The 72,089-nt window shown below is 47.4% G+C and overlaps 1 protein-coding gene across 2 annotated transcripts; it reads left to right on the top strand.

Annotated features, from left to right (window-relative positions):
- Positions 1 to 26,933: 26,933 nt before the first annotated feature.
- LOC100273593 (uncharacterized) lies at positions 26,934 to 31,348 on the top strand. Of its 2 annotated transcripts, none has more exons than XM_008669310.4 (12): positions 26,934 to 27,639; positions 27,758 to 27,797; positions 27,955 to 27,992; positions 28,578 to 28,704; positions 28,781 to 29,007; positions 29,105 to 29,250; positions 29,363 to 29,481; positions 29,823 to 29,938; positions 30,014 to 30,136; positions 30,241 to 30,276; positions 30,524 to 30,622; positions 30,823 to 31,348. In XM_008669310.4, exons 1-12 carry the CDS (start codon positions 27,628 to 27,630, stop codon positions 31,012 to 31,014), a joined length of 1,275 nt encoding a protein of 424 aa, XP_008667532.1. In that variant the 5' UTR covers positions 26,934 to 27,627; the 3' UTR covers positions 31,015 to 31,348. The 2 variants fall into 2 exon arrangements, with proteins under 2 accessions (XP_008667532.1, NP_001141482.1); NM_001148010.1 differs by having other exon boundaries at positions 27,080 to 27,639; positions 29,850 to 29,938; positions 30,823 to 31,302.
- Positions 31,349 to 72,089: the final 40,741 nt, after the last annotated feature.

Raw genomic sequence — 72,089 nt, 5'->3', positions numbered from 1 at the left:
AATTGCTAATTATGGTCATCTTGGTCATCTAGCTCATCAATTTCACAAGCCCAAGAAACAAAAACACGAGGACAAGAACAAGGGCAAGAAAGGTGACTCAAGTTGTAAGGAAAATGGACTTGACCCATTTAAGTTTTTGATTTTGGTGTTTGATGATCAACATGACCATTAAGACAAATTGTGGTTGTGTATTTTATGTAGTTCAATCACAAGACATCTCATACTGTTAATAGATAGATATGAAACTGGCCGTTGCAGCATCATCGAACATGTCCGGTGTCGAAAACAGGGTTCCGTTGGACATGTCTAGTGTCAGCATGAATGTTGAGTGTAGGGGCAACATTTAGTTCCTTGCCTTGGGGCTATATATCCATTAAGGCTCTTTTGCTCACTTGTTTAGCTGAAGAAACACATTAGAGAGCAAGGAGGAGTTCTTGCCTAATGAGGTGATTAATATTCGATAATCGCAAGATTAAGGACCTAATTAGTGCATACAGAGTAGAAAGTGTGCATCCACCTTCCTCATTAGGCTTTTTGGGTCAAGTGAGAATTTATGCTTGTTAGTCATGGTGATCGACATAACCTAGATGGCTTGGTGGTGTTTTAGCAGTTTGGTTATCACTTGGTACAACTTGTGGGTGACCAAACTTATGGTGTGAGTTGTTGTGGGCGATTCATCATGTTCCTATCCCTCTCACATAGTGAGCACTTGGTTCTTGCTTGAATCGATGTGGAGCAATACCCTTGCACAGGTGCTCCAATGAGTACTAGTGGGGAGTGTAGGCTCTCCGATACCTCGAGAAAACATTGTCATGTTCCCATCCCTCTCATTATTTATACATTTACATTTACTCAATTACTTGGATGTATTTACATTCATAGAAAAATTGTCATGCTAGAGTAGGATTGGGACTCTGGGTGCAAAATTTCGCGAGTAGGATAGAAATCACTATTAGGCACATGCGGTGATGTGGGCTAAGCGATATGTTTTAATTGTTGCAGAAAACGATTATCCCAATTCACCCCTCTGTTTTGGGCACATTGATAATTTCAACTGGTACCAGTGCCTTGTGCTCTTTGGATTAGGCTTCACCTCCTAGATAAATGGGAAAAATTGTTGTGTAATCAAGCTTCCCATGCAATCATTGTGCAATCAAACCACCAAAAGTCATGACAAATTCTCAAAAAAATTATGAATATACTTCATTTTTATTCTACCAATATAAGTTTTCAAGCTCAATTCGTCCTATGTTACGAGATGTAAACAAGAAAAATTGTGTCATTTTTAATCCTTCATATTGTATCATTTTTTAACTCTTAACATAGGATGAGATAGAATTTGAAATTTGATATATTGGTAAAGTAAATAATGAAGTATATCTATAAATATTTTTAGATTTTTTATGGCTTTTAGTAGTTTGATTGCACGGTGATTGCATGGGAAGCTTGACTGGACAATGGTTTTTGCCCAAGAGAAATATGTCCCATGGGAATGGACCCCATCCCATGTTTGAGGGAGACAACTTTCCTTATTGTAAAATTCACATGGATGCTTATCAAGAGTTTATAGCGAGGTGTATATAGCCAACACACAAGGACTTCTAAAACCTAAGGGTCCCTCTAACCTAGTTGGTGATGAGGTATACTATTAGAAGTGGAATGCAAAGGCCAAAAGCACACTCTTTAGATGTTTTTGAAAAAGGTCTTTAACTGTGTGCGGAACCAAAAGGACATCCATCAACTATGTTCGGACATTTGTACGCTCCATGAGGGAGAAAGAGTGAGCATGAGGAATGCTACCACCTTATTATGAAAAAGCTAAATTCATTTGATATGCTTATTTATGAAAATGCTAATGAAATGTATTCCCACTTGAATATGTCTTTAGAGGAAGCGAATGAGCTTGGACTGACTCAAATGACACAAGCCCGTATTATGATGAAGATTCTTAGTGTCCTCCCAATTGAAAAATATGGGCACATTGTCACCATGCTTCATCAAGTTGATCTCTCCACCACTAAGCCAACTCAAATATTAGGGAAGATCGATGTTCATGAGATGTACATGCACATTACTCTACAAGATACCTATTCTTCCAACAAGAATAAAAATTTAGCATTCAACGCTAGACAAGAGAAGAAGGGCAAATGCAAAATGAAGGAAGTCAATCTTGATAGCTAAAGTGAAGAAGATGATGATGATGTGAAGATTGCTCTCATTGTGAGGAACACAATCAATATGCTAAAAAATCTCGACAAAAATGGCATAAATTTCATTCAAATAAGAAGAAGTTATTTACAAGTAGCAATAGAAAGCCCATCTCTAAAATGAATTGCTAATTATGGTGATCTTGGTCATCTAGATCATCAATTTCACAAGCCCAAGAAACAAAAACACGAGGACAAGAACAAGGGCAAGAAAGGTGACTCAAATTGTAAGGAAAATGGACTTGACCCATTTAAGTTTTTGATTTTGGTGTTTGATGATCAACATGACCATTAAGACAAATTGTGGTTGTGTATTTTATGTAGGTCAATAGGATGTGAAATGGCCTTGAACTTAAGTGAAGTAGTGATCCAAAATATCAACACCTCAATAAAGACATTAGAAGACATGATAAGGATATAAACGTACATGCAAGAGTCGAATACACAAGATGGAATAAGCCCAGATTAAGACACACAAAGAAATTAAGATGAAAAAATGTTCCTCGACAACACTGGATGAGTCTAGTGTGGCATCAAACCAGTCACTTGAAAGCATCTAGGCTCCCTATGGTTTTGGTGATTAACGACAACACAAGATTGTTGTGATTAACATGTGTTTTGTAGAGGAAAATTAAAGCTAGGCCACAATGATTGAGATTGTTTGCACAACCGATGGTTTACATGCCCCCTCATTATGGATTTTGTTTTAGTTTTCAAAGGACGAAAGATAAGGTTAACCATGGACTAGTTCTAAGTGTCATTTAGAGTTGAGAGACAATTAGAATATTTTACAACCTTGTTTTTCCTTTGATTGTACTATAAAGGAGGGTATACAGTAGTTTCCTAACCTAGGCGAGCCTAATGAATTTAGTGTGGTGCTCATTTATTGGCTTAAGCTCTAGGTAGCTTAGATGAGACCTAAAAGAAGTTTGAATCACAACCCACTTACATAGTTATCAAAGTTGGATACGGTAGAAGGTTTTTAGAGACATTGGACCCTAAAGTCTTAGGGTTGTTGGACCAATGGTGACGGTCTGATGTCTCCACACATATAAACTGAGAGTGCTTGATCGTTGGATCCTATGAACAGTAGAGCATTGGACCAATGGTTATGTGTTTGATGATCTATATAAACATATTAGGGAGTTCTAGGGTCCCTCGAACTAGCCCGACGATGGGCGTCAGACATATGATACAAATGTATCGGTTAAGGTTCTTTCTACATTGTCATTGGACCCTATGAGTAGTGGTATCATTAGACCAACGAGTTTTGGTTTAATGGCCTCTGTTAAGTTACCAAAGAAGGTTTTGTGAGCATCAAACTAGTTCAATGATGAGCATTGGACGATATGCTCGATGCATTAATCAAATGACTAGTTCTAACATATGAAGTATATAATTATTGTTGGGTAACGTTAGACCATATGAATTGGTCAGATGGTTGGGCATCGGACGGTCTGGTGGTCACATCTTTTTCCCAAAGTTACTCTAATAACTATTTGGCTTGTTGGAGGTTATAAATACTCCACCATCTGGCCCATACTAGTGCTCTTGCCCAAATTAATAACTGAAGGAACCCATTTGGAGTCAGAAAGAGCCTTTGCCTAGTGAGAGACTTGAGAATTGGAATTCATTTGATTAGCAACCTAATTAGTGCATAATGAGTAATTAGTACACACCCATTGATCTCATTGAGCTTGGTAGAGTCAAGTGAGAGTTTGTGCTTATTCTTCTTGATGATCGACATCACCTAGATAGTTTAGTGTCGACCGAGAGTGTAGTGATCATTTAGAGAGCTTGTGGGTGACCTAACTTGAGATTGTACATGGCTATGAATAGTTCACCATGTTGGAGCAATGAAGAATCATATCATAGAGAGAATTGGTCCTTGCCTAGACCAAGGAGGAGCAACACCCTTAGGCCTTGTTCGGTTATTCCTATCCCATGTGGATTGGATGAGATTGAAAAAAAATCTAAAAGATTTTGACTTGTTTTTTATTTAAACTCATTCAATCCCACCCAATCCACATGGATTGAGAGCAAAACGAACAAGCCCTTATGTGGGTGCTCCAACAAGGATTAGTGGGGAGTGCTAACTCTTTGATACCTCGGTAAAACATCAAGGAGTCTTCAAACTCTTGCCTTACTATACACATTTACATTTGATATGTTTACTTCAAGTATTTACTTTCTTAGAATTGGCATGCTAGCATAGGGTTGGAAACCAGGGCGTAAAATTGTTTGTCACATACTAGGAACTCGAGGTGAAGTTGGGTTATAATTAGGATTGAATTTAAGCAAGAATTCAATTGGTTTCGAGTATCATGCTCATTAGTTTGTATTAATTGCCTTGAGTAAAGATGTCTGGCAGGAATAGACATCCTCTTGTCTTTGAGGGTGATGGTTTATCTTATTTAAAAATTCGTATGGAAGTTTATCTTAAGGCTATAGAGATAGGAGTTTTTAGAGCCGCCACTTAAGAGCTTCCAAAACCTAAGGACCCCACTATTCTAATCGGTGATGAAATCCATTCTAAAAATGGAACTCTAAGGCTAAGGACACTCTATTTAGAGGCCTTAGCATGGATGTTTTTAATAGAGTATGTAATCATAACGCTAAGAACACTCTAAAATAAAAAGGTTAATATATAATGAGTTAAAACTTATTGTGTATTTAGCGCATACAACCCTTGTCTTTTTGTCAAGACTTAACACCATTAAGTACAAGAGTAGAGGCATACAACAATTTCGTTTTAAAAAACAGGGGCAAACACACGAAGTTTAAAAAACAGGAGTAAACATACAGTTACAACCAAAACGGGGGCACTGGTGCAATTGTCCCTAACTTTTATAAGTACTATACATATCTTATTTATTGACACTGCAACTATAGTTATGTACCGGGTTGGCCCCCTAGAAAAAATCCAAGCTACACCCTTGGATCCTTAGCAGGTGACATAGATGTGATGACTACAAAAAGAAAGGGTGGTGCATGAAGTTGGAGTATTTTGTTATGTAGATATATTGCTAGGAAATTTATATAAAGCATCATTCTTGCTCTTGAGAATCAATATTACTTTATGTTCAAACATTAATGAGTAGTTTATAGAAAAATCTCTATATGTCGCTATAGTTTTTTTTTCAATACCTTATTTTTCATCGCAAATGTCCTAATCCCTTTTATACCACTCATATGAATTTTTTTACCCTTTCATACCATCGCTAATGGTATAGAAGGGTAAGAAAATTGCATGTCCTAATCTTTTATATACCATTGGCGATGTCATGAAAAGTTAAGAAAATGCATTCAACTAGCATAGAAGAGATTATGGCATGTAAAGAATTGCCCCCAATAATTTATATGCAAAAGTTTGATGTGGTATATATTGCAATACTATGCTACATGATGGCATTAAATTCATTATTTGCTATCGAGCTACAAGATTACCCAACAAGATACCAAAAGCACAATGAAAAAACTTTCAGTTTGCCATTGACATTAGAATATTTGTAGAATCCAACCAAGGGTTAGAGTGGTAGGATATTCTACTAAATCTATACCTCTAAATAAAGCATCGGTTCAAATTAATTTAAATCCACCCAACAAATGACCCTCAGTGGGATGTGTTTTATTAGTGCATCCCATTCTGTACACACACAAAATCCCCCTTCATCACATTGAACTGCCTAAATTTTTTCTCACCCATTCTTTCTCTCACTCACTCACTCACATCTAACGATAAAAAAAATCCAGATTATCTCACCCTCACACCCACACACACGTCCTAATTCTCTCACGCACCTCCATTCCACACGAGTTCGAATCTCTTAGAGTCTCAGGTCGGACGTCGTTTTATTTTTATTCTTTCTCTCGTTTTTCTATTCTCTCTCTCTCTCTTCATGCAGCGAGAGCAACGGCCGGGTACGAGCCATGATTTTTGATCTAAACCCTGACCAACCCGAAAAAATCCGACCCGACTATGAATCATCTAGGACCCTTAGTGATGTTTTGGTAATTAATGACAACTATTTGTGGACTAACGGTTCTTGGAGAAATAAGAATGCAGGTTGAACCAAAGAGAATAGAAAATCTTGGAGACTTATAAGCATTGGTTGTGGATCAAGTGAAGGCAAAGGTATAACATAGGTTTTTGTTTTGCCGGTCTCCAGAAGTTTAGAGAAGACATTTAACCGGATTAGTAGGCTAGATGGTCGTACTATTAAGAGGGGTCAATGACTTAGGTCTGTGTAAAACTTAGTGCCTCATAGAGCATCTAGTTGTTGCATTTGCATGAGGACTAACAACGCTTCAGGTTTCGAGAGTTAAAAATCTTTTTGAAAGCGTGTTTGAAAAGTTGCTAAGTCATGGTTTCGGTGGACCATCTGAGCCAAGTGGCCGGACCGTCCGCGATCTACCCAGAGGGGTCCGAAGTATGTTCACTTCGGACTGGTCCTGTACATGTGTACTGCAGACCGTCCGGGCCTTGGGGTCGGACTGTCCGTAGTCCTGACCAGAGAGGGTCGCCCTCTGCACAGTCCCTGTATTATTGTGCGGACTGTCCTGCCGAGGTTGGCGGACCGTCCGTAGGTGCCAAATTGGTTTGGGTAGGGACTGTGTGTTTTTAGGCACTTGTACTACAGATTGTCCGGGGCCTGAGCCCGGACGGTACTAACTCCTAGGTCGCAGACCGTCCGACCTTATATGGGCCCACCTGTCGGGGCCCAGTACCTTTGTGCATGCCCCCTTCAGCTATAAAAAGGGAGGCATGCGACGTTACACACAAGCTCAATCTTTCGGGCTCACTCAGACACTCACAAGTTCATACAAGCTCTCAAGCAATACATCACACAGTGGAGTAGGGTGTTACGCTCCGGTGGCCCGAACCACTCTAAATCCTTGTGTGCTCTTGTGTTTCTTCCCACTCTTCCAACTAACAAGCAAAACGCTTAGGCCACTCCTCATCTTAGGATTTAGGGCGGGTGCACTCCGCCACCCGGCCGGAGATTTGCTCTCCGACAAACACATTAGTCATAACAAATGAAAGAGATATGATCAAAGGTATACAAATGAGCTATGTGTGCAAAGTATCAATCAAAATTCCTAGAATCAAGAATGTTTAGCTCATTCCTAAGTTTGGTAAAGGTTTTCTCATCTAGTGGTTTGGTAAAGATATCGGTTAATTGTTCTTTGGTGCTAACATAAGAAATCTCGATATCCCCCCGTTGTTGGTGATCCCTCAAAAAGTGATACCGAATGGCTATGTGCTTAGTGCGGCTGTGCTCAACGGGATTATTCGCCATGCGGATTGCACTCTCATTATCACATAGGAGAGGGACTTTGGTTAATTTGTAGCCATAGTCCCTAAGGGTTTGCCTCATCCAAAGCAATTGCGCGCAACAATGGCCTGCAACAATGTACTCGGCTTCGGCGGTAGAAAGAGCTATTGAATTTTGTTTCTTTGAAGCCCAAGACACCAGGGATCTTCCCAAGAACTGACAAGTCCCTGATGTGCTCTTTCTATCAATTTTACACCCTACCCAATCAACATCTGAATAACCTATTAAATCAAAGGTGGATCCCTTGGGGTACCAAAGACCAAACTTAGGTGTATGAACTAAATATCTCAAGATTCTTTTCACGGCCCTAAGGTGAACTTTCTTAGGATCGGCTTGGAATCTTGCACACATGCATACGGAAAGCATAATATCCGGTCGAGATGCACATAAATAGAGTAAAGATCCTATCATCGACCGGTATACCTTTTGATCTACGGATTTACCTCCTGTATCAAGGTCAAGATGCCATTAGTTCCCATGGGTGTCTTGATGGGCTTGGCATCCTTCATTCCAAACTTTATGAGTATGTCTTGAATGTACTTTGTTTGGCTGATGAAGGTGCCCTCTTGGAGTTGCTTTACTTGAAAGCCTAAGAAATACTTCAACTCCCCCATCATAGACATCTCGAATTTTTGAATCATAATCCTACTAAAATCTTCACATGTAGATTTGTTAGTAGACCCAAATATGATATCATCAACATAAATTTGGCATACAAACAAATCATTTGCAATGGTTTTAGTAAAGAGAGTAGGATCGGCTTTACCGACTTTGAAGCCATTAGTGATAAGAAAATCTCTTAGGCATTCATACCATGCTCTTGGGGCTTGCTTGAGCCCATAAAGCGCCTTAGAGAGTTTATAGACATGGTTAGGGTACTCACTGTCTTCAAAGCCGGGAGGTTGCTCAATATAGACCTCCTCCTTGATTGGTCCATTGAAGAAGACACTTTTCACGTCCATTTGGTAAAGCTTAAAGCCATGGTAAGTAGCGTAGGCAAGTAATATACGGATTGACTCAAGCTTAGCTACGGGTGCATAGGTTTCACCGAAATCCAAACCTTCGACTTGTGAATATCCTTTGGCTACAAGTTGGGCTTTGTTCCTTGTCACCACACCATGATCATCTTGCTTGTTGCGGAAAACCCACTTGGTTCCTACAACATTTTGGTTAGAACGTGGAACAAGATGTCATACCTCATTCCTCGTGAAGTTGTTGAGTTCCTCTTGCATTGCCAACACCCAATCCGAATCCCTTAATGCGTCTTCCACCCTGTATGGCTCAATAGAAGACACAAAGGAGTAATGTTCACAAAAATGTGCGACACGAGATCGAGTGGTTACCCCCTTATGAATATCACCGAGGATGGAGTTCACGGGGTGATCTCTTTGTATCGCTTGGTGGACTCTTGGGTGAGGCGGTCTTGGACCCTCATTATCTTCCTTGTCTTGATCATTGGCATCTCCCCCTTGATCATTGTCCTCCTCTTGAGGTGGCTCTTCTTGATCTTCATTCTCATCATCTTGAGCTTGATCCTCATCTTGGGTTGGTGGAGATGCTTGCATGGAAGATGAAGGTTGATCTTGTGCTTGTGTGGGCTCTTCGGTTTCCTTAGGACACACATCCCCAATGGACACGTTCCTTAGCGCGACGCACAGAGCCTCTTCATCGTCTAGCTCATTAAGATCAACTTGCTCTATTTGAGAGCCGTTAGTCTCATCAAACACAATGTCACAAGAGACTTCAACTAGTTCAGTGGACTTGTTAAAGACCCTATATGCCCTTGTGTTTGAGTCATACCCAAGTAAAAAGCCTTCTACAGACTTAGGAGCAAATTTAGATTTTCTACCTCTTTTAACAAGAATGAAACATTTGCTACCAAAGACTCTAAAATATCAAACATTGGGATTTTTACCGGTGAGGAGTTCATATGATGTCTTCTTGAGGATTCAGTGAAGGTAGAGGCGGTTGATGGCGTAGCAAGCGGTGTTGATTGCTTCCGCCCAAAACCGGTCCGAAGTCTTATACTCATCAAGCATGGTCCTCGCCATGTCAAGTAGAGTTCTATTCTTCCTCTCCACTACACCATTTTGTTGAGGTGTGTAGGGAGAAGAGAACTCAAGCTTGATGCCCTCATTCTCAAGAAAGCCTTCAATTTGAGAGTTCTTGAACTCCGTCCCGTTGTCGCTTCTTATTTTCTTGATCCTTAATCCGAACTCATTTTGAGCTCGTCTCAAAAATCCCTTCAAAGTCTCTTGGGTTTGAGATTTATCCTACAAAAAGAACACCCAAGTGAAGCGAGAATAGTCATCCACAATTACAAGACAATACTTACTCCCGCCGATGCTTATGTAAGCTATCGGGCCGAATAGATCCATGTGGAGTAGCTCAAGCGGCCTGTCGGTCGTCATGATGTTCTTGTGTGGATGATGGACACCAACTTGCTTCCCTGCTTGACATACGCTACAAATCCTATCTTTCTCAAAATGAACATTTGTTAGTCCCAAAATGTGTTCTCCCTTTAGAAGCTTGTGAAGATTCTTCATCCCAACATGGGCTAGTCGGCGATGCCAGAGCCAACCCATATTAGTCTTAGCAATTAAGCAAGTATCGAGTTTAGCTCTATTGAAATCAACTAAGTATAGCTGACCCTCGAGTACTCCCTTAAATGCTACTGAATCATCACTTTTTCTAAAGACAGTAACACCTATATCCGTAAAAAGACAGTTGTAGCCCATTTTGCATAATTGAGAAACAGAAAGCAAATTGTAATCTAAAGAATCTACAAGAAAAACATTGGAAATAGAATGGTCAGGTGATATAGCAATTTTACCGAGTCCTTTGACCAAACCTTGATTTCCATCCCCGAATGTGATAGCTCTTTGGGGATCTTCATTTTTCTCATAGGAGGAGAACATCCTTTTCTCCCCTGTCATGTGGTTTGTGCACCCGCTATCAATGATCCAACTTGAGCCCCCAGATGCATAAACCTACAAAACAAGTTTAGGCCTTGTTCTTAGGTACCCAAACGGTCTTGGGTCCTTTAACATTAGAAACAAGCACCTTGGGTACCCAAACACAAGTCTTTGATCCCTTGTGTTTGCCCCCAACATATTTGGCAACTATTTTGCCTGATTTGTTAGTGAGCACATAAGAAGCATCAAAAGTCTTAATTGAAACATTGGGTTCATTTGATGCAATAGGAGATTTCTTTTTAGGTAATTTAACATGAGTGGATTGTCTAGAACTAGATGCCTCACTCTTATACATAAAAGCATGATGAGAGCCAGAGTGAGACTTCCTAGAATGAATTCTCCTAATCTTATGTTCGGGATAACCAGCAGGATATAAAATATAGCCCTCGTTATCCTGAACTATGGGAGCCTTACCCTTAACAAAATTAGACAATTTCTTAGGGGCATTAAGCTTGACATTGTCCCCTGTTGGAAGCCAATGCCATCCTTAATGCCAGGGCGTCTCCCACTATAGAGCATACTTCTAGCAAATTTAAATGTTTCATTTTCTAAGTCATGCTCATTAATTTTAGCACTAAGTTGAGCTATGTGATCATTTTGTTGTTTAATTAACGCTAGGTGATCATGGATAGCATCAACATTCATGTCTCTACATCTCATGCAAATAGAAACATGCTCAACGGTGGATGTAGATGGTTTGCAAGCATTTAATTCATCAATCTTAGTATGTAACATGGCATTCTCATTTATAAGATTGGAAATAGAATCATTGCAAATATTTAAATCCTTAGCCTTAGCAATTAAATTATCATTTTTAATCTTAAGGCTAGAAAGTGATTCATTCAACTTGTCAATTTTAGAATCAAACTAGCATTATCATTTTTGAGGTTGACAAGAGAATCATCACAAACATTTAACTTCTCAACCTTAGCAATTAATTTAGCATTCTCATTTCTAAGGTTGGAGATAGTATCATGGCAAATGCTAAGCTCACTAGTTAATTTTTCACATTTTTCTACTTCCTGAGCATAAGCATTTTTAACCTTAACATGCTTCTTGTTTTCCTTAATAAGGAAGTCCTCTTGGCTATCCAAGAGTTCATCCTTCTCATGAATAACACTAATTAATTCATTCATTTTTTCTTTTTGTTGCATGTTGAGGTTGGCAAAAAGTGTGAGCAAATCATGCTCATCATCACTAGAGCTAGCCTCATCACTAGATGTTGCATATTTAGTGGAGGCTCTACATTTTACCTTCTTCTTTTTGTCGTCCTTTGCCATGAGGCACTTGTGGCCGACGTTGGGGAAGAGAAGACCCTTGTTGACGGCGATGTTGGTGGCATCCTCGTCGGAGGAGGAGTCGGTGGAGCTCTCATCGGAGTCCCACTCCCGACAAACGTGGGCATCGCCGCCCTTCTTCTTGTAGTACCTCTTCTTCTCCTTCTTCTTTCCCCTCTTGTCGTCGCCCCTGTCACTATCACTTGATAATGGACATTTAGCAATAAAATGACCGGGCTTACCACACTTGTAGCAAACCTTCTTGGAATGGGGTTTGTAGTCTCTCCCCTTCCTTTGCTTGAGGATTTGTCGAAAGCTTTTGATGATAAGCGCCATCTCCTCATTGTCGAGCTTGGAGGCGTCGATGGGGAGCCTACTTGATGTAGACTCTTCTTTTTTCTCCTCCGTCGCTTCGAATGCGACGAGTTGCACCTCGGGTGTGAAGGTGGTGCCTCGCTCGATGATTTGTTTGGAGCCTTTGATCATCAACTCAAAGCTCACAAACTTTCCTATAACCTCCTCGGGAGACATTAGCTTGTATCTAGGATCACCACGAATTAATTGAACTTGTGTAGGATTAAGAAAAACGAGTGATCTTAGAATAACCTTGACCATTTCATGGTCATCCCATTTTGTGCTCCCGAGGTTGCGCACTTGGTTCACCAAGGTCTTGAGCCGGTTATACATGGCTTGTGGCTCCTCTCCTTGGTTGAGCATAAATTGACCGAGCTCCCCCTCGATCGTTTCCTGCTTGGTGATCTTGGTCACCTCATCTCCTTCGTGCGCGGTCTTGAGCACATCCCAAATCTCTTTGGCACTCTTCAACCCTTGCACCTTATTATACTCCTCTCGACTTAGAGAGGCGAGGAGTATAGTAGTGGCTTGGGAGTTGAAGTGCCGGATTTGGTCGACCTCCTCCGCATCATAGTTCTGGTCCCCTTTCTTCGGTACCTGCGCTCCATACTCAACAATTTCCCATATGCTTTTGTGGAGTGAGGTTAGGTGATGCCTCATTTTATCACTCCACATAGAATAATCTTCACCGTCAAAAACCGGTGGTTTGCCTAATGGGACGGAAAGTAATGGAGAGCGTTTGGAAATGCGAGGATAGCGAAGGGGCATCTTACTATACTTCTTACGCTCATGGCGCTTAGAAGTGGCGAATGCCGATTCAGAGCCGGAGGTGGAGGGTGACGAAGAGTCGGTCTCGTAGTAGACCACTTTCTTCATCTTCTTCTTCTTGTCACCTCTCCGTTGTGACTTGATGGAGGAAGAGGATTCCTCCTTGTGCTTGTGGCCGGACTCCCTCGAGTGTGTTCTCTCGGAGCTTGTGGACTTGCCACCGCCGGTCCCGATCTCCCTCTTGGCATGATCTCCCGACATCACTTCGAGTGGTTAGACTCTAATGGAGTGTTTGGTTTGAGGAATGATGTAGTCCATCACCTTCTCTCTCCTCAATTTTTTTATTTGGTTTGTGGAATGGAGTGAGTTAATCCATCACCACCTCATTCTTTATAGTTAGTTGTTTAGTACTAATATGTGGAATTGAGTCATCCCACCAAATTTGAGGAATGGATCCATGATGCACCACTTCATTTTGGATAGAGTGATTCATCAAACCAAACACCTCATAAATGAAGCACCGGGCTCCGATACCAATTGAAAGTCGCCTAGAGGGGGGTGAATAGGCAAATCTGAAATTTATAAACTTTAAGCACAATCTACAAGGCGGGTTAGCGTTAGAAATAAAAGTGAGTCCGAAAGAGAGGGCGAAAACAAATCACAAGGAAATAAAGCGGATGACACAGTGATTTGTTTTACCGAGGTTCGTTTCTTGCAAACCTACTCCCCGTTGAGGTGGTCACAAAGACCGGGTCTCTTTCAACCCTTTCCCTCTCTCAAACGGTCACCTAGACCGAGTGAGTTTTTTCCTTAATCAACGGGTCACTTAGACCCCTTACAAGGATCACCACAACTTGGTGTCTCTTGCTTGATTACAAGTTGCTTGAGAACAAGAATGGAGGAAGAAGAAAAGCGATCCAAGCGACAAGAACTCAAATGAACACAAATATCTCTCTCTCACTAGTCGCTAATTGTTTGGAGTGATTCCAGACTTGGGAGAGGATTTGATCTCTTGTTTGTGTCTTGGAGTGAAGTCTAGAGCTCTTGTATTGAATGCAATAGCTGAAAACTTGGATGCCTTGAAGTGTGGTGGTTGGGGGGTATTTATAGCCCCACTGAAAGTCGCCTAGAGGGGGGGGGGGTGGATAGGCGAAACCTGAAAATTATAACTTTACACCCCAGCTAGATCCCTTGATTAGTGGTTAGAACAAGATACACAATTGTCGGAGTATAAAAACTAAGTCCTTCGCTAGTAAGGAGTATTGCTTTCAAATAATGCGGAATTGATAAATCAATACTACTAATAAGTCTGTGAGAATAAATCAAGAGGGCTTAGATAAGAAGAGCAATAACACAAGTTCTTTCTTGCAAGGTGTTGCTTCACTAAATGAGAATTTAACTTAAAGCAACACCAAATAGTATTAGCAAAGAATAGTGCAAGAAAAACTTAGAAAGGGAAAGAACAAACAAATCACAAGCGATAAGCACACGAGACATGGGTGATTTGTTTTACCGAGGTTCGGCCCTCGAAGGCCTAGTCCCCATTGAGGAGTCCACTAAGGACGGGTCTCTTTCAACCCTTTCCCTCTCTCCACCGATCACACAAGACCGGCGAGCTCTTCTTCTTCTCAAGGATCACTTAAGACCCCACAAGGACCACCACACTCTTTGGTGTCTCTTGCTAGCTTTACAAGCCTCCAAAACTTTGGAGGAAGTTCAATGGGAGTCAAAACTCCACGCACAAATGAACGCAAGATGTAGCACACACTTTCTCTCAATGAATCTCACAAGGCACTAGAGCTAATCTCACATGAGAGGCTTTCTTTTGCTTGCTCTCTCTTTTGTGGCACTTGTGTTGGCTGTAGTGGTCTAAATCTTGTGTATAGGATGGATCAATGAATAGAGGTGGTTGGGAGGGCTTGAGTATGTCAACTATATGACTTGGAATGTTGCTTGGGCTCCCACACCTTGAAGTGGCCGGTTGGGGTGGTATTTATAGCCACCAACCAAATTATAGCCGTTGGAGAAGGCTGCTGGCGATGGGCGCACAGGACAGTGTCCGGTGCGCCGCCACGTCATCCTCCCGTTAGGGCTTGGAGCTGGTCGACCGTTGAAGGCTGTCCTCATGTGGCACCGGACAGTCCGATGCGGCACCGGACAGTCCGGTGCCCCTCTGACCAACTGGTCTGACTGCTGTCGCGTTCACTGTGCTGCACTGTTCCCTGGTGGCACACCGGACAGTTTGGTGGCACACCGGACAGTCCAGTGAATTATAGCGGAGCTGCGCCTTGGAAACCCGAAGCTGAAGAGTTTGAGCTGATTCACCCTGGTGCACCGGACATTGACCGGTGGCACAGCGGACAGTCCGGTGCGCCAGATCAGGGCACACTTCGGTTTCCTTTTTGCTCCTTTCTTTTGAAGCCTAACTTGTTCTTTTGATTGGTTTGTGTTGAACCTTTGGCACCTGTAGAGTGTATAATCTAGAGCAAAGTAGTTAGTCCAATTATTTGTGTTGGGCAATTCAACCACCAAAATCATTTAGGAAAAGGTTTGACCCTATTTCCCTTTCAATCTCCCCCTTTTTGGTGATTGATGCCAACACAAACCAAAGCAACTATATAAGTGCGAAATTGAACTAGTTTGCTTAAGGTAAGTGCAAAGGTTACTTGGAATTAAACCAATATTCATTTCATAAGATATGCATGGATGCTTTCTTCTTATTTGAAATTTTGGACCACGCTTGCACCACTTGTTTTGTTTTGCATTGTTTTGGAAATTCTTTTTCAAAATCTTTTGCAAATAGTCAAAGGTAAATGAATAAGATTTTTAGAAGCATTTTCAAGATTTGAAATTTTCTCCCCCTGTTTCAAATGCTTTTCCTTTGACTAAACAAAACTTCCCCTTAATGAAATCCTCCTCTTAGTGTTCAAGAGAGTTTTAGATATTAATTTTGAAGAGGGTATACCAATTTGAAATTATATCAAAAATAAGATACCAATGAAAAATCTTTTCTTAACCCAAAATTTGAAAGACTGTATTTTGAAATTGGTGGTGGTGCGGTCCTATTGCTTTGGGCTAATACTTTCTCCCCCTTTGGCATGAATCGCCAAAAATGAATACTTGCGAGTGAAATAAAAGCCCTTTTTACTTTCTCTCCCCTTTGGCAAACAATATATGAGTGAAGATTATACCAAATTGGAGGGCTGGCGGAATATCGGCAAAGAGTGGATAATACCAATGGAGTTGAGTGGAAGCGACGTCTTTGCCAAATACTCCATTTCCCTTTCAATTCTATGACTAAGCATGAAAATACACTTGAAAGCACATTAGTCATAGACATATGATCAAAAGATATATCAGTTAAGCATAATCATAGTTCTATATAATATAGATTGTTCCCCCTAAATATATGCATGGAGAGGAACACATATTTTGGCCTTAAATGCCAATTGCACATAATTAGGGTGATGAGAACATATCTATACCATACAGAATGTGAAGTGCATTGTGTCATAGTATAAGTGTGATGCTCATGACAGTTTATGCACTTTATGAAAGCATGTTAGAAACATCTTAAGCATTTACCCTTAAGGATTTCAAAGAGGCTTAAGGACCATCCACCTTTGGAACAAAGACAGCTTATCCTCGTTACAAGGTTAAGCTTTAAGCTCTTTGACAATAAAATTACTTCACCCAGTTTTAACAAAGATGCAAGAATGAATGTTTGAGAAGTTAAACTAGGTATGAAGCAGAGCTATTGCCTAGACATGCTTTCTCTTCCTTTTATACAAGATAAGCGAGGAATGTATAGAAAAGGAAGATTTAGGTACATGTATAAATGAGAGGAAGTAGTTTTACCCTTTTGTACCTTCACATAGAGACACTCTCTTCATTGTGCTTTGTCCTTAGTCTTAGTCACTTAAGACCTATATTCAAGACAGTGTATGGAAATATTTTGCACAAAAGAGGGTTCTACAACTAGTGATCCTTTTTAAGTCATTCTTATTATATATCAAGTAGATCACAGATTGCATAAATATATCATGAATTCTCCTTTTAACTTAGTGCACATCAAGAGAGATATCGATTGAAATTATGAGGCACTAAGAAAAATAAGTGTTTTATTGAAGTTATTCAATGATCAAACAAACAACAGATGCGATCAAAAGAACAACATAGACATTAGATTTATCAAACAAGCTTAAAACAGGAGAATCCAGTAATTATGCTACTTTAACATTGAAAGTTACAATCCTTGATAAAGGTGACATTACTTTACCAAGAAGGATTGAAATGTAGAAGCATACTTCATGAGAAACTTATTCTCATACTTGAGACTATGTGAGATTACTAAGATGAAGAAATAGTCTCAATATAATCAAGATATAGCAATATGCTCCCCCTAAAGACATGCATCAAGTTTTGAAAGAATTGGACTTACTTTTAAATACAAATAGGGAGAAGCATTATTCATCTTGATCAAGGCTTATAAGATTTGCAATAAATAACTTATGCCCGATATTCGCACAATGACAAGAATTTAGAATGCTTACAACCACACCATTGATGTTTTGAGGATCTTATTATCCAAGTCGGTGTTGTTGTTCTTGATGTTCTCCCTTTTCATTTGAGTGTCCTCCCTTTGTAGTTGTCTCTTTTTCCTTCCAAACTTATTGAAAATACTTAAGAGAGATGTTAATAGCACAAGGGAGTATATGATGAAGGATGATTTCCTTTTAGATAAGAAATATAAACAATTCATCATCAATACATCACACGAACATGAAGTAAAATCCTTAACATTGGTGTACATTATTTGAAAAGAGGAAATTGCACCTTTTAACCATTTTTGAATAATCATAGGAAATTTACTTCTTCATATTGAATTTATTATCATAACTAGGAGGCATATCAATATGAGAACAGATATAGCAAAGGCATGAATTAGATTCTAATGGACAAGAGCATTTTATGAAAATGAGATTGAATGCACATCTGGCTGACTTAAGTCCAATAAAGAATCTATTCTTCACATAGGTAGAATTTAGAGTAAATAACCATTGATGGGAACTATGTTTGATTAAGAAGATGAGTTCCCATACCTTTGCTTTTACCTTTCTTTCTTTGGGTGAAGAGTAACCCTTGTGGCTTGCGGCTTGCACTTACTCTCTTGTAGATTTTCATAAGTAAGCTCAAGAGATATGTCATTAGTAACACAAGCACTAGTTTCACTTTGTGTAATCATTTTGATAAGGAATGGAAAATATATTACTAAAGCATGGAAACTTTATAATATGAACTAGGTTATTCCATGATGTATGCTTGATTTTGCTTACAAAACAAGCATAGATAATTCTTTAGGATTATGGGAATAAATCTAATTCATAACATGGAGAGCGATAAATATAGAAGAATCATATTCAATTTAAGCAAGAGGCAAAACAACATAAATCATTAGGTTGACTTTTCTTTTCATGTTAGATTACGCATCTCCAAAGAGAAACTTTTCTCTACAAGTGAGACTACTTGGGTTACTTAGATAAAAGCATTAGTCTCACTCTTCTAGTTATAGAGAGATTTTTCCTTTTATAAGTGTCCTAAGGATTTGAATTCCTTACATGATACCTTATTCTTTTAAGAACATGGAATATCTCTCTATATCTAGAACATGGCAATGATAGGATAAATAGTGTAAAACATGCCATGAGGTACTTACAATTACTAAAAGCATGTAGATTGCCAAAGTATAGAAATGATGAATATACAATCTACCATATGAGAGGAATTTCTTCAAAGAATGGTGACATAATTTAAAGACATTTGAAGTGCTTTCTTTTTCTATGTGACTACACAAGACACATAAGAAATGATAATTTAAGATACTTGCACTTAAAAAGCATAATTGTTACCATCCTTTGGATTTCCTCCATGTTGTAGGCCTTGACTTTTTGGCATAGGATTAATTCTTTATTTCCTACAATATCAATATCTTCCCCGATATGATATGAGTTTCAGATATACAACTCAAAATAACTTTGAGTCAATCTTGGATATAGATCATTGAAGATTGATAGCTTGAGTTAAGAAAAATTGAATTAACTCTCTTAAGCACCCCAAAGTTTCATACCATCCCCTTCTCCTGCAAGGCTTGTCAAACATATTTTGGTACCCATCTCTTGATGGGTCCATCAAGGTTAGTCAACAAAGATCTAGGAACCCAAACGTTCTTTGTGCTAGCACTAGGTAAACTCATTACCTTTCTAACACAAGTTGCAATTTTGGGTTGCCTAGTTATAAGAGAATTAATTGACAAGCTAGGAGTGGGATTGTTACCAATGGGACAATCCTTGCATTGATGTCCCTTCTTTCGGCATATGTAGCATAGGCGATCCTCAAGTCTTGAAGATTTCTTCTTTCCTTGTTTCTTTCTTGCTACATGGTTAGTGAATATTTTCTTTTCTAACATTATGCCTTTTTGTTTTAAATGGGGACAAGACCTAAACAAGTGTCCCTTCTTGGAGCATTTAAAATAAAGTTTATCATCCTTGTTAATAATCAAGTCATTTTTAATATAGGGACATGACCTAATAGAGTGCCCCTTTTCAAAGCATTCACTACACTTCTTACTTCTCTTAGTGTGAAGTGTGACTTGATTATTACCTTGGATGTTACCTTTTATGGAGGCGTGGTTGAGGCTTTTGGAAGAGGTATTGATTTTCTTCTTTTGTTCCTTCCTCTTGACAATCCTCAAGTCCTTGACATTTTCTTTAAGGGTTTTAGTGCATGCCATGGTTGTTCCCGTCTCAAGCTTCTTCACCATGTGATCACGGTTATCTTGAGAAGGTTGAGCAATGCACTTCCCTTTTAGTTGTGTCAAGCTCATTTTTAGCCTCTCATTTTCTTCTTTGAGCTTTTGATATGTATCATCATTTGTTCCTGCAAATTCTAGCTCAAAGGAAGATTTGCTTGTCGATGGACAACAAGCATTAGCACATGGTAATGTAGTTTCAATTTGAATACATGTGCATGAGTGAGGTTGTTGGGATTTTAAATTTTCTATCACAACCTCATGAGATATTTTTAATATGATATGATCATCCATAAGATTTTCATGAGAACAAAGGAGCATATCATATTTTTCTTGAAAAGCTAGATTTTCATATTTTAGCTTTTCTATTTGGTCTTTAAGCAAGGCATTCCTATTTACTAATTGAGCGATACAATGTAAAGCGTTATCTTGCTCAATTGAAATAGTTTCATACCTTTGGACCAAATCAACATGAGAGCACTTTAGCTCCTTATGTTCTTTAGTCAACTCGTCAAAGTGTAGCATTTTCATGGAGAGAACATTTTCTAGCCTTTGGCGAGCTTCGCTTTGCTCTCTCGCTCTTTCTAGAAGTTTTAGCATGACCGCCTTATCTTCTTGGCTTAGGCGAGCGTAGAGTTGCATGAAGCTTCTTTCTTCCTCGTCATCCTTGTTTTGCTTCCGCTATCATTTTCATTAGCCACACAACATATGTGGGAATCGAAATAGGAAGACAAACCTCTTAGAGAGGTGGATTCATCGTTTGGTCTCCATCGGTCATTTTCTTCTTCTTCCTTGCAAGGGTTAGTATCACAAAGACCAAAGGAAGTAGAAGCACAAAGTGAACTATCATGTTTGGACTCATCAAATTTGATTTTAATTCTAGTCCAAATATCATGCGCATAAGGAATAAGTTCATAATGATTCATTATGAAAGCATGATAATCTTCCTTGCTAAGAGAATTAACTAGGGTACCGTTTGGTTCAAATATTTGTAACGTAATGGGTAAGTGATAACGTTAAATCATGTTTGTTTTAGTCCAACCGTAATCAGATACCATACTAAAAATTGATACCGGACTATTCAAACTTGTTACCGTCCGTAATCGAGGGTAAACCGTTACCATTACCCTTTACGTTACATTTCGTGATCCAAACAGCACCTAGGATGTCAAAAGCTAGATAGTTTAAGCGTATACATCTTTGATCTTCCTCGAAAATATTTTTATCATTATAGCTGGAGGGTATGATACTCTTGTCTAAAATTTGTTCTAATCGTGAATCTATCATTCTAAAAGCTTTTATCACACTAGTAGACCATGAAGCATAATTAGAACAATCATCAAGTAAAATCTCAAGAGTTACCTCCTTGATTTTCTTCGAAGGTGTCTTCTTGTTCTTTTGGGATCTTCCTCGAGCCATCACTTCGAGTTGTTAGACTCAATATGAAGTGCCTAGCTCTTATACCAATTGAAAGTCGCCTAGAGGGGGGTGGATAGGCGAAACCTGAAAATTATAACTTTACACCCCAACTAGATCCCTTGATTAGTGGTTAGAACAAGATACACAATTGTCGAAGTATAAAAACTAAGTCCTTCGCTAGTAAGGAGTATTGCTTTCAAATAATGCGGAATTGATAAATCAATACTACTAATAAGTCTGTAAGAATAAATCAAGAGGGCTTAGATAAGAAGAGCAATAACACAAGTTCTTTCTTGCAAGGTGTTGCTTCACTAAATGAGAATTTAACTTAAAGCAATACCAAATAGTATTAGCAAAGAATAGTGCAAGAAAAACTTAGAAAGGGAAAGAACAAACAAATCACAAGCGATAAGCACACGAGACACAGGTGATTTGGTTTACCGAGGTTCAGCCCTCGAAGGCCTAGTCCCCATTGAGGAGTCCACTAAGGACGGGTCTCTTTCAACCCTTTCCCTCTCTCCACCGATCACACAAGACCGGCGAGCTCTTCTTCTTCTCAAGGATCACTTAAGACCCCGCAAGGACCATCACACTCTTTGGTGTCTCTTGCTAGCTTTACAAGCCTCCAAAACTTTGGTGGAAGTTCAATGGGAGTCAAAACTCCACGCACAAATGAACGCAAGATGTAGCACACACTTTCTCTCAATGAATCTCACAAGGCACTAGAGCTAATCTCACATGAGAGGCTTTCTTTTGCTTGCTCTCTCTTTTGTGGCACTTGTGTTGGTTGTAGTGGTCTAAATCTTGTGTATAGGATGGATCAATGAATAGAGGTGGTTGGGAGGGCTTGAGTATGTCAACTATATGACTTGGAATGTTGCTTGGGCTCCCACACCTTGAAGTGGCCGGTTGGGGTGGTATTTATAGCCACCAACCAAATTATAGCCGTTGGAGAAGGCTGCTGGCGATGGGCGCACCGGACAGTCCGGTGCGCCACCGGACATTGTCTGGTGCGCCACCACGTCATCCTCCCGTTAGGGCTTGGAGCTGGTCGACCGTTGGAGGCTTTGTCCTCATGTGGCACCGGACAGTCCGGTGCCCCTTTGACCAACTGCTCCTGACTACTGCCGCGTTCACTGTGCTGCACTGTTCCCTGTTAGAGTCGACCGTTGCGCGCAGATAGCCGTTGCTCCGCTGGTGCCGGACAGTCCGATGGCACACCGGACAGTCCGGTGAATTATAGCGGAGTTGCGCCTGGGAAACCCGAAGCTGAAGAGTTTGAGCTGATTCACCCTGGTGCACCGGACACTATCCGGTGGCACACCGGACAGTCCGGTGCGCCAGACCAGGGCACACTTCGGTTTCCTTTTTGCTCCTTTCTTTTGAAGCCTAACTTGTTCTTTTGATTGGTTCGTGTTGAACCTTTGGCACCTATAGAGTGTATAATCTAGAGCAAAATAGTTAGTCCAATTATTTGTGTTGGGCAATTCAACCACCAAAATCATTTAGGAAAAGGTTTGACCCTATTTCCCTTTCACCCACCCACCAAAATGGCCGTTGGGGAGACTGTGTGTTGATGGGCGCACCGGACAGTCCGGTGCGCCAGCCACATCACCCAACCGTTAGGGTTCGACCGTTGGAGCTCTGACAGCTGGGGCCACCGGACAGTCCGGTGGGGCACCGGATAAGTACTGTTCACTGTCCGGTGCGCCTTCTGGCGCCTGCTCTGACTCTGCGCGCACTGTCTGCTCACTGTAGCGCTTTTACAGGTTTCCGTTGGAGTCGACCGTTGCGCTGTAGCCGTTGCACCGCTGGCACACCGGACAGTCCGGTGAATTATAGCGGAGTGGATTTTCCAGAAACCCAAAGGTGGCGAGTTCAAGTTGATTCACCCTGGTGCACCGGACATTGTCCGGTGGCACACCGGACAGTCCGGTGCGCCAGACCAGGGCAGCCTTCGGTTGGTTTTGCTTCTTTCTTTTTTTTGAACCCTATCTTGGACTTTTTATTGGTTTGTGTTGAACCTTTGGCACCTGTAGAACTTATAATCTAGAGCAAACTAGTTAGTCCAATTATTTGTGTTGGGCAATTCAACCACCAAAATCATTTAGGAAAAGGTTTGACCCTATTTCCCTTTCAAGATCATCAAAACTCCGATCGATTATGTGTGTCATATCTTCAACTAGAAATATCATGCACACATATAGGGGGAGCTATTCCTACACTCTGAGTTTTGTTGAGACTTATCTAATCTCTCGGATGGAACTTCAAATCAAGATAAGTCTTATGAAACTCATATATAAAATCCTTCTTATACCTAAGGTATGAGAAAGATTTGAAAATCAAAACCTCTCTTGGATAAAATGTGTAGTGTTGTCATCAATTACCAAAAAGGGGGAGATTGTGAATCATCTAGGCCCCTTAGTGATGTTTTGGTAATTAATGACAACTATTTGTGGACTAACGGTTCTTGAAGAAATAAGAATGCAGGTTGGACCACAGAGAACAGAAAATCTTGGAGACTTATAAGCATTGGTTGTGGATCAAGTGAAGGCAAAGGTATAACATAGGTTTTTGTTTTGCCGGTCTCCAGGAGTTTAGAGAAGACATTTGACCGGATTAGTAGGCTATATGGTCGTACTATTAAGAGGGGTCAATGACTTAGGTCTGTGTAAAACTTAGTGCCTCATAGAGCATCTAGTGGTTGCATTTGCATGAGGACTAACAACGCTTACGGTTTTGAGAGTTAAAAATCTTTTCGAAAGCGTGTTTGAAAAGTTGCTAAGTCATGGTTTCGGCGGACCGTCCGGGCCAAGTGGCTGGACCGTCCGCGATCTATCCAGAGGGGTCCGATGTATGTTCACTTCGGACTGGTCCTGTACATGTGTACTGCGGCCCGTCCGGGCCTTGGGGCCGGACCGTCCGTAGTCCTGACCAGAGAGGGTCGCCCTCTGCACAGTCCCTGTATTATTGTGCGGACTGTCCGACCGAGGTTGGCGGACCGTCTGCAGGTGCCAAATTGGTTTGGGCAGGGACTGTGTGTTTTTGGGCACTTGTACTACGAACTGTCCGGGGCCTGAGCCCGGACGGTACTAACTCCCAGGTCGCGGAGCGTCCGGCCTTGTATGACAGACAGTCCGCGTGTGTTTGCTCTCATGGTCCGAGCTTTGGTGCTCCATGTTGCCAGGTCTCGAACGGTTCGGCCAATGTTGGCGGACTGTCTGGACCTCGCTTTTCTGACAACTCTGACAGATTTCAAACGGGAAAACTAGCCGTTACTTGTACGGCGGACCGTCCGGCCTAAGGGCGCGGACCGTCCGCGTGTGCGCAGAAACTGTGCTAGTTGCACATAACGGTTAGAATTGTGAGGTGGGCTATAAATAGAAGGGGAGCTCGTGTGTGAGGGCTCTCTTGGCCATTCCTTGCACACATTGAGCTCATTTGTGATCCTCCCACTCATTCTCTCATACTCCTTGCTTGAGATTGCATTCTAGTGAGAGATTGAGAGTTCCTAGTGCATTTGCATCTATTGGTGATTCTTGAGGCAGTAGGTGGTACACCGGGCAAGCGTCATCGGCTTGTTACTCTTGGAGGTTGCCGCCTCCTAGACGACTCGGGTGTTGTCTTCGTGGAGCTCTCCAAGAAGATTGTGGAGGAGCCGCGGTGTCGATTGTGAGGGGTTGGTTCGCGCCTACCTCGCCGGAGCGACAAAGGCGATGCTAGTGGAAACGAGGTATTGATTGATTTCTTGTCCACTTGGCTCAAAGATCAAGTTGCGTCTTGATAGAGGAGCAAGTGAGAGCTTGAAGTCCACCTCAACGTGGATTAGGGGTGATCGGCAAATCACCGATGTCATGGGATAAAATCCGGTGTCTTTCTCTTCTCGCATTACTTATTACCGTGCAAGTAATTAGTATTTCACATATTGTCTCTCTTGTATACAATTACCATAGTTGTTTCTCATAGATTGCTTACTTGTTGTCACTAGAGAATTTATACCTCTTGTCATATTGATTAAATTTCTCTAGTGTTTTTTATTTTAGTCAAAACCGTCTATTCACCCCCCTCTAGCCGGTGTCCTAGATCCTACACCGACACATCCAATGGGGAAGCATGGGCCGACCCGACATGACCCAACACTAGGCATGGATTGAGTACGAGCCGTGTCAAACGACCCACAACCTGGTCTCGACCCGACCCGACCCGAACCAGACCTGAGGTTTGAACAAATCTAGTATTGGCCATGGTGAAAGCTTTGCTGGTCGACGAAGTTCAGTGGGCTCTAAAGTTTATTCCTCCATGTATGTATGATCTCTCCATGCCAATCTAGGGGAAAAGGTCTCTCGTTTTTTTATTTTATCCTCTCTCTCCCGCTAAGAAGCATCACAAACAAACCAATCTAGGGCTAGTTTGAAAACTGAAATTCCCTTCAGGATTAAAGAGGATTGGAGAGGAAATTAGTTCATTTCCATCTCAACCCCCTCCAATCCCGAAGGGGATTTGAGGTTCTCAAAGTAGCCCCTAGAGGGAAAAAGGTCCTAATAACTATCAATATTTTTTGCCTATGCGTTTGTGTATTTATACCCTAAAGAAAACACTGGTTCAAATTAATCTAGATCCACCTAACAAATGACCCCAGCTGAGACGTGTTTTCGTGTACCTCGTTTTGTACACACAAAAAGTCCACATGTGTTTGGTTTGGCTTTTGGCTTTTGCTCCATAAAAGCCAAACCAAAGGGTTGAATCTTGAAAGCAGCTTTTTCTAAAAGCCGACTTTCTTGTAGTGCAAAATTGAAAGCACCTATGAAACTGCTTTTAGCGGCTTTCCACCAAACAATTTTTAGTTTTTTAGCAATTCACAGCCCACAACATTTTTTTTCACAGCCACAACCCAACCAAACAGACCCTTACATTGATCCGTCCAGATCTCTCTTCCTCATCCTTTCTCTCACTCACATCTAACGACCAAGGACATCCGTATCATCCCGCCCTTACGTACGACCCCACCCGCACCCTCACGCCCCTCCCCCGCACTGCTATCTCCCTTGTTCTCTTTCTCTTGCTCTATTCTCTGTCGTTGATCTAGATGGAGGGAGCAAGGTTGCATTCAGCGGGGGCGTTGGCTCCAAGCTAGGGATGCGTGAGGACGACGCCATGGCGAGTACCTCCTCCAATAGGCATTTTTCTAGTAGTGTTATTAGTAGAACTTAAATTACTAGTTGTTTGTTTATTTTTTTATAAACACTTAATAATATGACGGACGATGAATAGAATGTCACGAACATCAGGTTCAAAATATTTATTTTAACGATACTACACACATTAAAGTTAACTACTTGATTAATATTTTTAGTTACTGACACGATTCTAGTCAGTAAAATGTAAACCACACCTCAGTCTCAGTCCTCCTCCCTGTCTAGCATTTGACCGGTTCAACCAAAATGCAGTAGAGGTTAACTGTACTCCGGCAACTTTACGTAAGGCAGAGTTAGGTTTTTTAGGTTGATAGTGGAAAAGTTAACAGATAAGTCTCTCGCAACTTTATGTAAGGCAGAGTTAAGTTTTTTTAGATTGATAATAGAAAAGTCGACAGATAAGTCATCTTTATTGTACTTCTACAGAACTATATACATAAAATTTTCACCTGATACAGCTTCTCATTCCTTTTCCTCGTCCTTTCCCTCGTTCGAGTCTCTGCCCTTCGCCACATTGGTTCGGACTTCACGTGTGCATGTGAACTTTGGGGCTAAACTGGGTATATGTAGTATGGGCTGGGTATGGAGTATGGGTTTTCACGTTAGGGGCCTTGCACTGCGTTGTGGGCAAGTTAGGTGCCTTATTCTGCAGCCCATACAGAACTGGGCCCATCTTCCGACCCATCAGGTCCAAAACCAGTATCTTTTTATCATCCCTTTTTTTTTCTTTCAATGGACGTCGCCGAGAAAACTCAAATCGAATCCCCAAATCCTTCGCCGGCGATTCCACTCCAAGTCTCGATCGGAAAAGCGCAGAAGAGCAACGGAATCCCAATTCCCAAAGGGACAAGGCAAAGCTAACTTCTCCTTCTTCCCATCCTTCCTCATCCCGTCGGATCAATGCCAGCGGGAGCAAATTCGAAGCCGCTGCCGAAATTGTGGCCGGTTGACCGGTGTTTCCAGCCCATCCCCCCGTTGCACGCGGCGAGGTAGAGGAGTTTCCGCCGTCAACTCCATCCGATCGGCGTAGGGTCGCGGGGTGCCGACAACTTTGGTCCCCGCTCCCCACTTGGGCGCCACGGTCGCTGCGCATGCCGCGGGCTCCCGCGCCCACTGGACCCCGGTAACACCGCACGGCGCCTCGCTCCGCGTGCCCGCCCGCTGCCAGCTCCATGCCAACCGCCGCGGCTACATAGGTAGCTGCGCGCTGGCTGAAGGCTCCTGCAGTGCGCGTTGAAGGCTTTCGCTGCGTGTTGTGCGTTCTGCTTGAATTTCGGTCTGAGTTTGGATGGGCCAGATGGTGAGTTGGCGAGCATCTGCCGTGTTGTATCGTGTCGTACGTTGTCGTGACGGCGTTATTCTTGACTCACTGACCAGTGAGCTCGTTCTGACGATGTGTTAACGATGAATCCGTGCAGATTTCGGGTGATAAATCCGACGAACAGACAGCACGCGACGGTACATGTGCAATCCATGCAACTTGTGTTCTCCTTGTCTATTCACGCTCACGTTCTTGAAGCGTGAAGTGCTAGTTTCTGCCCCTCTAGTTCGTTGTTTTGGCTCTTTAATAAAGTTTCTCATGGAATGTGGTTATTGTCTTGTTCTTTTTTTACAGATGGAATCATCAAGAATGGAAGGGAAATCCTATTTCAGGTGAGAATTTGTCCATGCTTACCTCTTGCTATCATGCTAAGGATCAAATTTGATGAATAGAAACATTATCAAAGCTCTATTCATGTGAATGGATCTAATTCAGTTGCTTAAGCACAAAAAGACCATTTTAATAGAAAGATTGATACTATTATTTTTTTCAGTTTGTGATAGATGATTCTAAAATTTGTGACCTGTTGTTTATGTGTCACCATAATCTATGTTTACCTCGATATGGGCCACTACTAGGATTCTAGTTCAATGTAGGTTTGAGTGTTTCTTGCATGCTACAGCACCTGTTTATGCTTGTTGAGTTGTTTTAACAGCTAAGACATAGGCTTCGTTTGGTTTCCCCAAGATAATAGAATCTGCAGCGGGTGGGGTATCCGAGAAAATACGGCGAGCTCTTGATTGTGAGATTTTGTTTCTTCGTGCACAGAATCCAAAGCACAGAATAAGCTACATTTGGAAGTCTAATGTGTTCTCAGTATTAGATTTCCATTATCCCCCGTAAACCAAACACAGCCTATAGATGAGCTAACAAGCTTTAGTTCTCTTGCGTATTTTCCTGATATCGATATGTGTTAGGCTTTTAACTGGGAATCCAATAAGCACAACTGGTGGAGTATTTTGGAGGAAAAAGTAACCGATCTTGCGGAATCTGGGTTTACGTCAGTGTGGCTTCCTCCTCCAACACAGTCATTATCTCGAGAAGGTAAGCTAAACAACATCCTCTCTTAGATGAAGCTTAGTAGTTGCAGAAGTCTGAAGTCTGAGTTGTTTTTTCACAGGCTATCTACCACAGAATCTGTACTGCCTTGACTCATGTTATGGTTCCCTCCATGAGCTAAAATTGTTGCTTCATAAAATGAGCGAACATAATGTAAGGGCTATGGCAGATGTTGTTATCAACCATCGAATTGGAACTACTCAAGGATCCAATGGCATGTATAATCGTTATGATGGCATCCCAGTATCATGGGATGAACATGCTGTTACATCTTGTTCTGGCGGGAAGGTATTTAGATTGTCTTGTTTTAACCTTTTACTTGGCACTGTATCTTGATGTATATTCTCTCGAGCCACTCATAACTTCAATGCAACTTCACTATCAGGGAAACAAGAGCACTGGGGATAACTTTGATGGGGTTCCCAATATAGATCATACACAACCATTTGTACGCAAAGATATTATCGAATGGTTGATCTGGCTTCGAAAATCAGTTGGTTTTCAAGATTTTCGCTTTGATTTCACGAAAGGGTAAATAGTTAATTGGCTAGACTACTATCCACTATGAAAGAAAGAAATTACTTGTCAAACTAATATATTTGTGTGCTAACTTGCTGATTTGTCAACCTTTTCTTTAGTGCAGTTATGCAGCCAAGTTTGTAAAAGAATACATTGAGGAATCAAAACCTCTTTTTGCAGTTGGGGAATACTGGGATAGCTGTGAATATAGCCCCCCTGACTACCGACTGAACTATAATCAAGGTAACAGATTTATAGTAGCATTCTTACTGACTACTTGAGCTAGTGCCATATTTTTTGTCATAAGCACTCTTCAGTCCCTTGATTGGCAGCATGAACGATGAAGGTTAAATTTTAACTATTTTCACTATCTAAAACTTATGCCTTTATTCTAGTTATAGCCCCCCTGACTACCGACTGCTATGTAAGTTGTCTGACATGTGAGGGGTAATTTACAGTTCCAAATTTAAGGCAGTTTATTTGATTTCTTTCTCATATGCTTATGGATGACACTGACTAGTGTCAAAATTACATCCTCAAATATGCCTAGCCTTCTTTTGATAATGCATGCTTGTTGGTACCAGACGTTTTGGTTTCTTTTTGTCTGCCAGATATCCATAGGCAGAGGATTATTAATTGGATAGATAACACTGGAGGACTTTGTGCCGCATTTGATTTCACGACAAAGGGCATTCTTCAGGTCAGTAATGAATTACTACTGTATGAGCAAATATTTGTCTTAAGTGATCTTTTTGAGCAGTTATTTTTTTACCAGGAAGCTGTCAAAGGAGAGTTGTGGCGTTTGCGAGATTCAGAAGGAAAACCACCTGGTGTGATGGGATGGTGGCCTTCAAGATCAGTTACATTTATTGAAAATCATGACACTGGGTCCACTCAGGTATAATAGTCATTCTCATCCTTCTTTGGCCGAGACCAGTAGTAGCTGTGTTAATGAGCTGGAATATTCACCTTTTAGATGTGCTAAAAGAATCACAATTTCAGGGTCATTGGCCTTTTCCGTCAGATCATATTATGGAGGTACTATACTTTATTGACTTTGTAGTTCTAAATTAATTTCCATGGCCTTGGTTGCATCAGAATCCTATAATATGTACTGTTCAATTGTTCTACATAAATGTTGCTTTTGTGATCTTAGAAAACTTGATTTCTTTGTAACGACTGTAGCACCTTATAAAATATCAGAAATTATTTATTTTTTAGACTACCTTGCTATTGTGTTTTTGTAGAAGTCCATTTGTTGATCTGACACATTTAAGATCTTTAGGGATATGCTTATATACTCACCCACCCTGGCATCCCCACGGTGTTCTATGATCACTTCTATGACCAGGGTGTGCCTCTCCATGACGAAATTGCTAAACTGGTACGCAGATTGTACCTCTGTACTCGATTCATCCTTTCCTGAGCTGCATTTTTTTTGTTTATGAAAATACAGTAGGAGCCCTGGTAATTCACTAAAGAAGAAAGAGTAAAATTAAAGAAAGAAGGGAAACCACACAGCTAATATGTGTTCCCAAATATAATGATTCTGCATTTCTTAAATTTGAAATGCTTTTTACCCAGATGCAAATCAGAAAATGCCAAGATATACATAGCCGTTCATCAATCAAAATTCTGGAGGTTGGGTCAGATCTGTACTCAGCAATCATCGACGATAAGTTGTGCATGAAGATCGGGGACGGCTCGTGGTGCCCAAGTGATCCAGAGTGGAGGCTGGCAGTCTCTGGTGACAGATATGCTGTGTGGCACAAGTGAAGCATATAAGTGCCCTCGATACAGTTTATTTCTGCTCTCAGGAACAGGAGTAATTAGCATGTTAGCTGAATAACAGCACGGTAAAACATGCCAAAAATGACCCTCTTCGAGGTTTTACCTGTACAAGAGGAGTGCCTAAATGCAATGCTTAATTAGAAATACGTGAGATCGTGCGGCTGGTCCCGAGGTGAGACATACATTTTGCTAATCGCAACAACTATGGATTACCTGCAAAAGAAATATATATAGGGCATGTGATGTCTCTGTGGAATATTTTATCCTGGAACCAGAAATTTGAATTATTTTTATAAAAAATGCATCTGTGCAATTTACATTCCTACTATTGTCACGGTAGAATAGTGTTGAAACTTATGATGCAAAACTTTGTGTAAGATACAAAACATTTTAGGCACAAAGGATGAAATAATTAAGTGGTAAACTTTAATTGTTGCAAAAAAAAGATAGTAATTCAATCTCTTCCTCATGATAATTAAATTAGACTTCAACGCCTAAAAAAATTATTATGTGGGGATAGACCCCTCCTATGTTCTAGATAGATGATTTTTCTTATTCGGAAATTTGCATGAAAACGTATCCTGATGCCTTATGTGTTGGGCCTTATATGTTGGGGTGTATAGATGATAGAACCACCATAAAAGGGCTTTTAAAATCTAGTTGGTGATGAAGTACACTACGAGAAGTGAAATAAAAGGCCAAAAATATACTCTTTAGAACGCCACCAAGATGCTCAAAAACCTTAACAAGAAGGGCATAAAGTTTGATCCAAAGAAAATATTTACTAGTAGCAAGAGGAATCCATTAAAAATTGGATTGGTACAATTGTGGCAAACTTGGTCATCTAGCTCACCAATGTCCTTTTCCCAAGAAAGAAAGGTATAAGAACAAGGACAATGACAAGAAAGCTGAGTCAAGTGATGATGACAAGAAAGACAAGCCACACAAGAAGGATGGTAAGAAGAAGCAATTCCACAAAAAGAAGAATGACAAGATATATATTGGTTGATGATTGGATCACTAATATTGACTCTTCAAGTGTTTCATCTTCCAATCATAATGATGATGATGAAGAGAAGGTGATCGCTCTTGTTATTGGGACATCTTGTAAGGAAAATGGACCGATGCCCATTTGATAGTTATGTTTTCGCGATTGATGATCAACATAACCATTTGGACTAATATTATTTGCTAGTGTTTTAGATATAGTTCAAATGATACAACATGGACTTGGACGAAAACAAAAAGGTGATATGGAATATCAACACCTCAAGATAGACATTAGTAGATTCACTCAAGATCTACAACATGTAAGAGTCCAAGACATACAACGAAACCAAGTCCGACATAAATATCATAAAGAAATGAAACAACAGAAGGGTTTATAGGGCGTTGGAATTGAGCATTGCACCATCCTGATGGACATTAAACTATATTATAGACAAAAAATTCCTAACCGATAGATTAACATGAGTTGTTAGACCCAAGCGTGAGACTCATTGCGGGAAGGGCATTGGACCGAACAGTCCTACTTAGTAGTGAATTTAGGATCCATCACAAGGGGACTGGGGGTTGATTATCTCCCTTCTTCTTTTTTCCTCTTTCTCCTTTTCTTTCTTCCTCTCCCTTCCTCATTGATCGTTGTCTTCCTTACTCTCCTTTCCTTCTCCACTGCCTGCGTAGGCGTAGTAGGGGCTAAATCCCTAGCCCTCCTCAGGTCTACCCTAGTCCTATTGTTCACACTCATAGTAGGTGTCAGACACTACTGTTTTGTGAGCGTCTGACTATTTCAGATAGAGTTCACCATTTATGCACAGAGGTTCTAGAGAGAAAAATTGGGACATCAAACGGGTCCGACGGTAGACGTCAAACTATACTAGTGTACCTAACTGCCAATAATGGCTAGTGCTAACATAGTATTGACACAATAGCCCTCGTGAGGTGTTGGACCATGCTCAATGGTCTGACAGTGCTACCATTGGACAGTTCTGCAGTGCGTAGTGAGACTTATTGTAGTTGCAATGACTAGTTCACTCCTTGGAGCTAGAAATAGGACCCAAAACCATCCATTAGAGATGTATGGTGTTTGAGGAAGATAGCCATTAAGTTAAGACTCAAACACAATAACTTTATACACCCAAGTGCTTAAGGAATCATATGGTGATTGCATATGTGCTTTGTGGAGTGCTTAAGTTAGTTAGATCGCTATCATTATCGCTTGCTCTAGGTTTAGTCCTAGTGATTAGAAGTGAGGTTAGACACACCTATGACCCCTTGATGCTTGAATGCTTATTATAATAGTTGCATCGGGAGGGGTTATAAGTCTCACGAGATCACATCAACTCCTTTTGTGGTTTGGTCGACACCGTGTACTAGAGGGAATATGGTTTGTGTCGTTTCAGTCAAAAATTCAATACTGGAGATGGCAAGAGCATTTGGAAGAAGACACAACTAGAGCACCACTTGCATGTGGAGAAAGCATGTGGCTATCCATGGAGTCACCCCATGTGGTCGTTCTCATGTGTGAGGCTCCAATGAATATTAGGGGAAAGCTTGTGCCCTTCTCGATACCTTAGAAAAAATATTGACGCATCAATGAAAGTTTGTGTCTCTATCACACTTAATCTTTCACATTTATATTATGTTACTTTGAATTTACACTTTATCTTTCTAGCTTAGTTATTGTCTAGTAGATAGGCTTGGAACCTATGTTGCATAACGACTTTGCAGCCGGGATAGCAACACCTAGTCAAAACCGTAGTTGCACAAGATATCCTAGTTTTATTGTGTAGGTTTTGACTAGGATAAAATTAGAACCCTTAGATTAAGAGGAAAAATTAGATTACTTAATTCACCTTTTCTTTGGTGTCATCGTTCTTAACAAGTGGTATTAGAGCCGGTGGCTTGAATTGGAACTTTTGGCTTAATCATTGTTGAGCCGACGCTATCTATGGAGGGAAGGATGGATACCTCTAGGTTATCTCACTTTGATGGCGTGGAGGTTTATTTTGGTAGTGTCGGCGTTTCGAGACCGGGGGGTCCCTCGGGCCGACGAGTGAGTGTCGCCGCGTGCCCCAGCCCAGATGGGTCGAGCGCGAGGGCGAGCACGAAGGGGGGAAGGAGCGAGGCGGCCGGAGACCGGCGTGAGAGAGGTGGGAATCCCGCGGCCTTCGTGTTCGTCCCGCGCCCAGGTCGGGTGCGCTTGCAGTAGGGGTTTACAAGCGTCCACGCGGGAGAGGGAAGCGAGCGGCCCCAAGAGAGCGCCTGTCTCGTCCTCGTCCCCGCGCGGCCAACCCTCTCTAAGAGGGCCCTGGTCCTTCCTTTTATAGGCGTAAGGAGAGGATCCAGGTGTACAATGGGGGCGTAGCAGAGTGCTACGTGTCTAGCGGGGGAGAGCTAGCGCCCTAAGTACATGCCGATGTGGCAGCCGGAGAGATTTTGGCACCCAGCTGGTGTGATGTTGTGGCCGTCGGAGGAGCGACGGAGCCTGGCGGAGAGACAGCTGTCGGAGCGGTTGGGCCCTTGCTGACGTCCTCTTGCTTCCGTAAGGGGGCTGAGAGCCGCCGTCGTCACAAAGTATGCAGGGCGCCATCATTGCCTATCTGGCGGAGCTAGCCAGATGGGACACCGGTCTTGTTCCCTGCGGCCCGAGTCAGCTCGGGGTAGGGTGATGATGGCGCCTCCTGTTGACGTGGTTGGCCTGCGCCCTAGGTCGGGCGATGCGGAGGCTCCTCCGAAGCCGAGGTCGAGTCTGTCTTCCATGGCCGAGGCCGAGTCCGAGCCCCTGGGTCGGGCGAGGCGGAGGTCGTCGGCAGAGGCTAGGGCGGAGTCCGAGCCCTGGGGTCGGGCGAAGCGGAGTTCGTCATCTTCTGGGGCTGAGCCCGAGTCCGAGCCCTGGGTCGGGCGGAGCGGAGTTCGCCGTCTTCCGGGACTGAGCCCGAGTCCGAGCCCTGGGTCGGGCGGAGCGAAGTTCGCCGTCTTCCGGGACTGAGCCCGAGTCCGAGCCCTGGGTCGGGCGGAGCGGAGCTTCCTATGGTGCCTTTGGCAGGGCCTGACTGCCTGTCAGTCTCACTCTGCCAAGTGACGCTGTAGTCGGAGTGGCGCAGGCGGCGCTGTCCTTCTGTCAGGCCGGTTAGTGGAGCGGCGAAGTGACGGCGGACACTTCGGCTCTGCCGGGGGGCGTGCGTCAGGATAAAGGTGTCAGGCCACCTTTGCGTTAAATGCTCCTGCGATTTGGTCGGTCGGCGCGGCGATTTAGTCAGGGTTGCTTCTTAGCGAAGGCAGGGCCTCGGGCGAGCCGGAAATATGTTCACCGTCGGAGGGGGGCCTCGGGCGAGACGGAAATCCTCCGGGGTCGGCTGCCCTTGTCCGAGGCTAGGCTCGGGCGAGGCATGATCGAGTCACTCGAATGGACTGATCCCTGACTTAATCGCACCCATCAGGCCTTTGCAGCTTTATGCTGATGGGGTTTACCAGCTGAGAATTAGGAGTCTTGAGGGTACCCCTAATTATGGTCCCCGACAGTAGCCCCCGAGCCTCGAAGGGAGTGTTAGCACTCGCTTGGAGGCTTTCGTCGCACTTTTTTGCAAGGGGACCAGCCTTTCTCGGTTGCATTTTGTTCCGGTGGGTGCGCGCGAGCGCACCCGCCGGGTGTAGCCCCCGAGGCCTCGGAGGAGTGGTTTCACTCCTCCGAGGTCTTAATGCCTCGCGTAATGCTTCGGCTGGTCTGGTTGTTCCCTCATGCGAACTGGCCGTAGCCCGGGTGTACGGTCGGGGCCCAAGTTCTCGGGCTGGTATGTTGACGCTGTCAACGGTTCGGCCGGAGCCGGGTTTGCGAGAGCAGCCCCCGAGCCTCCGCACAGGGCGAGAGGGCGATCAGGGACAGACTCGGCTTTTTTACATACGCCCCTGCGTCGCCTTTCCGCAAGGAGGAGGGGGGGAAAGCGCCATGTTGCCCTCGATGGGCGCCGAACATGGTGTCTCCGGTGAGCTGCAAGCGGGTAATCCGAGTGGACGTCCGTGCCCCGTTCGTTAGGGGTCGGCTAGGGGCCCAGAGGCACGCCCAAAAGTACCTGCGGGTGATCTGCCGGACCCGGTCCCCTGGCGACGGGGTCCGAGGGCTCGATGCCTCCCTCTGATGGGATTCCGTTACAAGATCGCTCCCGCTGGTCTCGGAAATGTCCTAGGGTACCTCGGGAGCGCAGCCCGAGCCTTGGTTATGTATCGAACGTACCCATGGTCATCCCTCGCTCGGCATCTGAGGCGGCTGTGAACCCTTCGGGGGCCAGCCTTCGAACCCCTGATCAGTAATGGGCACGGAGCCCGAGTAGCCTGAGGCGGCCGTGGAACCCTTCGGGGGGCCGGCCTTCGAACCTCTGACCAGTAGTGGGTGTAGGGCCCACGCGATCTGAGGCGACTGTTGAACCCTTCGGGGGGCCAGCCTTCGAACCTCTGATCAGTAAGGAGGCTCGGAGCCTGGTTCCTTCACGGGGAAGGATCCTTTTCGGGGTATCCCCCTTTCCCGGTCCCTGTTGCAAGAGATAGAGAAAGAGGAAAAAAGGAAAAGGATACGAAATCGAACGACGCGGCGTACCTTTTTTGGCGCGGTTATTACGGCGAAGGCGAAGCGTCGCCCGCTGCTCCTGCCAGAAGCGCCGCCTGTCCCGCCGCAGAGTTAATGCGACGGGGCGAGTGGTTGGCGGGGCGGCCGTTGCGCGTGCGCGAGCCGTTCGAGGAACAGATCACGGGCACGTTGTTTTCACGCCGTGAGAGGGGGTTCTCTTGCTGCCCCGGATGGGACGTGAGCTTGGCTGACGACGTGACCGCTGCTCCCGCCCGCCTGCCACCGTCATTACTGCCGGCCCACTTTTGGCCGCATTGACCGCCGCGCCAGGCTGGCGCTGCTGGGTCGTGCGCTGGGTCGCCTCGAGTCGCGGTATTGGTTCCGCAATCGAGGAGGCGCGGTGGTGGCGCAAGTGGCGGTGCAGTTGCTTGCATGAAGCATCCGGCGCGCCGGTTGCGTGACGCGTGGGTCTGGGCCTCCATGCTGGGCGTGTCGGGAGTCGGAGAAGCGCGTCCACTTGGCGCGGTTGCATGCCGCCTGCATGGCTGCCCGCCTCTTTCGCCCGTTGGTCTGGGCAAAAGTGGAGGGTCACTTGTAACCGCTGGGCGGTCGTGTGCACCACGCGCGGCGGTTTGGCTTCTTCTGCTCTGAGCCAGCTTGCATGACATGCGGGACCCAGCCCCCGCGCCGCAGGGGAGGGCCTTGGAGCGTGTTGGAGAAGACTCAGCCCGTGACGGTTGGGGGCGCAAGTAGGGAGAGTTGCCTTTAAAAGGAGGGCGACCCCTTTCGGAAGGCGACCATGTCTTCTCGCTCCCTTATGCATCGTGTCTTTCCACCTTCCAAGCCCCCGAATGGGGGATACCCGCCGTCTTTTCGCCTCATCGTTGGAGGAACACAACTCCGTGGGAGTTGGTACCTTTCAGCCATCGTTCGGCTTCAAGGATTTTCATCATGCAGCCCAGCTGCACCCCTCCGCCGGTGGTCACCTAAGATGGTGACCTCCAGCTTGATGGTGGGGAAAGCGAGCCGGGCTGCGGCCTCTGCCCCTCCCTCAGCCTCAAGGATTTTCATCACCAGGGCTGGGGAGGGGAGTGTGCCGAGTTGGGGTCGGCCCCTGCGTGGGCGGTGGCCCGCTCCTTCACTCAGTGATCGGAGGGAAGGGCGGTCGTCGTCCGTGGCGCCGGCAGCTGCACCGTGCCTGGCTCTCGGACGCGAGTGGCTTCGGAGCCGCTCGCGGCGCCGGCGTTTGCCACGGCAGCTGGAAGAGGTTCTTCCGCCGGCGAGATAGCCAGGGCCGGCCACGGACCGACCTCCAACTCTACGGCCTTCTGCCCGTCCTTGCCTCACGAGTTTGGGCATGGGCGGGGGCCTCCTGGCAGCAGCATCCGCCCTGAGGTCAGTGCTACCGCTGTTCGGCCCCCCGGAGCAGAAGTCGTCGTCGCTGCTGCTGGAGCGAGTGACGGCGTGCCGTTCGTCGGTCTTCTGTTGCTCCGCAGGCCCTCCCCTATCGAGTGGGGTTGTTCGTACCTGCGGAGGGGGAACCAGAGTTCCGTTTGTAATGGCACTTTGAATGCCAGTGTTTTTGTTCATCGTGGCTGTCGAGGCCTGAACATGTATGTAATTTTGGCACGGAGCCGTGTTTTTCCCTCATTTTCGAGCACTAAGACTCGCCTGTTGATTATCTGAACCGCTTCACCAAGCATGAGTCGCCCCGTGTCAAGGTGACGAGTGAGGTATCCGTATCCCGGAGGCGTAGGAGTCCCTCGGCTCGGTCGGCCTTGTTGTCTGAGGATCCTCTAGCTTAGTTAAAGGGACCCCTTGGCCGCTCTTCGACGAGCCGAGGCCAGGGGTAGCGATATCAGCATGAACAGAGGCGGAGTTGGCTCGAAAATTAAACCTGGTTGGCCGGAGCCTAACCGGGTTGTCCGTTAGCGGGACCGACGCCGGAGTTGATCAGCCGAGGCCTCGGGTCGGGCTGGCGCCCTTGGAAGATGGTTGGCCGAGGCCCCAGGGGTAACCGGCCGAGCCGCCTGCTCGGGCCGGATTCCCGGAGAAGTCCCTGGCAGCGATTGCCCGGGCATGGCGATGACGTCGTCCTCCAGAGTGGAGATCCTCGGACCGCGTCGCCGTCCGAGGCTAGGTCGGACCTCGCTGAAGGTGTCGTCGATGCCGAGGGTGCTGCTGCCCCCTTCCGGCGTCAAGACCCGAGCCTGCAGGATCAGAGTGTCTTGTAGCGTGTGCCTTCTGCGGCCGCCGAGGCCAGAATACACACCCTCGCTGTGTTGTAAAGCTGCGTCTCCTTTCCTCTTGTTTCGAGTATCTGGACTTTTTTGTCGGTAACAGGGATGTTTGTGCGAGCGAGAGTTGCTTCTCGCGGAAGGTGATGAGTGAGGTATCCGTATCCCGGAGGCGTGGGAGTCCCTCGGCTCGGTCGGTCTTGCCGCTTACGCGCACTTTCACCCGTCCATGAGGCCCTGTCACCGACTCAGTCGAGAAGGCTCGAAGGATCGCTTCGGCAGAAGAGCTTCCGAACATGAAGACTTGTTCGGTCCGCGGAATCACTTTATCCGAACGCGAGTTATTTATCGCAGAAGGTGATGAGTGAGGTATCCGTATCCCGGAGGCGTAGGAGTCCCTCGGCTCGGTCAGCCTTGGCTGCTTACGTGTACTCCGTCGTTTTCAGGATCCACTTTTCGAAGTAGTCAGAAAGCACGAAAGATATTCTGGCAGAAGAGATCTTTTTTCGAGGAAAATTTCAACGCAGAGGGGGTTCCCCCCCTTTTAGCCCCCGAGGGAGGGTCGGGCTTTGCCGAGGCGAGGCCGACCCTTCCTTGATGACTAAACTTTGCGTGGGTGCGAGGTATATGAACAACTTGAAAACATCTTAAGGGTAGAAGCGACGTAGCTGTTGGATGTTCCAAGCGTTGCCGTAGACCTCGCCTTGACTGTTGGCCAGCTTGTACGTTCCGGGCTTCAGAACTTTGGCGATGACGAATGGCCCCTCCCAGGGGGGCGTGAGCTTGTGCCTCCCTCGGGCGTCTTGCCGCAGCCGAAGCACCAGGTCGCCCACCTGGAGGTCTCGGGGCCGGACCCCTCGGGCGTGGTAGCGTCGCAGGGACTGCTGGTACCGCGCCGAGTGTAGTAAGGCCTTGTCCCGAGCCTCTTCCAGCTGGTCCAGCGAGTCTTCTCGGCTAGCTTGGTTGCTTTGATCGCTGTAGGCCCTCGTCCTCGGGGAGCCGTATTCCAGGTCAGTGGGCAAGACGGCCTCGGCCCCGTAGACCAGGAAGAACGGCGTGAAACCCGTGGCTCGGCTCGGCGTTGTCCTCAGGCTCCAGACCACCGAGGGGAGTTCCTTCATCCATCGCTTGCCGAACTTGTTGAGGTCGTTGTAAATCCGAGGCTTGAGCCCTTGTAGAATCATGCCGTTGGCACGCTCTACTTGCCCATTCGACATGGGATGAGCCACGTCGGCCCAGTCCACCCGGATGTGGTGATCCTCGCAGAAGTCCAAGAATTTTCTGCCGGTGAACTGGGTGCCGTTGTCGGTGATGATGGAGTTCGGGACCCCGAAGCGATGGATGATGTTGGTGAAGAACGCCACCGCCTGCTCGGACCTGATGCTGTTTAGAGGTCGGACCTCGATCCACTAGGAGAATTTGTCGATGGCGACCAGCAGGTGCGTGTAGCCCCCGGGCGCCTTCTGCAAGGGGCCGACGAGGTCCAGACCCCACACAGCAAAGGGCCAGGTGATGGGTATCGTCTGCAGAGCCTGATCGGGCAAGTGGGTCTGCTTCGCATAGAATTGACACCCTTCGCAGGTGCGGACAATTCTAGCGGCGTCAGTGTGGCGGAACTGCCCAGATTATTCCAACTTAAGTGCCTAAGCCCCGCCTTAGAGGCTAGACCACACTTAAATGGGAATAACCCATCAATCCCTCGGATCTAGTCCGACACGGCCACTGACAGGATCAAGTACCACAATCTCACTCGAAGGTGAGTCACAGAGCAAATACAATAAAGCATAAAACCATACATGCCAGAGTATTTAATTATTACATCACCATCATCATCATCGGAGTTTTTGCAAAAGTAACCATCATTGTTCGAAGTGCAGCGGAAATGAACTAACGGTAAATAAATGGAGAGATGGGGAAGCCTGTCCCATCACTCCTCATGCTCCTCCTCAGCCGAGGCAGGGTCCCACTCGACAGTCCAACCCGGTGGCAAGATGGACGGCCAAGTCACTCCAGCAACCATTTCCTCCAGAGAACCTATAAAAAAAATTATGCCACAAGCAAGGCTGAGTATACTAATACTCAGCTAGACTTACCCGGTGTGAGGAGTCTACTCCTCTACCTCTAGACATGCAGCTGTTTGGTTGTGGGGTTTGGTTGCCAAAAGCACTAGCTGAGTTTCTAAATCAAGATTTTAACTTGGTCAAAATTAAGTGTGACTCTCTTAAGGCTAAAAGTGGACTATCTATTCATACATGGTAGCAAGCATTATTAGCAATCAACATCTTATATCAATTCATCATGTTTCCACTTGTTACTCAATGCAGTACAATGGATCAAGCAGTCTCATTAGCTGCGAGAAGCAGACGATTCGAATCGAGTTTTTATCCTTGCAAGGTAAACCTAAACACACGACATGCAGGGGCACTCCGTCCCCACACACATCAACCGTCCCCATCGATTCCCCGTCAGCAGATCAGGGCTCACCGCCTTGGCGTACAATGCCTCACTGACCCCGACTGGCCGTCGTGCAGTGACCGCACTTGTACCCACCATAACCAGAATGGGAGACCTCGTCTCAGGTCGCGTGAGGGGTAAAGTCCACTGCCAGGTTCAATCAGGTACTAGGCTTACCGATTTACCATATTTCTCGGCATGTGCTTAGTACGTTCAAACGCTTGACACAGGTATCCGCACGTTAATCCTTATTCCATTTTCCATCTCGTAAACAACCAATCCCCATGGATTGTTGTCCACCAACTAGTATCATGACAGTGTGAAAGTGGGTACAATCAATTTCCTGATCTCGCACGAGTGCTAGAAAAATCACTCGTCTTCTACCGAGATCCTAATTAAATAAAGCAACTACTCGACCTGTCATACTAGTATTCATTTCAAAAGGATTCCTAAGATCATGCAACTAGGGTTTCAAACAATTCCTACACCTAAGTGCACAATCAATCCTACAATCATTAAGTGAAGTAAAATAGCATAAATAACAGGTTATGCATAAAACCGGGGCTTGCCTTCCAAAGCAGTGGCAGACAGGTCCTCGGGTGCAGGCTCGGGTGCTGGATCTGGGGCTACCTCCTGAGCAGCTCCTTGCTCCGGCACGAGGATGTACTCTCCGTCAGCAAGATTACAGTCTATCGAAATGCAATGAACATGTATGTCATGATTATGCAAGATTTAAGAACATTAAGCTAAAAGAAACTAAGTCAAGAATTAACTTAGGGTTTCCTGGTTATGCGGGGCTTCTAGTGGTATATATATACATAGACTTATTACCTTTTAAGCATAGGTTTTCTTTTAGGATAACATAGTGGACTTGTTTTGTCTTTATAGATTTCAGTGGGCAAGTTATAAAGGTTTTAGGACGACATTAATTTCCATTATTCATTTTCCTTTCTTTAATTTCCATTCAGGGTTTCTAGTGTAGGTTTGAACTACGACAGTGTTTTAATAATTTCCAAAAATTCCGTAAAAAATACAGTGGGTTGTCACTTGCTATTCTAGCTTGTTTTAAGAATTTGAGGCTTAAAGTACAAAAGCTAGGCTTTAAACAAAAATGACAAGAGTTATGCAAAATGGGCCACTTTACACTACATCTCTAAGTTAGGGGTAGGTTCTGTCCTAAAGGTTATTTTTGCTGGCATCCCATAGTAATAATAGGCCTCTGTGCTAAAAATCACAGAAAACTAAGTGGTGGTTATTTAGTTAGGATTTTCTTAAGTTAAATGTCAAAAAGGCACTTTCTACTACATTATTATTTGAAAAATGCCAAACAGCAGATCTCCCATTTTTCCTAAGTTCTTAATAACAAAACATTAGTTATCCCAAGGGTGGGGGTGTTTTTACATTGGGGTTATTTTTGTAGAGTTTTTCTAAGTTTCACTTGTTTTATTAAAACAAAAGGGATCCTACTTATTTTACACTAAAACAGGGTATGATATATTTTTCCAGTGAACTATATTGAATAAGTAACCTAACAAAAATAGAGGTACTCTCTGGTTCATTAATTAACTTACATTTTCTATTTTCCTTATCCTTAAGCATATTATAGAATAAGGGGTAAAACTAACTTAAATGGAGTGGACAGAGAGGTTTAGCATTTTTATTTGGTTTAGTAGGTAGATACAAACTTCTCAAAATTTTTCTAACCCTAGTCAAATAGTGCAACTAATTTTGGCCCTATTATTAAGCTTTTGGTCAAAACTATAATTAAATCAGAGCTTTAAAGTTTTCTATAGTACATAGGGGGTTTTATATTTTTCTTAAGTAGGTTACATTATTTAGAGTCTGACTAAATTGGTTTGACCAAATTTGGATGAATTAAACAGAAGTTATGCTTTTTCAAAGTTTCTGTCCAATTTAAAAACAGATTTAATAAAGGTTTTCTGGAAAAACAGTTTACACCGAGGTTCCTGGGTTTAAACTAAATTAACTTGCGCAAATCTATCCTCGCGCCACTATTCCCCTGTGTCTCTGACATTTCAAAAAAACCCCTAACCTTCTCTCCCTCTCACCCGCAGTCCTTCCCCTTATGCAAACAGTAACCGCGGGAAAGAAAAGGGTGGCGCGGCTTACCGGCGGCGAGGGAGGTCCGGCGAAGGGTGGGGTTGGCTCGAGGAGACTCTGGCGGTCACGTCGAGGTACGACTTGACGTCAGGGATGGCCGGAATCGCCCGGTCCACGCGTGCAGGCGGGTGTCCTCGTCGGCGGCGAGTATACCGGCCAAACCACGGCGAACTGGTTCAATCCGAGGGCATGGTGAGCTTCACGGGGTAACGTAGCGACCGTGTGCACAAGGAATCGAAGGATGGTGGAGTGGTTTACCCGGTCCACGTACTCCGGCGGGGTTGAGAGCTCCGGCGAGCGTGGACTGGCCTCTCCAGCGAAGCAAACTCCGATTCCTCGCTCGGGGAGCCTCACGGAGGTGTGCACAGTCTTCTCCGAGGGCTGGACGGAGTTGGGAATGGCTCCACTGGCCGGTCTACGGTGGCAGAGGGATTGGGCGGCCGCTGACTCGCTGCGCACGGGCAAACGGCGACGATCTAGACTCCGGTGAGGTTTGAGGGTGCGCGGAAGGGTACAATCTAAGTCTGGGAGGGTTTTATAAGCGCGGGCGTGGGCCATGGCGTTGGCTTGGCTCGGGCGCGGCGCTGGGCATGCGGGGGCGCACGCGAGCGTGCTCTGGCGCGGGCAGAAGGCGTCGAACACGTGGAGGTGTGTTTCTTCCATTGTTCAAACGTCTCCAGAGATCGCAAACATGCGAATCTTGCCATGAATCCGGCGCAGACCTCTTCCTGGCACCTAGGGCTATCTCACATGTGTGAGTTCCAATGGAGGATACGCCCTAGATCAGGAGATAGACGGGCACCAAATCTGGCTTGTCTCACTGCCCACATTGCGACAAAACTGATGTCAAGAGCTGTCAAACGTCCGAGTCTCGGCTTCCACTTTTTCCAGGGGGTGCCTTAAGTGGTATACCACATTTTTGGTATAGAACCCAAGTGGTTTTGGCGCCATCTTCAAAGTGAACACGGTTGAACTTTAACTTAGGGTTAGAATTTGACTTAGAGGGAAATAGAGAGCTCTAGCTCTCTCTCCACTTGGAGATTTGAATTGGGGTTTCTCCAAGGGCCTTTTTCAATATTCCCCTCCCCTAATTGATGGTTACTAGGTTAGTTAAGGTTTGGGTAAAATTTACTCATGCTTTGCACACTTGTTCACTCTCTTTCCCTTCTTACCTAGGGTTTTGGGAGATAGGGTTTAGGAGAGGTCTAGGGTTCTTCTCCCCTCTTATCCAAGGTAGTAAGTGTGCAAGGATTAGAGTAATGCTTCTTATGTCATTGGCAACTTTATTAGCACTTGATCCCCAAGTTCTTATGTGTTGCCCTAAGCCTTTACCCCCTTGTGATCACAGCTTCTAGTGCCAAGGTAGGCTCTAGCCAAGGTAACACCTGGGGTGTTACAGCCCTCCCCCCTTAAAGGAATCTCGTCCCGAGATTTCAGGCAGAGTCCCTTGGAGGGTGCTTGAAGGTGTGCTGGTGTTGTTTTTTCTTCACACTTAAGTTTCTCTTAATAACTGCTCTTCGAATGTCATCCTCTTTGCAACTTCAGAAGGAAGCCCTTCTTAAATTAAATCCACAACTTAGACTATCCTTGTTATCTAAGTTTTTCTTATAATTGAATTCAAAGGGCAGGTGGGGGTGGGGTTTTGGGGTTACATACCGACTCCTTTGGGCAGAAAGTCGGGGAAGCGAGAGCGTAGAAAATCCTCAGTCTCCCATGTAGCCTCTTCTGCTGAATGGTGACTCCACTGAACCTTGTACATTCTGACCGACCTTGTCCGAGTTGATCTCTCCTTTTGATCTAATACCTTGACGGGGTACTCTTGGTAGGACAAGTCTGATTCTATCTCAATATCTGGTTCTGGTAGCACTTCAGTGGGTAGACGAACACATTTCCGCAGCTGAGATACATGGAACACATTATGAACTGCTGACATGTGAGGTGGCAATTCCAATTGGTAGGCTACGGGTCCACAACTTGCCTTGATCTCATAGGGTCTAATGTAGCGAGGAGCTAACTTGCCCTTGATCCCGAATCTCTGGACACCCTTGGTGGGTGATACCTTAAGATAGACATGATCCCCCACCTCAAACTGTAGAGGCTTCCGCCTCTTATCATGATAGCTCCTTTGCCTGGCCTGAGCAGCTTCCAAGTTCTTGGTAATAACTCTGACTTTTGCCTCTGCCTCGAGTACTAAATCCGGCCCAAAAATTTCCCTTTCTCCTGCTTGAGACCAATTTAGTGGGGTCCTACACCTTCTCCCATATAATGCCTCAAAAGGTGCCATCTTCAGACTGGACTAATAGCTGTTATTGTAAGAAAACTCTGCCAAGGAAAGACACTTGTCCCAATCCTTTCCGTAGTGTAGTGCACATGCCCGCAACATATCTTCCAAAATCTGGTTCACCCTTTCTGTCTGGCCATCCGTTTGAGGGTGATATGCTGAGCTTCGGATTACTTGGGTCCCAAGTGATTCTTGCAGTTTCTCCCAAAAGCGTGCCACAAACAGTGCTCCTCTGTCAGATATAATGGTCTTTGGAATACCATGCAATCTTACTATCTGATCAACATAAATTTCAGCGTACTTCTCTGTCTTGTGGGTGGTGTGCACTGGCAAGAAATGAGCAGTCTTGGTCAATCTGTCCATGATAACCCAAATAGAATCATGGTGTCTGGAGGTATTGGGTAATCTCACTATGAAGTCCATGCAAATGTCCTCCCATTTCCAAGATGGTATGGGAAGGGGTTGCAAAGGGCCTGCTGCCTTCAAGTGACTAGCTTTAATTCTTTGGCAGGTGTCACATTCGGATATGTACTTGGCAATTTCCCTTTTCATTCTAGTCCACCAATATAGAGATCTGAGATCATGGTACATCTTGTTGCTACCAGGGTGCATGCAGAATTTGGAAAGGTGAGCTTCATCCAGTATCTTCTTTCTGAGCTCAGGGTCCTTGGGAACAACCAATCGATCTCCAAACCATAGAATTCCCTTGCTGTCCTGTCGGAAACACTTGTATTTCTCTGCCTTTTGCTTGATCATATCCTTGATAACCTGAACACCCTTATCCTCAACCTGTGCCCTGATTATCTGCTCTTGCAATGTGGGCTCCACCGAGATATAGCTTAGGTCACCCGAAGAAACAACTTCCAGGTTCAGCTTGCACAACTCGTCACACAGGGTGGTAACTCCCACATCCATGCTCATACAATTGCACTGGGCCTTTCTGCTCAAGGCATCTGCCACAACATTGGCCTTCCCTGGGTGGTAATGCACCTCCAAATCATAGTCCTTGATTAACTCCAACCATCTCCTTTGCCTCATGTTCAGATCTGCTTGAGTGAAGATGTATTTGAGACTCTTATGATCGGTGTAGATGTTACAGTGAGCTCCCATCAAGTAGTGTCTCCATATCTTTAGAGCATGAACTACAGCTGCCAATTCTAGATCATGTGTAGGGTAGTTCTGCTCATGGGGCCTGAGTGCTCGGGAAGCATAAGCAATCACTCTGTTCTCTTGCATCAAGACACATCCCAATTCGGTACCAGAAGCATCACAATAAACTTCAAATGGCTTGGTGTTGTCAGGTTGGGCCAGCACTAGGGCTGTTGTCAAATGCTGCCTCAAGGTATGAAAGGCATCTTCACACTTTTGGCTCCACTCAAATTTGACTCCCTTCTTCAACAGTTCAGTCATTGGCTTGGCAATTCTGGAGAAATCCGGAATAAATCGCCGATAATACCCTGCCAATCCCAGAAAACTCCGAATCTGCCTCACTGTAGTTGGGGGCTTCCAATCCATCACCTCCTGCACATTCTCAGGATCAACTGATATCCCATCCTGAGAAATTGTATGACCCAAGAATTTGATCTCCTTCAGCCAAAACTCACATTTAGACAACTTAGCATAAAGATGATGATCACGTAGTCGTTGAAGCACGATGTGCAGGTGCTCAGTATGTTCATCTTCATTCTTGGAATAAACTAGTATATCATCAATGAAAACGACCACGAACTTGTCTAATTCTGGCATAAATACTGAGTTCATCAAGTACATGAAATAAGCCGGGGCATTGGTCAGCCCAAAAGGCATCACCAGAAACTCATACAGTCCATATCTGGTAGAGAAAGCCGTCTTGGGAATATCGCTGGCACGGATCTTGATCTGATGGTATCCTGAGCGAAGGTCTATCTTGGAGAATACCTTGGCTCCCACCAACTGATCGAACAGAACATCGATGCGGGGCAGTGGGTATTTGTTCTTGATAGTCACCGCATTGAGAGGGCGGTAGTCAACACACATCCTCAAACTCTCATCCTTTTTCTTCACAAATAATGCTGGACATCCCCATGGTGAAGTGCTTGGTCGAATAAACCCCTTGTCCAACAATTCTTGCAATTGTTTCTTCAATTCTGCCAATTCCGCGGGAGGCATCCTATAGGGTCTCTTGGAGATAGGAGCAGTCCCGGGTTGCAATTCGATGGCGAACTCAATATCTCGGTCAGGTGGCATCCCTGGCAATTCCTCCGGAAAAACATCCGGATAGTCACGGACCACTGGGATCTTTTCCACTGGGGAATTTATCATGACGAAAGCACAAGAACGGGTACAACCCTGGTCAGGCAAATAGAGTGTGGTTTCACCACAAGTTGGTGAGTGCACCTCAATGGCCCTGGCTGCAATATCAATAACTGCTTGGTGCCTGGTCAACCAGTCAGTTCCCAATATAGTATCCACACTATCCAACCCCAAAATGAGGAGGGTGGTTTTAATTATTAGACTACCAAACTTTATGGGCACGTGTCTGTTGATTTGATAAGTGGCAACTCTGCCTCCTGGTGTTGAAATTGTGATACCTCCATTGGTGTGGTGAAAAGGCAATTGGCACTTGGCACTAAATTTTGCACTGATAAAACTATGCGATGCACCAGAATCAAATAGAATAATAGCAGGATAATTCAAAACTGTAAAGATACCAGTCATGACGGGTGCTCCCTCTGGAATATCAGCCATGGTGGTGAAGTTCAGCCTGCCCTGCCTCACTTGCACCTTCTGTCTCTTGCCTTGGTTCTGATTGACATTCTGCCCCTGCCTCTGCTGCTGCTGATTGTTCCTCTGAGCTGGAAACTGGGCGCGGTTGGGTGCCTGCTGCTGCTGCTGCTGAGGTCGGATCACCCATCGCCCCTGCTGCTGGGGTCCCCTGCTCTGGGTGTCGGACACAATCCTGAAGCGCTGTGGCTGAGCTGAGGGTCCTGCCACAGGGGTCTTCCTCTTCTTCTCTGCCTGTCTAGCTGTAATGCAGTCCTCTTGGGAGATAGCCATGTTGACCAACTCATTGTAACTGTTGGCCCTGACGGTGTTGAGACGGTCACGGAGCTTAGTGCTGAGCCCCCTCCTGAACCTGTCTCTCTTCTTCTCATCTGTATCTGCATGGTACCCAGCATACTGGCACAAGTCATTAAAAGCCTGGGCATACTGCAACACTGTCCTGTTGCCCTGGGTGAGGGCCAAAAACTCATTGAGCTTTCTGTCCATAATCCCGGCTGGTATATGGTGTCCTCGGAAAGCTGCCTTGAACTCCCTCCACTCCACCTCTCGGTCCTCTGGCTGCATAGCAAGAAAATGATCCTACCAAGTCCTTGCAGGTCCGCGAAGCTGCTGGGTGGCGAACCTGACTTTGGTGACCTCTGAGCAAGCTCCATGGAGCAGTGGGAATTTGGATTCCACCACTCGCAACCATACATCTGCATCAAGTGGGTCCTCCGCCCTTGTGAACAATGGAGGCTGGGTGCTAAGGAATTCCTGGTATGTAGCCGCCGCGGGGTGACGCTGATGGTCTCCACCACCATAATGCTGAGGTGGTGGCTGACGTTGAGCCAGCTGCCTCAGGATCTCATTCTGCTGAGCCATGAGCTCCTGCAGAGTGGGAGGTGGTGGCGGCGGTGGAGGAACGCGCTCGTTCTGGCCACGACGCTGCCTCCCGGCCATCTGAAAAACCACATACATACTTAACACCACTGTTCCAAGTTCAAGATTTTATCACGGAGACAAAGTTAAAACAACATGATAGACTCCGACTTCAACAAAAGGGTTTTTAAAAGACACTAATTCTTTCTTCCAAATTTAGACTGATGACAACATCCATCAAACAAGCTTCCAAGAGAGTTTAGCATGATTACATCAAATTGTTCCAAAATGACTCAACTCTATCTAGCCTAGTACCCCAAGGGTGCAAAAGCTAAGCTAGCTGCGAGGAGTCCGACTATCCAACTTCTAAGCCTATCCTGAACACCTAGTGAGCGAACGAAGCAACACTCGACTCGGGGGAAGGTGGTCTTCCCGAGCCAGCAGTGTCCACACTAGAGGCAGGCTCATCTCCTCCCTCAATGTCGACGTCCTCGTTGGCCTCTTGGTCCTGGATCTCCTGGTGATGCATGTCCAGGTGCTCGTTAGCCTCCGCGAGCTGCTGCTGAGTGTTAATGAGCTGATCCTCTAGAACCTCGATGGTGTTCTCTCTGGTGCCTACCAGCTCCTCCAACTCCTGAATATCAGTGGATAGCTGCTCCACCTGCAAGTCCTTCTCCACCATTTCTTGAGACAAGTCGACCACGAGTTCCTCTCTGTTGTCCAATGTAATCTTTGTTGCCTCCAGCAGTGCCATCAGGTGGGACATTGCCTCACCGCGCATTACCTGCAGACGGTACAACGCATTCATGCACCGTACGGTCAAGTGCGCAGTCTGTCCTGGGTAGATGGTCCAGATGTCCTTGGCATGCTCCACCCGATCTTTCCACATTGGGTCGTCCTCCCTCTCAGCGGGGAACAAGCCAATGGGGTGGGTAGCCAGCTCCAAAGGATGGAATCCGCAGAAGGTAGTCAATCCATGCAGAGCGATCGCCTCGATCGTGTCCTCTGCTCGTTATCCGAAAGACTCGGAATCCAAAGAGCGCCAGCCTGGCTGCAGGGGATGAGGCTCCAAAGTCATCCTCACCCTACAGCGAGGCACTCGGTGCTTCTCGAACTGCTGCACCGCGTACTGAGGGGGGTGTCGTGTATCCGGCCCCCTGAAGTACCTCCCACAAAATGCGGGGAAAGCCCTCTCGTGCAAGTCCGTCAGTGTGGGTCAGTGCATTTCCGTCATCGGAGGATCCGTGGGAAGTCATCTGTGTACGGTTAAGCGTAAGTAAAAGAAAAAGAATTATAAAATGAACAAGGGAAAATAAAACTCAGCCCTTCTCTAGTTAAATGAAAAGGCACTGGGGACCTAATTGGTTGTTATCTTATTTTTAAGTCCTTTACTCAGTTATCCATTTGCTTAATTATGAATGCATGCATGCTCGTCCTGAACGGCCTCACAACAAGATAAAAGGAATAGGGAAGAACTCCCATCCTGTAAATGTGGCCTGTAGGGCCTAGTTACGTAGCCACCTAGCTACCCTTCTATTATCCTAAGGCTTCACGTCCTAGGTCTATCCTGCTCGTCCTACTATCTATCCAACATTGTTTCTATCAAGTTTTACTTTGGAAAAGGATGGTATTCATGTTTTATTGATTCCTCTGTGGTGGTACAAGCTCCGATACCAGCTGTGGCGGAACTGCCCGAATTATTCCAACTTAAGTGCCTAAGCCCCGCCTTAGAGGCTAGACCACACTGAAATGGGAATAACCTGTCAATCCCTCGGATCTAGTCCGACACGGCCACTGACAGGATCAAGTACCACAATCTCACTCGAAGGTGAGTCACAGAGCAAATACAATAAAGCATAAAACCATACATGCCAGAGTATTTAATTATTACATCACCATCATCATCATCGGAGTTTTTGCAAAAGTAACCATCATTGTTCGAAGTGCAGCGGAAATGAACTAACGGTAAATAAATGGAGAGATGGGGAAGCCTGTCCCATCACTCCTCATGCTCCTCCTCAGCCGAGGCAGTGTCCCACTCGACAGTCCAACCCGGTGGCAAGATGGACGGCCAAGTCACTCCAGCAACCATTTCCTCCAGAGAACCTGTAAAAAAAAATTATGCCACAAGCAAGGCTGAGTATACTAATACTCAGCTAGACTTACCCGGTGTGAGGAGTCTACTCCTCTACCTCTAGACATGCAGCTGTTTGGCTGTGGGGTTTGGTTGCCAAAAGCACTAGCTGAGTTTCTAAATCAAGATTTTAACTTGGTCAAAATTAAGTGTGACTCTCTTAAGGCTAAAAGTGGACTATCTATTCATACATGGTAGCAAGCATTATTAGCAATCAACATCTTATATCAATTCATCATGTTTCCACTTGTTACTCAATGCAGTACAATGGATCAAGTAGTCTCATTAGCTGCGAGAAGCAGACGATTCGAATCGAGTTTTTATCCTTGCAAGGTAAACCTAAACACACGACATGCAGGGGCACTCCGTCCCCACACACATCAACCGTCCCCATCGATTCCCCGTCAGCAGATCAGGGCTCACCGCCTTGGCGTACAATGCCTCACTGACCCCGACTGGCCGTCGTGCAGTGACCGCACTTGTACCCACCATAACCGGAATGGGAGACCTCGTCTCAGGTCGCGTGAGGGGTAAAGTCCACTGCCAGGTTCAATCAGGTACTAGGCTTACCGATTTACCATATTTCTCGGCATGTGCTTAGTACGTTCAAACGCTTGACACAGGTATCCGCACGTTAATCCTTATTCCATTTTCCATCTTGTAAACAACCAATCCCCATGGATTGTTGTCCACCAACTAGTATCATGACAGTGTGAAAGTGGGTACAATCAATTTCCTGATCTCGCGCGAGTGCTAGAAAAATCACTCGTCTTCTACCGAGATCCTAATTAAATAAAGCAACTACTCGACCTGTCATACTAGTATTCATTTCAAAAGGATTCCTAAGATCATGCAACTAGGGTTTCAAACAATTCCTACACCTAAGTGCACAATCAATCCTACAATCATTAAGTGAAGTAAAATAGCATAAATAACAGGTTATGCATAAAACCGGGGCTTGCCTTCCAAAGCAGTGGCAGACAGGTCCTCGGGTGCAGGCTCGGGTGCTGGATCTGGGGCTACCTCCTGAGCAGCTCCTTGCTCCGGCACGAGGATGTACTCTCCGTCAGCAAGATTACAGTCTATCGAAATGCAATGAACATGTATGTCATGATTATGCAAGATTTAAGAACATTAAGCTAAAAGAAACTAAGTCAAGAATTAACTTAGGGTTTCCTGGTTATGCGGGGCTTCTAGTGGTATATATATACATAGACTTATTACCTTTTAAGCTTAGGTTTTCTTTTAGGATAACATAGTGGACTTGTTTTGTCTTTATAGATTTCAGTGGGCAAGTTATAAATGTTTTAGGACGACATTAATTTCAATTATTCATTTTCCTTTCTTTAATTTCCATTCAGGGTTTCTAGTGTAGGTTTGAACTACGACAGTGTTTTAATAATTTCCAAAAATTCTGTAAAAAATACAGTGGGTTGTCACTTGCTATTCTAGCTTGTTTTAAGAATTTGAGGCTTAAAGTACAAAAGCTAGGCTTTAAACAAAAATGACAAGAGTTATGCAAAATGGGCCACTTTACACTACATCTCTAAGTTAGGGGTAGGTTCTGTCCTAAAGGTTATTTTTGCTGGCATCCCATAGTAATAATAGGCCTCTGTGCTAAAAATCACAGAAAACTAAGGGGTGGTTATTTAGTTAGGATTTTCTTAAGTTAAATGTCAAAAAGGCACTTTCTACTACATTATTATTTGAAAAATGCCAAACAACAGATCTCCCATTTTTCCTAAGTTCTTAATAACAAAACATTAGTTATCCCAAGGGTGGGGGTGTTTTTACCTTGGGGTTATTTTTGTAGAGTTTTTCTAAGTTTCACTTGTTTTATTAAAACAAAAGGGATCCTACTTATTTTACACTAAAACAGGGTATGATATATTTTTCCACTGAACTATATTGAATAAGTAACCTAACAAAAATAGAGGTACTCTCTGGTTCATTAATTAACTTACATTTTCTATTTTCCTTATCCTTAAGCATATTATAGAATAAGGGGTAAAACTAACTTAAATGGAGTGGACAGAGAGGTTTAGCATTTTTATTTGGTTTAGTAGGTAGATACAAACTTCTCAAAATTTTTCTAACCCCAGTCAAATAGTGCAACTAATTTTGGCCCTATTATTAAGCTTTTGGTCAAAACTATAATTAAATCAGAGCTTTAAAGTTTTCTATAGTACATAGGGGGTTTTATATTTTTCTTAAGTAGGTTACATTATTTAGAGTCTGACTAAATTGGTTTGACCAAATTTGGATGAATTAAACAGAAGTTATGCTTTTTCAAAGTTTCTGTCCAATTTAAAAACAGATTTAATAAAGGTTTTCTGGAAAAACAGTTTACACCGAGGTTCCTGTGTTTAAACTAAATTAACTTGCGTAAATCTACCCTCGCGCCACTATTCCCCTGTGTCTCTGACATTTCACAAAACCCCCTAACCTTCTCTCCCTCTCACCCGCAGTCCTTCACCTTATGCAAACAGTAACCGCGGGAAAGAAAAGGGTGGCGCGGCTTACCGGCGGCGAGGGAGGTCTGGCGAAGGGTGGGGTTGGCTCGGGGAGACTCTGGCGGTCACGTCGAGGTACGACTTGACGTTGGGGATGGCCGGAATCGCCCGGTCCACGCGTGCAGGCGGGTGTCCTCGTCGGCGGCGAGTATACCGGCCAAACCACGGCGAACTGGTTCAATCCGAGGGCATGGTGAGCTTCACGGGGTAACGTAGCGACCGTGTGCACAAGGAATCGAAGGATGGTGGAGTGGTTTACCCGGTCCACGTACTCCGGCGGGGTTGAGAGCTCCGGCGAGCGTGGACTGGCCTCTCCGGCGAAGCAAACTCCGATTCCTCGCTCGGGGAGCCTCACGGAGGTGTGCACAGTCTTCTCCGAGGGCTGGACGGAGTTGGGAATGGCTCCACTGGCCGGTCTACGGTGGCAGAGGGATTGGGCGGCCGCGGACTCGCTGCGCATGGGCAAACGGCGACGAGCTAGACTCCGGTGAGGTTTGAGGGTGCGCGGAAGGGTACAATCTAAGTCTGGGAGGGTTTTATAAGCGCGGGCGCGGGCCATGGCATTGGCTTGGCTCGGGCGCGGCGCTGGGCATGCGGGGGCGCGCGCGAGCGTGCTCTGGCGCGGGCAGAAGGCGTCGAACACGTGGAGGTGTGTTTCTTCCATTGTTCAAACGTCTCCAGAGATCGCAAACGTGCGAATCTTGCCATGAATCCGGCGCAGACCTCTTCCTGGCACCTAGGGCTATCTCACATGTGTGAGTTCCAATGGAGGATACGCCCTAGATCAGGAGATATACGGGCGCCAAATCTGGCTTGTCTCACTGCCCACATTGCGACAAAACTGATGTCAAGAGCTGTCAAACGTCCGAGTCTCGGCTTCCACTTTTTCCAGGGGGTGCCTTAAGTGGTATACCACATTTTTGGTATAGAACCCAAGTGGTTTTGGCGCCATCTTCAAAGTGAACATGGTTGAACTTTAACTTAGGGTTAGAATTTGACTTAGAGGGAAATAGAGAGCTCTAGCTCTCTCTCCACTTGGAGATTTGAATTGGGGTTTCTCCAGGGGCCTTTTTGCAATATTTCCCTCCCCTAATTGATGGTTACTAGGTTAGTTAAGGTTTGGGTAAAATTTACTCATGCTTTGCACACTTGTTCACTCTCTTTCCCTTCTTACCTAGGGTTTTGGGAGATAGGGTTTAGGAGAGGTCTAGGGTTCTTCTCCCCTCTTATCCAAGGTAGGTAAGTGTGCAAGGATTAGAGTAATGCTTCTTATGTCATTGGCAACTTTATTAGCACTTGATCCCCAAGTTCTTATGTGTTGCCCTAAGCCTTTACCCCCTTGTGATCACAGCTTCTAGTGCCAAGGTAGGCTCTAGCCAAGGTAACACATGGGGTGTTACAGTCAGCCACCGCCGTTGGCCAGTAGAAGCCTTGCCAGAAAGCATTCCCGACAAGGGCTCGAGGCGCCGCGTGATGGCCGCAATCCCCCGAGTGTATCTCTCGCAGGAGTTCCTGACCTTCGGCGACGGAGATGCATCGCTGGAGGATGCCTGAGGGGCTGCGGTGGTAGAGCTCCTTCTCATCGCCCAGCAAGACGAACGACTTGGCGCGTCGCGCTACCCGCCGAGCCTCGGCTCGGTCGAGGGGTAGCTCTCCTTGGTGGAGATATTGCAGGTACGGGGTCTGCCAATTTCGATCAGGCGTGGCCCCGCCCCGCTCCTCCTCGATGCGCAGTGCCTCACCCTCGGAGGCCGAGGGTACCTCGGGCTGAACCGAGGGCGCCTCGGGCCGAGCTGAGGGTGCCTCGGGCTGTGCCGAGGGTACCTCGGGCTGGACCGAGGGCGCCTCAGGCTCGGGCGTGTCGTCGATCTTGACGGAGGGTTGATGCAGATCCCGGGAGAAGACGTCCAGGGGAACCGTTGTTCGCCCCGAGGCTATTTTTGCCAGCTCATTCGCAGTCTCGTTGTAGCGCCGAGCGATGTGGTTAAGCTCGAGCTCGTAGAACTTGTCTTCTAGGTGCCGAACCTCATCGCAGTAGGCCTCCATCTTCGGGTCGCGGCAGTGGGAGTTCTTCATGACTTGGTCGATGACGAGCTGCGAGTCACCGCGGGCGTCGAGGCGCCTGACCCCTAGCTCGATGGCGATCTGCAACCCGTTGACCAGGGCCTCGTACTCAGCCACATTGTTGGACGCCGGGAAATGGAGGCGTAGCACATAGCGTAGGTGTTTCCCGAGGGGCGAGATGAAGAGTAGGCCCGCGCCGGCTCCCGTCTCCATCAGCGACCCATCGAAAAACATGGTCCAGAGCTCCGGTTGGATCGGAGCCGTCGGTAGCTGGGTGTCGACCCATTCGGCTACGAAGTCCGCCAAGACCTGGGACTTGATGGCCTTCCGAGGGGCGAACGAGATTGTCTCGCCCATGATTTCCACCGCCCACTTTGCAATCCTGCCCGAGGCCTCTCGGCACTGGATGATCTCCCCCAGGGGGAAGGATGACACCACAGTTACCGGATGAGACTCGAAGTAGTGTCGCAACTTCCGCCGCGTCAGGATCACTGCATACAGCAGCTTCTGAACTTGTGGGTAGCGGATCTTGGTTTCGGACAGTACCTCGCTGACGAAGTAAACTGGCCTCTGAACGGGCAATGCATGCTCCTCTTCCTGCCTCTCGACCACAATCGCGGCGCTAACCACCTGAGTGGTCGCGGCGACGTATACCAAGAGGGCTTCTCCGGCAGCCGGGGGCACCAAGATAGGCGCCTTTGTGAGGAGCGCCTTCAGGTTCCCGAGAGCTTCCTCGGCCTCAGGGGTCCAAGTGAAGCACTCGGCCTTCCTTAAGAGGCGGTACAGAGGCAGACCTCTTTCGCCGAGGCGTGAGATGAAGCAGCTCAGAGCCGCGAGACATCCCATGACCCTATGTATGCCTTTTAAGTCCTTGATAGGCCCCATGCTGGTGATGGCTGCGATCTTCTCTGGGTTGGCTTCGATGCCCCGCTCAGAGACGATGAACCCCAAGAGCATGCCCCGGGGCACCCCGAAGACACACTTCTCGGGATTGAGCTTGACGCCTTTCGCTTTGAGACATCGGAATGTCACTTCAAGGTCGGAGAGGAGGTCGGAAGCTTTCCTCGTCTTGACTACGATGTCATCGACGTAGGCCTCGACCGTGCGACCGATGTGTTCGCCGAACACATGGTTCATGCACCGCTGGTACGTCGCGCCCGCATTCCTCAAACCGAACGGCATGGTGACATAGCAGTACATGCCGAAGGGCGTGATGAAAGAAGTCGCGAGCTGGTCGGACTCTTTCATCCTGATTTGGTGATACCCTGAGTAGGCGTCGAGGAAAGACAGGGTTTCGCACCCAGCAGTGGAATCCACGATTTGATCGATGCGAGGCAGAGGGTAGGGAACCTTCGGACATGCTTTGTTGAGACCAGTGTAGTCTACACACATCCGCCATTTCCCCCCTTTCTTTCTCACAAGCACAGGGTTGGCAAGCCATTCGGGATGGAATACCTCTTTGATGAACCCGGCTGCCGTTAGCTTGTGGATCTCCTCGCCTATCACTCTGCGCTTCTCCTCGTCGAATCGGCGCAGAGGCTGCTTGATGGGTCGGGCTCCGGCCCAAATATCCAGCGAGTGCTCGGCGACATCCCTCGGTATGCCGGGCATGTCCGAGGGACTCCACGCGAAGACGTCGGCGTTCGCGCGGAGAAAGTCGACGAGCACTGCTTCCTATTTGGGGTCGAGCCCGGAACCGATCCGGATCTGCTTGGAGGCGTCGCCACTGGGGTCGAGGGGGACGACCTTAACCGTCTCCACTGGCTCGAAGTTGCCGGCATGACGCTTCACGTCTGGCACCTCTTTGGAGAGGCTTTCCAGGTCGGCGATGAGGGCCTCGGACTCGGTGAGGGCCTCGGCGTACTCCACGCACTCCACGTCGCATTCGAACGCGTGTTTGTACGTGGGGCCGACGGTGATGCCCCCGTTGGGGCTCGGCATCTTGAGCTTCAGGTAGGTGTAGTTGGGGACGGCCATAAACTTCGCGTAGCATGGCCTCCCCAGTACCGCGTGGTAGGTTCCTCGGAACCCGACCACCTCGAACGTCAGAGTCTCCCTTCGGAAGTTGGAGGGCGTTCCGAAGTAGACGGGAAGGTCGAGTCGTCCGAGGGGCTGGACGCGCTTCCCGGGAATGATCCCGTGGAAGGGCGCAGCGCCTGCTCGGACGGAGGACAGATCGACGCGCAGGAGCCTGAGGGTCTCGGCGTAGATGATGTTGAGGCTGCTGCCCCCGTCCATAAGGACCTTGGTGAGCCTGACGTCGCCGACGACGGGGTCGACGACGAGCGGGCATTTCCCCAGGCTCGGCACGTGGTCGGGGTGGTCAGCTTGGTCGAAGGTGATGGCTTGTCGGACCAGTCTAGGTAGACTGGCGCCGCCACCTTCACCGAGCAGACCTCCCGGCGCTCTTGCTTGCGATGCCGAGCCGAGGCATTCGCCGCATGCCCACCGTAGATCATGAAGCAGTCGCGGACCTCGGGGAACTCTCCTGCTTGGTGATCTTCCTTCTTGTCGTCGTCGCGGGCCCTGCCACCCTCCGCGGGTGGCCCGGCCCTGTGGAAGTGGCGCCGAAGCATGACACACTCCTCAAGGGTGTGCTTGACGGGCCCCTGATGATAGGGGCACGGCTCCTTGAGCATCTTGTCGAAGAGGTTGGCACCTCCGGGGGGCTTCCGAGGGTTCTTGTACTCGGTGGCGGCGACAAGGTCCGCGTCGGCGGCGTCGCGTTTCGCTTGCGACTTCTTCTTGCCTTTCTTCTTGGTGCCGCGCTGAGTAGACGCCTCGGGAGCATCTTCCGATGGGCGGCCCTGGGGCTGCTTGTCCTTTCGGAAGATAGCCTCGACCGCCTCCTGGCCAGAGGCGAACTTGGTGGCGATGTCCATCAGCTCGCTCGCCCTGGTGGGGGTCTTGCGACCCAACTTACTCACCAGGTCGCGGCAGGTGGTGCCGGCAAGGAACGCGCCGATGACATCCGAGTCAGTGATGTTGGGCAGCTCGATGCGCTGCTTCGAGAATCGCCGGATGTAGTCCCGGAGAGACTCTCCCGGCTGCTGCCGGCAGCTTCGGAGGTCCCAGGAATTCCCAGGGCGCACGTACGTGCCCTGGAAATTGCCGGCGAAGGCTTGGACCAGGTCATCCCAGTTGGAGATCTGCCCCGGAGGCAGGTGCTCCAACCAGGCGCGAGCGGTGTCGGAGAGGAACAGGGGGAGGTTGCGGATGATGAGGTTGTCGTCGTCCGTTCCACCCAGCTGGCAGGCCAGGCGGTAGTCCGCGAGCCATAGTAGTCGGGGGTCGGAACCGGGTCGGGAACGGTGCCCGTCGGATGGCCCGGCTGAAGGCCTGCGGACCGGGTGGTTCGGGCGAGGGACTCCGATCCTCCCCGCTGTCGTAGCGTCCCCCACGCCTGGGGTGGTAACCTTGGCGCACCCTCTCGTCGAGGTGGGCCCGACGGTCGCGGTGATGGTGCTCGTTGCCGAGGCAGCCCGGAGCCGCAGGCGCGGTGTTGCGCGTGCGCCCGGTGTAGACCGAGGCTTCCCGCATGAATCGGGAAGTCGCGGCATGAGGTTCCGAGGGGTATCCCTGCCTTCGGGAGGCAGAGCTCTCGGCCCGTCGGACCGCAGCGCCTTCCAGGAGATTCTTGAGCTCCCCCTGGATTCGCCGACCCTCGGTGGTTGATGGCTCCGGCATCGCGCGGAGAAGCATCGCTGCTGCAGCTAGGTTCTGACCGACCCCACTGGATGCGGGTGGCGGCCTGACCCTGACGTCGTCGGCGACGCGGTGCTGGAGACCCTGGGGCAGGTGACGTATTTCTCCGGCCGGGGGTTGGCCCGCCCATGCCTGCCCGACGTCCCGGCGGATCGGCTCAAGCGCTCCTGCTCCCTCGTCGAGCCTGGCCTGCGCCCCGCGGACTTGCTCGAGCTGTGGGTCGTGACCCCCCGTCGGAACGGGGACCACAGCTAGCTCCCGTGGGATGTCAGCGCGAGGCACCGGCCTAGGGAGATCACCGTCCTCCGGCATGCCGAGATGATTGCCTTCGGAGGGACCCCCTAGATCGACGTGGAAACATTCGCGGCTTGGGCCGCAGTCCTCGTCGTCGAGGCTGCGACTACCGTCGAAACAGTCGGAGAGGCAGTAGTCACATGCGGTCATGAAGTCCCACATGGCACTGGGGTTGCCAAGTCCAGAGAAATCCCAACAGATGTTGGGGTCGTCATCTTCCTCGGACCCAGAGGGCCCGTAGGTCGAGACATCCGTCAGCCGGTCCCAAGGCGACCGCATGCGAAACCCCAGAGGGTTTGAACTCGCCTCTACGAGAGCGCCCGCCAAAGCAAGGTCGCTAGGCGGGTTGAGGCTGAGTCCAAATGACGTAGGATGGGAATCGGTCGGTACCTTTCGGTCGACGAGCAGCGACATAGTCACGTCGGGGACTGATTGCACCGTCGTCTCAGGTACGAGGGCGACGTCCTGCAAGCTCTCCGCGAGCGCGCTGGCGTCGTCCGCTTGCTCGGGATTGGCGTGTCGCGGGGAGACGACGCTCGCCTTCGTCTCAAACGCGAGGTCGATGCCCGACGCGCCCCCCGTTGGGGCGCTGGGGCCGTCGACTCGCTCGACAGCCGACGAGGCACGACCTCCCGCTTGGCCTTGGTTGCCCCGCCTCCTCCTCCGTTGGCGGGGGAGAGGACGGGGTGAGCTCGAATGTTGTTCTTCCACCACGCGGGGAAGACGTCGTCGATTCCGCCGCCGGCGGGCGGGCTGTCGGCCGCCATTGTCGTTGTCGCGCGGCGGTGGAAGGAGTATCATGTCGTAGCTGCCGTCGAAGGACATGAACTCAAGACTCCCGAAATGGAGCACCGTCCCGGGTCGGAGAGGTTGCTGGAGACTGCCCATCTGGAGCTTGACGGGAAGCTGTTCGTCAACACGCAGCAGGCCCCTACCTGGCGCGCCAACTGTCGGCGTTTCGAGACCGGGGGGTCCCTCGGGCCGACGAGTGAGTGTCGCCGCGTGCCCTAGCCCAGATGGGTCGAGCGCGAGGGCGAGCGCGAGGGCGAGCGCGAAGGGGGGAAGGAGCGAGGCGGCCGGAGACCGGCGTGAGAGAGGTGGGAATCCCGCGGCCTTCGTGTTCGTCCCGCGCCCAGGTCGGGTGCGCTTGCAGTAGGGGTTTACAAGCGTCCACGCGGAAGAGGGAAGCGAGCGGCCCCAAGAGAGCGCCTGTCTCGTCCTCGTCCCCGCGCGGCCAACCCTCTCTAAGAGGGCCCTGGTCCTTCCTTTTATAGGCGTAAGGAGAGGATCCAGGTGTACAATGGGGGCGTAGCAGAGTGCTACGTGTCTAGCGGGGGAGAGCTAGCGCCCTAAGTACATGCCGATGTGGAAGCCGGAGAGATTTTGGCACCCAGCTGGTGTGATGTCGTGGCCATCGGAGGAGCGACGGAGCCTGGTGGAGAGACAGCTGTCGGAGCGGTTGGGCCCTTGCTGACGTCCTCTTGCTTCCGTAAGGGGGCTGAGAGCCGCCGTCGTCACAGAGTATGCGGGGCGCCATCATTGCCTATCTAGCGGAGCTAGCCAGATGGGACACCGGTCTTGTTCCCTGCGGCCCGAGTCAGCTCGGGGTAGGGTGATGATGGCGCCTCCTGTTGACGTGGTTGGCCTGCGCCCTAGGTCGGGCGATGCGGAGGCTCCTCCAAAGCCGAGGTCGGGTCTGTCTTCCATGGCCGAGGCCGAGTCCGAGCCCCTGGGTCGGGCGAGGCGGAGGTCGTCGGCAGAGGCCAGGGCGGAGTCCGAGCCTTGGGTCGGGCGGAGCGGAGTTCGTCGTCTTCCGGGACTGAGCCCGAGTCCGAGCCCTGGGTCGGGCGGAGCGGAGTTCGCCGTCTTCCGGGACTGAGCCCGAGTCCGAGCCCTGGGTCGGGCGGAGCGGAGCTTCCTATGGTGCCTTTGGCAGGGCCTGACTGCCTGTCAGTCTCACTCTGCCAAGTGACGCTGCAGTCGGAGTGGCGCAGGCGGCGCTGTCCTTCTGTTAGGCCGGTTAGTGGAGCGGCGAAGTGACGGCGGTCACTTCGGCTCTGTCGGGGGGCGTGCGTCAGGATAAAGGTGTCAGGCCACCTTTGCGTTAAATGCTCCTGCGATTTGGTCGCTCGGCGCGGCGATTTAGTCAGGGTTGCTTCTTAGCGAAGGCAGGGCCTCAGGCGAGCCGGAAATATGTTCGCCGTCGGAGGGGGCCTCGGGCGAGACGGAAATCCTCCGGGGTCGGCTGCCCTTGTCCGAGGCTAGGCTCGGGCGAGGCATGATCGAGTCACTCGAATGGACTGATCCCTGACTTAATCGCACCCATCAGGCCTTTGCAGCTTTATGCTGATGGGGTTTACCAGCTGAGAATTAGGAGTCTTGAGGGTACCCCTAATTATGGTCCCCGACAGGTAGTAACTTTATAGGGTAAGTCATGAGACCAAAAACTAAAGGTAAATGTACAATGTTGGTACTTGATTTCAATCCCGTGAAGGTATAAAAAATCAAGACAACACAAATGGATTAAACTTCATTTTCATTCCTCCATCTTATCACTCTCGAAGAGGAGATAAGAGGAAGGGATAAAGGTAAAAGTTAGTTTATGTAAATAAACCATTCAATTACATATAATGGCATGATACTGTAATTACAAGAAACTGGATAATATAGAATATAATTCATATGAAAGACATAGTATGTTGAAATCATTTTCCTTTATCATATGAATTATAAGTTTGGATAAGTACCTTTGGCTTCGTAAAAATTACAATGGGAGGGAGATAAGAATTACAGCTTTGTATGGAAAGAAGAATGAGTTTCACCTTCCACCCGGAAAAAGGTCCCCAGTGCATGGCACTGTTTCACTATTTATAGACCCAAGATATGGCTTAGGTAAATGTACAATTATATCCTTGATCCCTATACATTCAAACTAATATACATGTCAAGGGTAAAGTCGTCCTTATGCTTCTTTCAGCTTGGTTCGTCAGCCTTCGAAGGTCCTTCGGAATTAGCTTCGTTTGAAGCATGTACACAATGGTCATCCAAAGCCTTCATGCTTGTTCTGCTTGGAACCTACCTTCAACTTTATCCCTTCGTCATTAGTACTTCGACATTAACCCTACAGTATACACATAACAAAACAAAAGAAACAGTCACTTAGTGAATGTTTTGAGGACCTTCGGGAGAAGAAGACCCCCAACACACAAGGAGACACGAGAATTTAGATAGGTTAAGGCTCTCGATGCGAGATAATATCGTATGATCTATGTCCTAGTGGCTATTGCTTATGATCTGATGATCTTCACTCTTCAGGCTACTCGACCCTCCTTTTATCATCCAAGGAGGGGTTGAGTACATGTTTAGGTTGGTTACACATTGTGTGTCAGGGTCGTTTATCAAACATGGAGAACCGCCCAACATAACAAAGTCAATCTCCAATTAACAAGAATCCTACCCTTGTTAATACATGATTTTGCCTTGTTCTCAACATATCAATCTAGTTGCCTAATATGATTGGATCTTCACCATCTTGACCTTCTTGAGGACTTCCTTTTGTGTAGGAGTATCTGCCTGGCATGTGGGCCAAGCCCTTAGGCATCTTAATCGGGCTAATGGACCCACCTATCATGACCTTCTTCGTTAATCCAATCGTAGGATACCCCTGCTATATATGTTTAATAGTAGCCCCTAAGGCTTATTTGGATGAGTCTTTGACTCAGGCATAGAAGGCTCTTCACTTATCTTTGCATGAATATCTTAGTTTTGTCATGGTAATACGGTTCAACTTTCTAGCCGAGTTCTCAGCCAGGCCAAGCAGCCCTCGAGTCTATGGGCTTTCACTGTTTAGGGTTCTATCACTTCACCAAATTGGCACTCCTAATTCTGAGAAATTACATCACTCTAGCTTCCTTATTGGTTTTGTAACTTCTTAATGTTTCAAATTCATAATGTCATGATGTTTCAGTTTCTGCAACGATTATAAATAAGGCCTCATGGTGGTCTTTGATCACTAGCATGCCACTTGTCAGCTAACTAGCTTTCTAGCGCACCCTTGCAACTATCACTTCATCTCATGAGCCTTTGAGAAGAACCCTAGCTCCATCTACTCTACCGCCAATTGAGTGATCACTTCCATGATGCCATCCCAATCGCATGAATTCATCTCTTCGATGGTCACCACAAAGGATTTGAATACATTGATGGCAGTGGGACTGCTTCAGGAGAAAAAACTCAATGGAGACTTCTAGATAAGGAACCATTCCTTATGCCTAACGCGGACCAGATTATCATCTTTTCCTAGTTCTTGTATCATGGGTCTAGCATCACGGTCTCACATTCTTTCATGGCTTGCTTCACTACTATCAGATCGAACTGATCCATCTCAATCCCAATTTCATTCTTCATATTGCATTCTTCATACACCTCTATGATGCATTCTTGGGAATTCCTCCTTTCTTTATGCTATTTTAGTATTGTTCTTCCTCTGTCCCTAATCTAATAAGGATTAGCTCATGTAGTTGGAGGTGTGAGGGTTTAGATGCGTGCCAATCATCAATACCTTGATTGTCCCTTCAAAACATCCCAAAAAATTAGCACAAACACTAGTTTTATGTGGGACACCATGATCATCGCCTTTCTAAATTCTTTAGTCAGTGTCTAGTTCCTCGTTTGGAATGGATGAGCAAACTTGAACCCAACTATGTTGAGGGAGTGATGGGAATGATGAAGAGGATTTTGGATTTGAAAGACCTTGTCATTAACACCATTCATGTGGCTGAGAGCTAGGTCTAGTGTCGAGTGCCCCCCTTCATGAAAAGGTCAATTACACATGGGAGTACGACGGGGAATCTAACTCCTCTTGGTCCTTGGCCAAGAACATCCTTGCACCACAAGTTACTGCCCAACTAAAAGGTGATACCTAAAATTTATCACTTAAAACAAAAAACTTGATCCCTAATTCGAAGTTAGAATAAGAGGCGAGTTAATCGGAGTAGGGAGATAAGTTCTTCTTGCAACAAGTTGCTCTTTTATGAATGTAGAATTATGAATGGGTGCGAGTTTGCTAACATTTGTTCTTCTTGATCCCTAATTAGATGTTAGAACAAGAGGCGAGTTAATCGGAGTAGGGAGATAAGTTCTTCTTGCAACAAGTTAATCGAAGTACGGAGATAAGTTCTTCTTGCAATGAGGTGCGAGTAGGGAGATAAGTTCTTATTGATCCCTAATTAGTCGTCTAGGAGCTAGAAGATCTAAAAAATAATGAATCACAAAGATCTTGATGTAGTACTAAAGCTCAAATCAAGAAGAACGGGATGGATTTGGAGATGAATCACAAAGACCGATAGTGCTCAATCTCACTCAAAGATATCTCTGCAAAGATTTGAAATGAGAGAGGCAAGAGATGTGTGTGAGAGAGTGGGGAGTGTTTCTCAGGTTAGAAATGGAGTTCAATGTTGTTGGGGGCCTTCGTCTTCCGAAGGTCCTCAAAAACACGGCTAACCATTTGTTATCAGCATGTTACTAAGTGTTATAGGAGCTTTGTTACGAGAAAAGCTTCGGCGTAGAAAAATGGGAGTGCAAGGAAGCAAGCTTCGTTACGTTGACGCAGGAAGGCGACACAAGGAGAAGGTGTTGTCCAAGTTGCTAAGAGCAAATGACAATGTTATCACTGTGATATTTGTAAACTTTGTGTGTAATCTATGAGGGCATGCATGTAATATTGTACGAAACTGTACGACTGTCTATAAATATATGAACAATACCTCAGTATTGTTCACGCTGGATCGGAATTGCATTCACGCTTTTACCTTTGAGCAAGCCGAAGGTATCAATGTAATGTATACTTTATATCACTCTATTAGTATATGAAGTGAATTGTAATATTGTCTCAATATGAGAAATGAAACGAATAAATAGTATAATGTTGCATCTGTAATAATACCTTTATATTTGTGAGTGACGAAGACTTGTTTTTCATGACCTTTGTCCGAGACTCGTCATGTCCGAAAAGAGATAAAGCTTCGAGGGACGAAGGTCCTTAACGTTTAACAATTGTGTTGCCTTGTTTTATGGTTCACAACAATCGAAAACAAGTGACCAACATTGGCGCCCACCTCCGGTGAACTCAAACGACCACCTTCGTCAAGAGAACCCTGCAAGCACCTTCGTCATGCTGCCGAAGAAGACAGTGGCGCAAGGGGCTGTCCTCGCTCCCCTAGACACTAATCAAGATGGGCTCCTTCTAAGGGAGGCCCAAAGCCAGAAAAGGAAAGCTACTAGCCCAACACCACAAGACGAAGAGTTGGATTAAGATATCAGAGAGTTAGAAGCTATTCATCAACAAGTGGAGAAAATAAGGGAGAAGATGCTTCGGCTAGCTGAGCTTCAGAAGAAGATTGATGAAGCAGCCGAAGAGATGCGACATCGCACAGGACACTGAACAAGGGCATAGGCCATAATAGAGAGACCTTTGTCAAGAAGGCCCCAACCATGATGACATATGGTATGATGACTTTCATCATGATAGCATTGCTTTTGATGATGCTTCCCCTCTAGCTACAGAGTTGCAGGCTATCCCATGGTGACCTTCATACAAGCCACCCTAGCTTCCCATGTATGATGGTCACTCGGACCGAAGCAATTTCTCATGAGCTACGAAGCAACCAGATCATCATATGGTGGCAACACGGCTGTCATGGCAAAGTCCTTTGTCATGGCAGTCAGAAGTGTTGCTCAAACTTGGTATTCTTCTCTCAGGCCAGGAACAATCACATCATGGAAAAAGTTGAAGGATATTGTCAGTACCCTAAAACAGGGGTACCCCGTACCACTGTATGAAGACGCAGTACCCACGCGGCTGTCTTTGGTCGCGTGGTAAAGGAGCTGTGTGTGGGGCCAGGTCGTGACTCACCCCAGCCTCGAGTGACTACTCTGGGCCAGCAACAGCACCCAACCCCACCACGTGGATGGCTCCGGGGCCGCCACATGGCCAGAGAAGAAGATATACTCCAAGGTATCAACAGTAAGTTCGGACCCCCATGCGAAAGTGTCGGACCCCTGTATATACAGACCGGGCCTCCGGGTGAGGTCCAGGACCTCCACGGGCGCAGACCGGACCCCTAGAATGGGATCCGAACCCCTCTGTGTGGGGTCCGGGCCGCTCACAGTAGGGTCCCGAGATTCTGGGACAGAAAATACCCAAGCCTTAATCAAGGCCAGGCGGGGGTTCAGAGCCAACACGTGTCCGGACCTTATCGTATACGCTTCCGCTCCCCGCCCAGGCAGAGACCCGATGCCGCCACATGGCCTACTGCACGTGACGTAAGCCAACGAGCGGAGCCTGACGTAAGGCCTCTGGGCTACGCGGCCACTGCATTTATTGAGGATAAGGTGCGCCGCCTGTCCATTCCACTGGTAGGCGATGTGCCGCCTCATCATTTATTGAGCCCTGTCCATTCCGCTGGAGGCGGCGACCAGTCCATTCCGCATGCGGTGTGCCTGTCCATTCCATTGGCAGGCAGCACACCCATACTGCCACATGCACTACGCTCATCATTACTCGCACGTTACCAAGGAAGCAGCCACCGCATATCAATACTGCATGGACTACGGACATCATGCACCAGGAGATTGCTCAGACGTTACTTGCATTAATGTGTTCCTTCCGTTGTGTTCCTGGGCCCACATGTCGGGGCTCAGCATCCTTGTATGTGCCTCCCTTGAGCTATAAAAGGGAAGGCACACAACGTTACAAGGCAAGCTCTCAAGTTCACTCATACTCTCAAGCTCAAAGACTCAATACAACAGACAGTGGAGTAGGGTATTACGCTCCGGTGGCCTGAACCACTCTAAATCCTCGTGTTCACTCATGTTCATCGACCATCTAGCAGATAGGCAAAATGCTTAGGACCCTCCTCATCTTAGGATTTAGGGCGGGTGCGTTCCGCCACCCGGCCGAAGATTTTCCTCTCCGACATTTGGCGCGCCAGGTAGGGGGCCTAGGCTTTAGGTTTTTCGCTTGTGTCCTTGCTTGACACCATGGTTCAGATCGTCGAGCACCGCGACTTCATTCCCGAGGACTTCCCGATGGAGGAAGAGGCTGCGTCTTCCATGCCACGGGCCTCCAACCGCCCAGTACCTGGAGCTGCTGCTGTGCGCTCTGCGCGGCAGCACACTCCTGCGCAGACATCCAGAGCGTCAAGGGCTGCGCCTGGGGCCTTGTCTGCAGCCAGGGAGTTGCTACGCCACCCTCCTAGCTCCACGGCCTAGTCGGGGGCCATGAAGCAGTGGTGTGACGATGTCGACCGTCTGCTCGGCATGGCGCATTCTGGCTCAGCCAGGCCCAGGCCTCGGTCATCCCTGCGTCAGCATGAGGCGTCGGCATCGGTGCGCTCACCCTCGGTGAGGGCCGCACCGACTGAGGACCTGCGGGCGGAGCTCAACCACAGGCGTGCGGGAGAGGACGCTCCAGTCTCTCTGGAGAGGCCTGATGACCTGTGGGCAGAACTCAGCCGTAGGCGTGCGGGCGAGGATGCCCGAGTCTCTCTAGAACTCAGCCGTAGCCGTAGGCGTGAGCGCCGGCAGAACATTGAGGATCGTAACCTCGACTACGACTTTGCTGCGGTCGCACCGCAAACTCCAATGGGCGCCCGGATCCAGGCGGGTGTCCTATTGGCCGGTGTGGGCTGCGACGCACTGGCGGATCATCTCCGCGTGGCGACTTGGCCATCCAAGTTCCGGCCACACCTGCCGGAGAAGTATGATGGTACGTCAAATCCGTCGGAATTCTTGCAGGTATACGTCACCGCTATTATGGCAGCAGGTGGAGACACTACTATAACGACAACATACTTCCATGTAGCCTTGTCTGGGCCGGCCCGGACCTGGCTCATGAACCTCACCCCATGATCGATCTACTCCTGGGAAGAGCTCTGTGCGTGGTTCATAGCGAACTTCGCCAACGCTTATCAATAGCATGGCGTGGAGGCTCACCTCCATGCAGTGAGGTAGGAATACGGGGAAACTCTCCAGGCTTTTATCTCCCGCTTCACCAAGGTACGAGGGACTATACCCCGTATCTCTGATGCTTCCATCATCACCGCTTTCCGCCAGGGGGTACGTGATGAGAAGATGCTGGAGAAGTTGGCCACGCACGACGTGGAAACTATCACCACGCTCTTCGCTCTGGCTGACAAGTGTGCCAGAGCTGCCGAGGGCCGTGCATGGCACTCGGCACCACAGACCGGAGTTGCCCAGATGGGTGGCTCAGGTGCCGTCACCCAGGACGGCAAAAAGAAGAAGAAGAAGAACCGCGACCATGAGAGGCCGCAGTCTGCTGCTCCGGTCGTCACAGTCGCGACTGGGGGCTGGAACGAGCGCAACAAGCGCCCACGGCCACAGGGAGGTAACAGCGGCTCATGCCCTGTACACCCCAACAGTCGCCACAGCTCCTCGGAGTGCCGCGAGATCATCAAGCTCGCGAAACGCGTCAGCGAGCGGCGCGAGCAGACTTCCAAGGATGGCTCCCCACCTCGTCGTCGGCCTGGCAAGGAGAGGGTCGACAACGGTGATGTGGCTACGGGAGAACGGGACCTCGGGTATCAGTCACCTGAGGGGGTCCTCAAGGACGTTTTCACTGGAGGCTCCGACTCCGGTGACGACAACGACCGCCGCAAGACGCTGTACGTGATGTACGGCGGGAGCTGGGAGCTCACCTCCCGCAGGAACGTCAAGTCTCTGCGCCGAGAGGTCCTTTCGGCGGTCCTAGGGGTCCCGAAGGCTGCTCCATATCAGCGGTGGAGGAGTACCACTATCTCCTTCGGGGCATCCGACTGCCCTGAGAACATGGCAGGGGCCGGCATACTGCCGCTCATCACCGCCCCTATCATTACCAACATCAAGCTGCATCATGTTCTGATCGACGGTGGGGCTGGGCTCAACATCATCAGCCACGCTGCGTTCAGGCATCTACAGATCCTAGGGTCCCGACTAGGACCCTCTCGTCCATTCTCCGGAGTGGGCGCTCAATCGGTGTATCCTCTTGGGAGCATCACGCTCCCGGTTACATTCGGGACAGAGGAAAACTTCCGCACAGAGAACGTCCAGTTCGACGTTGCGGAGGTTAACCTCCCGTTCAATGCCATCATTGGCAGGCCAGCCCTGTACCGGTTCATGGTCATTGCCCATTACGGGTATTTGGTCCTCAAGATGCCGTCTCCAGCCGGGATCCTCACCATGCAGGGCGACCGTGCCGCTGCGCTTGCGGCTGTGGAGAAGCTGCACGCCCTGGCGGCAGAAACTGCTCGCCCGGACGACAAAGGGAGGGGCCCCTCGACCTTCGGTACCAAGGCGCTCACCAAGGTGCCAAAGGTGCGGCCATTTGGAGCGGACGACGTCTCCGTCAAGGCCATCCGGCTCTGCGTAGATTCCCCCCAAACTACTCGCATTGCGGGTGATCTGGAGGAAAAATAGGAACTCACGCTCGTCGCCTTCCTCCAGGCAAATGCCGATGTGTTCGCATGGGAGCCATCACAGATGCCTGGGATCCTCAGGGAGGTGATCGAGCACCATATGAAGATCCACCCTTATGCCAAACTGGTGAGTCAGAAGCCTCGGAGACAGTTAGTTGAGCGGCAGGACTTCATCCGAAAGGAGGTCCGGAAGCTGCTGGACGCCGGCTTCATCGAAGAGGTTCATCACCCAGTGTGGCTGGCCAATCCAGTCATCGTCCCAAAGGCAAACGGGAAGCTTCGGATGTGCATCGACTACACCAGCCTTAATAAAGCTTGTCCAAAGGACCCGTATCCACTTCCATGTATAGATCAAATCGTGGATTCTACCTCCGGGTGCGGCCTCTTGTCCTTCTTAGATGCTTACTCTGGTTTCCATCAAATCCAGATGTCTAGGGAAGATAGGAAGCATACCGCTTTTGTAACAGTGGATGGGCTTTACTGCTATGTCGTAATGCCTTACGTTCTGAAAAATGCCTTACCGACATTTGTGCGGGCGATGAGTAAGACTTTCGGGGACCTGATTAGGGATAGAGTAGAGGTATACGTCAATGACATCATGGTCAAGACTAAGAGAGGGTCGACCCTAGTGGAATACTTAACCCTGGTCTCCGACAAGCTGCGGGCAACACACACGAAGCTGAACCCGGACAAGTGCGTCTTTGGTGTCTCCGCAGGAAAGTTGCTGGGGTTCCTGGTTTCACACCGGGCCATTGAAGAGAACCCGGAGAAGATCAAAGCAATTGAGGCAATGAGGCCTCCGACCCGTATCAAGGATGTCCAGAAGCTTACGGGGTCATTAGCCGCCCTTAGCCGCTTCATTTCAAGGCTGGCTGAGAGGGCGCTGCCTTTCTTCAAGCTGTTGCGGAAGTCCGGCCCATTCTCTTGGACCGAAGAGGCGGAACAAGCCTTTCAAGAGTTGAAGCAGCACCTGGTGTCCCTACCAATATTGGTAGCTCTAGAACCAGGGGAGCCGTTGTATTTATACATATCGGTAGCTGCAGAAGCGGTGAGCATGGTGCTGGTCGTTGAAAGGACGACACGAGAAGACCAGGTGGCACTAGAAGGCCAGGAACCTGAGGGCTCGATAGGGGTCCGGACCGTTCAGAGGCCGGTCTACTACATCAGCGAAGTCCTGCATGAAGCAAAGGCCAGGTACCTTGAAACGCACAAACCTCTCTATGCTGTGCTCGTTGCGTCCAGGAAGCTGCGCCACTATTTCCAGGCACACAGGGTCATGGTGGTGACCTCCTTTCCGTTAAGGGCCATCCTCCACAACTCTAACGCCACAGGCAACATCGCCAAGTGGACCGTGGAGCTCGCTGAGTTCCAGCTTGACTTCCAGCCTCGGCACGCCGTTAAGAGCCAGGTCCTGGCTGACTTCATCATGGAGTGGACACCTCCCCCGAGCGCTCCTGGGGGTCCGGATCCTGATTCGGACCCCACACCTGTGGATCCCAGGGGTCTGGTCTTCACCAAGCCCCACTGGACGCTCTTCTTCGACGGATCCGCCCGTCAACAAGTTGGCGGAGTTAGGGTGGTCCTCATCGACCCCAACGGAG

This window comes from Zea mays, chromosome 2 (assembly GCF_902167145.1).
Source record: "Zea mays cultivar B73 chromosome 2, Zm-B73-REFERENCE-NAM-5.0, whole genome shotgun sequence".
NCBI classification, from domain to species: Eukaryota; Viridiplantae; Streptophyta; class Magnoliopsida; order Poales; family Poaceae; genus Zea; species Zea mays.
The sequence above is the reverse complement of the archived record's forward strand: the minus strand, read 5'-3'. Positions and strand labels throughout refer to the sequence as shown.

What these genes read in the sequence shown, in the direction of transcription:
- LOC100273593 (XM_008669310.4), top strand. An exon ending in ACAGTCATTATCTCGAGAAG is followed by an intron (nt 28,705 to 28,780) that starts GTAAGCTAAACA and finishes GTTTTTTCACAG; the next exon opens with GCTATCTACCACAGAATCTG. An exon ending in CGTCAGATCATATTATGGAG is followed by an intron (nt 30,277 to 30,523) that starts GTACTATACTTT and finishes TAAGATCTTTAG; the next exon opens with GGATATGCTTATATACTCAC.